Below are 70,834 nucleotides of genomic sequence, written 5' to 3'. Positions count from 1 at the left end.
GTGACAGGCCTGTACCCACCAGTACTGTACCCCAGTGTTATACAGTGACAGACCTGTACCCACCAGTACTGTACCCGTGTTATACAGTGACAGACCTGTACCCACCAGTACTGTACCCCAGTGTTATACAGTTGCAGACCTGTACCCATCAGTACTGTACTCCAGTGTTACACAGTGACAGACCTGTACCCACCAGTACTGTACCCGTGTTATATACAGTGACAGACCTGTACCCACCAGTACTGTACCCCAGTGTTATACAGTGACAGACCTGTACCCCCCAGTACTGTACCCCAGTGCTGTAGTGACAGACCGGTACCCACCAGTACTGTACCCCAGTGTTATACAGTGACAGACCTGTACCCACCAGTACTGTACCCCAGTTATACAGTTGCAGACCTGTACCCACCAGTACTGTACCCCAGTGTTACAGTGACAGACCTGTACCCACCAGTACTGTACCCCAGTGTTATAGTGACAGACCTGTACCCACCAGTACTGTACCCGTGTTATAGTGACAGACCTGTACCCACCAGTACTGTACCCGTGTTATACAGCGACAGACCTGTACCCAACAATACTGTACCCGTGTTATAGTGATAGACCTGTACCCACCAGTACTGTACCCGTGTTATACAGCAACAGACCTGTACCCACCAATACTGTACCCCAGTGTTATACTGTGACAGACCTGTACCCACCAGTACTGTACCCCACTGTTATACAGTGACAGACCTGTACCCACCAGTACTGTACCCCAGTGTTATACTGTGACAGACCTGTACCCACCAGTACTGTACCCCAGTGTTATACTGTGACAGACCTGTACCCACCAGTACTGTACCCCAGTGTTATACAGTGACAGACCTGTACCCACCAATACTGTACCCGTGTTATACAGCGACAGACCTGTACCCACCAGTACTGACCCCCAGTGTTATACAGCGACAGACCTGTACCCACCAGTACTGTACCCCACTGTTATACAGTAACAGACCTGTACCCAGCAGTACTGTACCCCACTATTATAGTGACAGACCTGTACCCACCAGTACTGTACCCCAGTGTTATACAGTGACAGACCTGTACCCACCAGTACTGTACCCGTGTTATAGTGACAGACCTGTACCCACCAGTACTGTGCCCCAGTGTTATACAGTGACAGACCTGTACCCACCAGTACTGTACCCCAGTGTTATACAGTGACAGACCTGTACCCACCAGTACTGTACCCGTGTTATAGTGACAGACCTGTACCCACCAGTACTGTGCCCCAGTGTTATACAGTGACAGACCTGTACCCACCAGTACTGTACCCCAGTGTTACACAGCGACAGACCTGTACCCACCAGTGCGGTACCCCAGTGTTAGACAGTGACAGACCTGTACCCACCAGTACTGTACCCCAGTGTTATAGTGACAGACCTGTACCCACCAGTACTGTACCCCAGTGTTATACAGCGAGACCGGTGTCCGTCAGTACAGTACCTCAGTGCTAGTGACAGACCTGTACCCACCAGTACTGTATGCCAGTGTTATAGTGACAGACCTGTACCCGTGTTATAGTGACAGACCTGTACCCACCAGCACTGTACCCGTGTTATACAGTGACAGAGCTGTACCCACCAGTACTGTACCCCAGTGTTATACAGTGATAGACTTGTACCTACCAGTACTGTACCCGTGTTATACAGTGACAGACCTGTACCCACCAGTACTGTACCCCAGTGTTATACAGTGACAGACCTGTACCCACCAGTACTGTACCCCAGTGTTATACAGTGATAGACTTGTACCTACCAGTACTGTACCCCAGTGTTATACAGTGACAGACCTGTACCCACCAGTACTGTACCCCAGTGTTATACAGTGACAGACCTGTACCCACCAGAACTGTACGCCGAAGTGTGGGAATTAAGGATTGAACAGTTGATGTGGACACAATATGAAAGCGGACCGTTCTCAGGAGTAAAACATTCTCTCACCTGCCAATCTCATGGTGGTACTGGGACAAGCAGCGAATGGCTGGAACAGACAGCCGACCTATAAGGGCACAGAGAGACGGTTAAAGGGACGGCAAGACACGGGCGGGTACTTCCAGGTGGCAGAAAGTTGAGCGGTCAGTCCTGTACCCCAATCCCCAGTGTGTCCGGCATATACAGTCCGACGGTTCCCGATTAAACCAGGCCTGAAGGGCGCCAGCTCCTTCACCCTCCCCCGCTGAAGTTGCTGGTCGCAGGGCCCTATCGGCAGCCCTGTCCCACTGGGAACACGTCGATTAGTCGGCTATTCGACCGCAGTATGCACCATGCCCAGTGCAATCCCAGCACGAGGTTCAGGCGCGGAGGGGTGGCGGCTGCGAGCCCAGGCAGGCTATTCGACTGCAGGCTTAACTCTCTCCCCTTAACCAGACCCCCCCCACACCCTTTCAGGTAGGATATTCAGCTGCTAGAGGCACCGCAGCCTAACTCTCCGCCGCGACTCGAGTCCCCCTCGGCAGAATATTAACCTGCAGGAGGCACCGCAGCCTACGTCTGCTGCGTTAAATGATCTCCCCCCACCCACCCCAGGCAGGATATTCGGCTGCAAGAGGCAGGATATTCAGCTACAAGAGGCGGCGCAGCCTAACTCTCCCCTCCCCGCTACTCGAGTCCCCCAAGGCAGGATATTAAGCTGTGATAACTCTCTCGCGCTAAATGACCCCTCCCAGGCAGGATATTCGGCTGCAAGAGGCAGGATATTCAGCTACAAGAGGCGGCGCAGCCTAACTCTTCCCCCCCTCCCCCCATTACTCAAGTTCCCCAAGGCAGGACATTAAGCTGTGATAACACACTCACGCTAAATGACACCCCCCCCCCCCGACCCAGGATATTCGGCTGCAAGAGGCAGCGCAGCTTAACTCTCTCCCGTTACTCGAGTCCACCCTAGGCAGGGTATTAAACTGCAGGGAGGGGGGGGGGGGGGGGCACCGCTGCCTAACTCTACAGCGTTAAATGACCCCCCACTCCTCTCAACCAGGCAGGATATTCGGCTACAGGAGGCGGCACTGACCCTGTCAAGGGCTCTGTGTGTGGTGGGGGGGGTAATTTCTCCCTTGGGCCGGGCAGGTTGGGAGAGGCCGCTGTCTCTTTCTCTGCCCACAGTACCTGGGACCTCAGCCCGACGCTGAACACCCCCCCCCCTCCGCTAGTTTCCAGTCTCCCAGGCCAGCAGCCACCCAGCCAGCGCCTGACCTGCTCCGCCGCCGCCCCAGCGGGAAGTGACGCGAAGTCAGCCCGTCCGCTCGACCCAGGCAAGAGGCCCCGCCCCCTCGCCTCTGATTGGCCCAAGGCCGCCCGAGGGGGCGGGGACTCAGCCCCGTGACGTCACCACCACGGGGCGCTGGCGTGGACGGGGCGGCCCCGCAGCCAATCGGCGTGCGGGGGCGGGGCCCGAGCGCCTTGACGTCAGAGGGTGCCTGGAGTGGGCGGGGCGACGCAACGCTAGAGCCAATCAGCGTGCAGGGCGTGGCCTCAATGGGTAAATTGGGGTTTAATGTCTCTCATTGGGGTTTAATGTGGATTATTGGGGTTTGATGTGGATTATTGGGGTTTAATGTCTCTGATTGGGGTTTAATGTCTCTCATTGGGGTTTAATGTGGGTTATTGGGGTTTAATGTGGATTATTGGGGTTTAATGTCTCTCATTGGGGTTTAATGTGGATTATTGGGGTTTAATGTGGATTATTGGGGTTTAATGTGGATTATTGGGGTTTGATGTGGATTATTGGGGTTTGATGTGGATTAAATCAAATCAAATCAAATCAACTTTTATTGTCATTGTTAGTGCACAAGTGCAGTACAACGAAATGTAGGCTTGCGGCTCCCGAGGGTGTACAATTTGGATTAGGACACTTAACATTTCAACATACATTTGTACATATATATTAGCATAAATATGACCATAATAAAGTGCATCGGCAGATGTGCAGGCTTTAGTGTTTATTTGTGGAGTTCAGTAGGATGACAGCCCTGGGAAAGAAGCTGTTCCTAAATCTGGTCGTACGGGTGCGAATGCATCTGTAGCGTCTTCCAGATGGTAGGAGGGCGAACAGACTGTGGCTGGGGTGGGTAGGGTCTTTGATGATGGACCGTGCCCTCCGTAGGCAGCGTTTCTGATATATATGTTCTATGGTCGGTAGCCGGGTGCCGGTAATGCGTTGGGCAGTTTTGACTACCCGCTGCAGGGCTTTCCGGTCATGGGAGCTACAGCCGCCGTACCATACCGTGATACAGTTTGTCAGGATGCTCTCTATAGTGCAGCGGTAGAAGTTAGAAAGGATCAGGGGTGACAGATTACATCCCTTCAGCCTCCTCAAGAAATATAGGCGCTGCTGGGCCTTCTTCACCAGAGAGGAGGTGTTGAGGGACCAGGAGAGGTCTTCCGTGATGTGGACTCCGAGGAACTTAAAGCTGTCCACCCTTTCCACCTCCGCCCCATTGATGTGGATGGGGGTGTGACTTCCGCCTTTGGACTTCCTGAAGTCCACGATTATTTCCTTTGTTTTCTTGGTGTTGGCAGATCAACTAAATGCATACTTTGGGTCAGTCTTTACGAAGGAAGACACAAAAAACCTCCCTGGGATATCGGGAAAAATAGGGACATTGGCAAAGGAGGAACTGACGCAAATCAATATCTCTAAGGATATGGTGTTAAGGAAGCTAAAGGGATTGAAGGTGGACAAATCCCCAGGGCCTGATAACATGCATCCTAGGGTACTGAAGGAGGTGGCCCTAGAGATAGCGGATGCACTAAGGATGATTTTTCAGAATTCATTAGACTCGGGAACAGTGCCGATGGATTGGAGGGTAGCTAACGTTACCCCACTATTCAAAAAGGGGGGTAGGGAAAAAGCAGGTAATTACAGACCTGTAAGCCTTACATCAGTTGTGGGCAAAATGCTGGAGTCCATCATTAAGGATGAAATAGCGGAGCACTTAGCAAATGGGGACAGGATAGGACAGAGTCAACATGGATTTACAAAGGGTAAATCGTGCTTGACTAATCTATTGGAATTTTTTGAGGGAGTAACTGGTAGAATAGATGGGGGAGAGCCAGTAGATGTGGTGTACCTGGACTTCCAAAAGGCCTTCGATAAGGTCCCACATAAAAGATTAGCATGGAAAATTGAGGCTCATGGGATAAAGGGGAAAGTTTTGGCGTGGATAGGGAACTGGCTGTCAGATAGAAAACAGAGAGTTGGAATAAACGGCTCATTTTCTGAATGGCAGGCAGTAACAAGTGGGGTACCACAGGGATCTGTCCTGGGCCCCCAGCTGTTCACAATTTACATTAATGACCTGGATCAGGGAGTCGGATGCAGCATTTCCAAATTTGCAGACGACACTAAACTAGGAGGTGGGGTGGGCTCAGAGGAAGAGACCAGGAAGCTCCAGAGCGATTTGGACAGACTGGGCGATTGGGCGGATAAATGGCAGATGCACTATAATGTGGACAAGTGCGAAGTTATCCACCTTGGGTGCAGGAACGGGAGGGCAAATTATTATTTAAATGGCAATAGATTGGGAGAGGGGGAAGTACAGAGAGACCTGGGTGTTCTTGTACACCAGTCACTGAAGGCGAGCATGCAGGTGCAACAGGCGGTCAAGAAGGCAAACGGTATGCTGGCCTTCATAGCAAAAGGGTTAGAATACAGGAACAGGGATACCTTGCTGCAGCTGTACAGGGCACTGGTGAGACCACACCTCGAGTACTGTGTACAGTTTTGGTCGCCTCATCTGAGGAAGGATGTTCTTGCCATGGAGGGGGTGCAGCGGCGATTCACCAGGCTGATACCAGGAATGGCGGGAATGACCTATGAGGAGAGACTATGTAGTTTAGGGATGTACACACTGGAGTTTAGAAGATTGAGAGGGGACCTCATAGAAGTGTATAAAATTCTGACAGGTCTAGACAGACTGGATGCAGAAGGAATGTTTCCCTTGGCGGGTGAGAACAGAACTAGAGGACATAATTTAAGGATAAGGGCTAAACCATTTAGGACAGAGATGAGGGGGAATTTCTTCACTCAGAGAGTGGTGAACCTGTGGAACTCATTGCCACAGAGGGCAGTGTACGCCAGCTCATTAAATATATTTAAGAGGGAATTAGATATATTTCTACGGGCAAAAGGGGTTAAGGGTTACGGAGAGAAGGCGGGGACGGGATACTGAATTAAAGGATCAGCCATGATCTCATTAAATGGCGGAGCAGGCACGAAGGGCCGAATGGCCTACTCCTGCTCCTATCTTCTATGTATCTATGTATCTATAAGTGCCAGGTTGTTGTCGGCGCACCACTTCACGAGATGCTGGACCTCCTCCCTGTAGGCTGACTCATCGTTGTTGGTGATCTGGCCTACTACCGTGGTGTCATCTGCAAACTTGATGATGGTGTTGGAACCATTAACAGCCACACAGTCGTGGGTGAAGAGGGAGTAGAGGAGGGGGCTCAGCACACATCCTTGTGGGGCCCCCGTGTTCAGGGTCGGGGGGGGGGGGGGGAGGTGTGGTTGCCTAATTTGACAGACTGGGGTCTGTTTGTTAGGAAGTCCAGGGTCCAGTTGCAGAGGGAAGTGTTCAGGCCAAGAGTTTGGAGTTTGGTGGCCAGCTTGTTGGGGACGATAGTGTTGAATGCTGAGCTGTAGTCTATAAACAACATTCTGATGTAGGTCTCCTTACCATCTAGGTGATTCAGTGCCGAGTGTAGAGCAGTTGTGATTGCATCCTCCGTTGATCTGTTTGCCCGATAGGCAAACTGGTGTTGGTCAAGGGAGGCGGGAACACTGGCTTTGATGTGGGCTAAGACCAGTCTCTCGAAACACTTCATTATGATGGGTGTGAGTGCGACAGGTCGATAGTCGTTCAGACACGTCACAGCCGCTTGTTTAGGCACAGGAATGATGGTGGCGGTCTTGAAGCATGTAGGGACTACTGCCTGGGCCAATGACAGGTTGAAGATGGCGGTGAAGACATCAGCCAGCTGATCAGCACATTCCTTGAGTACCCGTCCAGGGATGCTATCCGGTCCAGTAGCCTTTTGTGTGTTCACTCTGCGTAAAGCGCCCCTTACGTCGGAGGTCGACAGAGTGAGCACCTGGTCTTCCGGGGGTGGCAAGGCTTTGGTAGCCGGCTCCTTGTTGTCCCTGTCGAAGCGAGCGTAGAAGTTGTTAAGCTCCTCCAGAAGGGAGGCGTCGCTGACCGGGGGACTGGTGTTTTTGCCCTTGTAGTCAGTGATGGCCTGGATGCCTTGCCACATGCGCCGGGGGTCCGAGTTGTTGCGGAAGTGATCCTCTATCCGCAGTGTCTGTTTCCATTTGGCAGTCCTGATACCCTTTTTTAGGTTGGTCCTAGCTGGGGTTTAATGTGGATTATTGGGGTTTGATGTGGATTATTGGGGTTTGATGTGGATTACTGGGGTTTGATGTGGATTATTGGGGTTTAATGTCTCTCATTGGGGTTTAATGTCTCATTGGGGTTTAAAGTGGATTATTGGGGTTTAATGTGAATTATTGGGATTTAATGTGGATTATTGGGATTTAATGTGGATTATTGGGGTTTAATGTGGATTATTGGGATTTAATGTGGATTATTGGGATTTAATGTGGATTATTGGGGTTTAATGTGGATTATTGGGATTTAATGTGGATTATTGGAGTTTAAAGTGGATTATTGGGGTTTAATGTCTCTCATTGGGGTTTAATGTGGGTTATTGGGGTTTAATGTGGATTATTGGGGTTTAATGTGGATTATTGGGGTTTAATGTGGATTATTGGGGTTTAAAGTGGATTTTTGGGGTTTAATGTGGATTATTGGGATTTAATGTGGATTATTGGGATTTAATGTGGATTATTGGGGTTTAATGTGGATTATTGGGATTTAATGTGGATTATTGGGGTTTAATGTGGATTATTGGGGTTTAATGTGGGTTATTGGGGTTTAAAGTGGATTATTGGGGTTTAATGTGGGTTATTGGGGTTTAATGTGGATTATTGGGGTTTAAAGTGGATTTTTGGGGTTTAATGTCTCTCATTGGGGTTTAATGTGGGTTATTGGGGTTTAATGTGGATTATTGGGGTTTAAAGTGGATTTTTGGGGTTTAATGTGGATTATTGGGATTTAATGTGGATTATTGGGGTTTAATGTGGATTATTGGGATTTAATGTGGATTATTGGGATTTAATGTGGATTATTGGGATTTAATGTGGATTATTGGGGTTTAATGTGGATTATTGGGGTTTAATGTGAATTATTGGGGATTAAAGTGGATTATTGGGGTTTAATGTCTCTCATTGGGGTTTAATGTGGATTATTGGGGTTTAATGTCTCTCATTGGGGTTTAATGTGGGTTATTGGGGTTTAATGTGGATTATTGGGGTTTAATGTGTGTTATTGGGGTTTAAAGTGGATTATTGGGGTTTAATGTGGGTTATTGGGGTTTAATGTGGATTATTGGGGTTTAAAGTGGATTTTTGGGGTTTAATGTGGATTATTGGGGTTTAATGTGGATTATTGGGATTTAATGTGGATTATTGGGATTTAATGTGGACTATTGGGGTTTAATGTGGATTATTGGGGTTTAATGTGGGTTATTGGGGTTTAAAGTGGATTATTGGGGTTTAATGTCTCATTGGGGTTTAATGTGGGTTATTGGGGTTTAATGTGGGTTATTGGGGTTTAATGTGGATTATTGGGGTTTAAAGTGGATTTTTGGGGTTTAATGTGGATTATTAGGGTTTAATGTGGATTATTGGGATTTAATGTGGATTATTGGGATTTAATGTGGATTATTGGGATTTAATGTGGATAATTGGGGTTTAATGTGGATTATTGGGGTTTAATGTGGATTATTGGGGTTTAATGTGGGTTATTGGGGTTTAATGTGGATTATTTGGGTTTAATGTGAATTATTGGGGATTAAAGTGGATTATTGGGGTTTAATGTCTCTCATTGGGGTTTAATGTGGATTATTGGGGTTTAATGTCTCTCATTGGGGTTTAATGTGGGTTATTGGGGTTTAATGTGGATTATTGGGGTTTAATGTGGGTTATTGGGGTTTAAAGTGGATTATTGGGGTTTAATGTGGGTTATTGGGGTTTAAAGTGGATTATTGGGGTTTAATGTGGATTATTGGGGTTTAATGTGGATTATTGGGATTTAATGTGGATTATTGGGATTTAATGTGGACTATTGGGGTTTAATGTGGATTATTGGGGTTTAATGTGGGTTATTGGGGTTTAAAGTGGATTATTGGGGTTTAATGTCTCTCATTGGGGTTTAATGTGGGTTATTGGGGTTTAATGTGGATTATTGGGGTTTAAAGTGGATTTTTGGGGTTTAATGTGGATTATTGGGGTTTAATGTGGATTATTGGGATTTAATGTGGATTATTGGGGTTTAATGTGGATTATTGGGATTTAATGTGGATTATTGGGATTTAATGTGGATTATTGGGGTTTAATGTGGATTATTGGGGTTTAATGTGAATTATTGGGGTTTAATGTGAATTATTGGGGTTTAATGTGGATTATTGGGGTTGAATGGATTATTGGGGTTTAATGTCTCTCATTGGGGTTTAATGTGGATTATTGGGGTTTAATGTGAATTATTGGGATTTAATGTCTCATTGGGGTATAATGTGAATTATTGGGGTTTAATGTCTCTCATTGGGGTTTAATGTGAATTATTGGGGTTTAATGTCTCATTGGGGTATAATGTGAATTATTGCGGTTTAATGTCTCTCATTGGGGTTTAATGTGAATTATTGGGGTTTAATGTCTCTCATTGGGGTTTAATGTGGATTATTGGGGTTCAATGTGGATTTTTAAAAAATTTGTTTCTGGGATGTGGGCGTCCCTGGCGAGGCCCAGCATTTATTGCCCATCCCTAATTGCCCTTGAGAAGGTGGTGGTGAGCCGCCTTCTTGAACCGCTGCAGTCCGTGTGGTGAAGGTGCTCCCACAGCGCTGTTAGGGAGGGAGTTCCAGGATTTTGACCCAGCAACGATGAAGGAACGGCCGATATATTTCTAAGTCAGGCCGGTGTGCGAGTTGGAGGGGAACTTTGAGGTGGTGGTGTTCCCCTGCGCCTGCTGCCCTTGTCCTTCTAGGTGGAAGAGGTCGCGGGTTTGGGAGGTGCTGCTGAAGAAGCCTTGGCAAGTTGCTGCAGTGCATCTTGTAGATGGTCCACACTGCAGCCACGGTGCGCCGGTGGCGGAGGGAGTGAATGTTTAAGGTGGTGGATGGGGTGCCGATCAAGCGGGCTGCTTTGTCCTGGATGGTGTCGAGCTTCTTGAGTGTTGTTGGAGCTGCACTCATCCAGGCAAGTGGAGAGTATTCCATCACACTCCTTACTTGTGCCTTGTAGATGGTGGAAAGGCTTTGGGGAGTCAGGAGGTGAGACACTCGCCGCAGAATACCCATCCTCTGACCTGCTCTTGTTGCCACAGTATTTATGTGGCTGGTCCAGTTAAGTTTCTGGTCAATGGTGACCCCCCAGGATGTTGATGGTGGGGATTTGGTGACGGTAATGCCATGGAATGTCAAGGGGAGGTGGTTATACTCTCGCTTGTCGGAGATAGTCATTGCCTGCCACTTGTGTGTCGCGAATGTTACCTGCCACTTATCAGCCCAAGCCTGAACGTCGTCCAGGTCTTGTTGCATGCGGGCATGGACTGCTTCATTATCTGAGGAGTTGTGAATGGCGCTGGACACTGTGCAGTACAGAGGGAGCGCCGCACTGTCGGAGGGGCGGTGCTGAGGGAGTGCCGCGCTGTCGGAGGGGCAGTTCTGAGGGAGTGCTGCACTGTCGGAGAGGCAGTACTGAGGGAGCACCGCACTGTCAGAGGGGCGGTACTGAGGGAGCGCCGCACTGTCGGAGGGGTGGTACTGAGGGAGCGCCGCACTGTCGGAGGGGCCGCCGCACTGTTGGAGGGGCAGTACTGAGGGAGCGTCGGAGGGGCGGTACTGAGGGAGCGCCGCACCATCAGAGGGGCGGTACTAAGGGAGCGCCGCACTGTCAGAGGGGCGGTACAGAGGGAGCGCTGCACCGTCGGAGGGGCGGTACTGAGGGAGCGCCGCACCGTCGGAGGGGTGGTACTGAGGGAGCGCCACACTGTCGGAGGGGCAGTACTAAGGGAGCGCCGCACTGTCGGAGGGGCGGTGCTGAGTGAGCGCCGCACTGTCGGATGGGCGGTACTGAGGGAGCGCCGCACTGTCGGAGGGGCTGTACTGAGGGAGCGCCGCACCGTCGGAGGGGCAGTACTGAGGGAGCGCCGCACCGTCGGAGGGGCGGTATGGATGGGAGCGCCGCACCGTCGGAGGGGCGGGTACTGAGGGAGCGCCGCACCGTCGGAGGGGCGGTACTGAGGGAGCGCTGCACTGTCGGAGGGGCAGTACTAAGGGAGCGCCGCACTGTCGGAGGGGCGGTGCTGAGTGAGCACCGCACTGTCGGAGGGGCGGTACTGAGGGAGCGCCGCACTGTCGGAGGGGCAGTACTGAGGGAGCGCCGCACTGTCGGAGGGGCGGTGCTGAGTGAGCGCCGCACTGTCGGAGGGGCGCTACTGAGGGAGCGCCGCACTGTCGGAGGGGCTGTACTGAGGGAGCGCCGCACTGTCGGAGGGGCGGGTACTGAGGGAGCGCCGCACCGTCAGAGGGGCGGTACTGAGGGAGCGCCGCACTGTCAGAGGGGCAGTACTGAGGGAGCGCCGCACTGTCGGAGGGGCTGTACTGAGGGAGCGCCGCACCGTCGGAGGAGCGGTACTGAGGGAGCGCCGCACTGTCGGAGGGGCGGTACTGAGGGAGCGCCGCACTGTCGGAGGGGCGGTACTGAGGGAGCGCCGCACTGTCGGAGGGGCAGTACTGAGGGAGTGCCGCACTGTCGGAGGGGCAGTACTGAGGGAGCGCCGCACTGTCGGAGGGGCGGTACTGAGGGAGCGCCGCACTGTCGGAGGGGCGGTACTGAGGGAGCACCGCACTGTCAGAGGGGCAGTACTGAGGGAGTGCCGCACTGTCGGAGGGGCAGTACTGAGGGAGCGCCGCACTGTCGGAGGGGCGGTACTGAGGGAGCGCCGCACTGTCGGAGGGGCGGTACTGAGGGAGCGCCGCACTGTCGGAGGGGCGGTACTGAGGGAGCGCCGCACTGTCGGAGGGGTGGTACTGAGGGAGCGCCGCACTGTCGGAGGGGCTGTACTGAGGGAGCGCCGCACCATCGGAGGGGCAGTACTGAGGGAGCGCCGCACCATCGGAGGGGCAGTACTGAGGGAGCGCCGCACCGTCGGAGGGGCGGTACTGAGGGAGCGCCGCACTGTCGGAGGGGCTGTACTGAGGGAGCGCCGCACCATCGGAGGGGCAGTACTGAGGGAGCGCCGCACCGTCGGAGGGGCGGTACGGATGGGAGCGCTGCACTGTCGGAGGGGCAGTACTAAGGGAGCGCCGCACTGTCGGAGGGGCGTTGCTGAGTGAGCACCGCACTGTCGGAGGGGCGGTACTGAGGGAGCGCCGCACTGTCGGAGGGGCAGTACTGAGGGAGCGCCGCACTGTCGGAGGGGCAGTACTGCGTGAGCGCCGCACTGTCGGAGGGGCGCTACTGAGGGAGCGCCGCACTGTCGGAGGGGCTGTACTGAGGGAGCGCCGCACTGTCTGAGGGGCGGTACTGAGGGAGCGCCGCACCGTCAGAGGGGCAGTACTGAGGGAGCGCCGCACTGTCGGAGGGGCTGTACTGAGGGAGCGCCGCACCGTTGGAGGAGCGGTACTGAGGGAGCGCCGCACTGTCGGAGGGGTGGTACTGAGGGAGCGCCGCACTGTCGGAGGGGCGGTACTGAGGGAGCGCCGCACTGTCGGAGGGGCAGTACTAAGGGAGCGCCGCACTGTCGGAGGGGCGGTGCTGTGCTGAGTGAGCGCTGCACTGTCGGAGGGGCGGTACTGAGGGAGCGCCGCACTGTCGGAGGGGCGGTACTGAGGGAGCGCCGCACTGTCGGAGGGGCTGTACTGAGGGAGCGCCGCACTGTCGGAGGGGCAGTACTGAGGGAGCACCACATTGTCAGAGGGGCAGTACTGAGGGAGTGCCGCACTGTCGGAGGGGCGGTGCTGAGTGAGCGCCGCACTGTCGGAGGGGCGGTACTGAGGGAGCGCCGCACTGTCGGAGGGGCGGTACTGAGGGAGCGCCGCACTGTCGGAGGGGCGGTACTGAGGGAGCACCGCACTGTCGGAGGGGCAGCACTGAGGGAGCGCCGCACTGTCGGAGGGGCAGGACTGAGGGAGCGCCGCACTGTCGGAGGGGCGGTACTGAGGGAGTGCCGCACTGACGGAGGGGCGGTACTGAGGGAGCGCCGCACTGTCGGAGGGGCAGCACTGAGGGAGTGCCGCACTGTCGGAGGGGCAGTACTGAGGGAGCGCCGCACTGTCAGAGGGGCAGTACTGAGGGAGCGCCGCACTGTCGGAGGGGCAGTACTGAGGGAGCGCCGCACTGTCGGAGGGGCGGTACTGAGGGATCGCCGCACTGTTGGAGGGGCAGTACTGAGGGAGCGCCGCACTGTCGGAGGGGCAGTACTGAGGGAGCGCCGCACTGTCGGAGGGGCGGTACTGAGGGATCGCCGCACTGTTGGAGGGGCAGTACTGAGGGAGCGCCGCACTGTCGGAGGGGCAGTACTGAGGGAGCGCCGCACTGTCGGAGGGGCAGTACTGAGGGAGCGCCGCACTGTTGGAGATGCCTTTTTCAGCTGAGACGTTAAACCGCGGTCTCATCTGCCCTCTCAGGTGGACGTAAAAATCCTATGACACTGTTTTGAAGAGCGGGAGGGTGTGTGGAGTTCTACCCAGTGTCCTGGGGCCAATATTGATCCCTCAACCAACATCACTAAAAACAGACGACCCGGTCATTTATCACATTGCTGTTTGTGGGAGCTTGCTGTGTGCAAATTGGCTGCCGCGTTTCCTACATTACAACCACACTTCAAAAAAAGTCCTTCATTGGCTGTGAAGCGTTTGGGACGTCCTGAGGTCGTGAAAGGCGCTGGAGAAATGGGAGTCTTTCTTTATCCGTGCGATTGTTTCTCCTTCAAGTATTTCTCCAATTCCCCTTTCGAAGGCTACTATTGAATCTGTCTCCACCGCCCTCTCAGGCAGCGTTTTCCAACTCCTGACCACCCGCTGCGTAAAACAGCTTTTTCCTCAGGTCGATCACTTACCTCCGATTCTTTTTGCCGATCGTTTTAAATCGGTGCCCCGTCGTTAGTGACCCTTCACCATTTTAAACACATCATTGTGGGTTGAAAGTTGATCGTGGCGGGGGCGGGGGGGGGGCGGCGAGGGCGAGGGGGGCTCCTTTAAGTTCAGCGATCGACTGTAATCGGAAATCTAGTGAAGTGAGTTGCTAGGTTCTTTTGCAGGAGGAAGTTTGATGATTTATCCTGTTAGCCCGAGGCATAGATATGGCAACCGAGCCTCTACTGTTTGTTTAATTGAGTGTGTGGAACCGGTTTGAAAGTCGCATTTTTTTTTTTAGTCGTTTATGGGATGTGGGTGTCGCTGGCGAGGCCCAGCATTTATTGCCGGTCCCTAATTGCCCTCGAGAAGGTGGTGGTGAGCCGCCTTCTTGAACCGCTGCAGTCCCGTGTGGTGAAGGTGCTCCCACAGCGCTGTTTGGGAGGGAGTTCCAGGATTTTGACCCAGCGACGATGAAGGAACGGCCGATATATTTCCAAGTCGGGATGGTATGTGTGACTCGGAGGGGAACTTGGAGGTGGTGGTGTTCCCGTGCGCCTGCTGCCCTTGTCCTTCTAGGTGGAGGAGGTCGCGGGTTTGGGAGGTGCTGCCGAAGAAGCCTTGGCGAGTTGCTGCAGTGCATCTTGTAGATGGTCCACACTGCAGCCACGGTGCGCCGGTGGTGGAGGGTGTGAATGTTTAAGGTGGTGGATGGGGTGCCGATCAAGCGGGCTGCTTTGTCCTGGATGACTGAGGGAGTCAAGTCACCGGGTGAGTTTATTTGAGGCCCCTGGATTCCACTGGGCTCGTTCGCTGGGCGTGACTCCAGGCCGGGCTGCGTCCTGTGACTGTGCCCACACACAAACCATCTGTTTCCTGTTCAGTGGCAGTGCTTGCAATGTTAATAAATCGCACCACTCCCTGCTGGCTGTCCATCTGCAGCAGCTCCTGGGGAAGCTGGATGTCGGAAGCGGTCGCTGGTAAAGTCAAACCTTATTGATTGGCGGGGCGGGCTCGAGGGGCCACGCGGCCTACTCCTGCTCGGATTGGAAACCTGCCCTGGCCTCCGGTCCTCTGCCCGTATTGAAGTATCTGAGGAAGGATGTTCTTGCCATGGAAGGAGTGCAGCGAAGATTCACCAGACTGATACCTGGGATGGCAGGAATGACGTATGAGGAGAAATTGGGTCGACTGGGCTTATACTTGCTGGAGTTTAGAAGAATGAGAGGGGATCTCATTCAAACTTATAAAATTCTAACAGGACTAGACAGACTAGATGCAGGAAGGATGTTCCCGATGGTCGGGGAGTCCAGAACCAGGGGTCACAGTCTAAGCATAAGGGGTAAGCCATTTAGGACTGAAATGAGGAGGAATTTCTTCACCCAGAGAGTGGTGAACCTGTGAAATTCTCTACCACAGAAGGCAGTTGAGGCCAATTCATTAAATATATTCAAGAAGGAGTTGGATATATTTCTTAAGGCTAAAGGGATCAAGGGATATGGGGAGAAGGCAGGGACAGGGTACTGAATTTGGATGATCAGCCATGATCTCATTGAATGGCGGAGCAGTACTGAGGGAGCACGGCACTGCACTGCAACAGTGAGCACACTTGAAAAAGTCCTTCATTGGCTGTGAAGCGCTCCGGGACGTCCTGAGGTCGTGAAAGGCAATGTCTAATTGCAAGTCTTAATTTTGCTTCGCCCCCTGAATCTCTCCCCCTGCCCCCCCCCCTCCCCACCCCACCCAGGCCTGTCTCTCAGTGCCAGGGTCTCTCACTCTCTGTCCCCCCAGGGCCTGTCTCTCAGAGCCAGGGTCTCTCACTCTCTGTCCCCCCAGGGCCTGTCTCTCAGTGCCAGGGTCTCTCACTCTCTGTCCCCCAGGGCCTGTCTCTCAGTGCCAGGGTCTCTCACTCTCTGTCCCCCCCAGGGCCTGTCTCTCAGTGCCAGGGTCTCTCACTCTCTGTCCCCCCAAGGGCCTGTCTCTCAGCGCCAGGGTCTCTCACTGTCTCCCCCAGGGCCTGTCTCTCAGTGCCAGGGTCTGTCACTCTCTGCCCCCCAGGGCCTGTCTCTCAGTGCCAGGGTCTGTCACTCTCTGCCCCCCCAGGGCCTGTCTCTCAGTGCCAGGGTCTCTCACTCTCTGTCCCCCCAGGGCCTGTCTCTCAGGGCCAGGGTCTCTCACTCTCTGTCCCCCCCAGGGCCTGTCTCTCAGTGCCAGGGTCTCTCACTCTCTGTCCCCCCCAGGGCCTGTCTCTCAGTGCCAGGGTCTCTCACTCTCTGTCCCCCCAGGGCCTGTCTCTCAGGGCCAGGGTCTCTCACTCTCTGTCCCCCCCAGGGCCTGTCTCTCAGTGCCAGGGTCTCTCACTCTCTGTCCCCCCCAGGGCCTGTCTCTCAGTGCCAGGGTCTCTCACTATCTGTCCCCCCCAGGGCCTGTCTCTCAGAGCCAGGGTCTCTCACTCTCTGTCCCCCCCAGGGCCTGTCTCTCAGTGCCAGGGTCTCTCACTCTCTGTCCCCCCCAGGGCCTGTCTCTCAGTGCCAGGGTCTCTCACTCTCTGTCCCCCCCAGGGCCTGTCTCTCAGTGCCAGGGTCTCTCACTCTCTGTCCCCCCCAGGGCCTGTCTCTCAGAGCCAGGGTCTCTCACTCTCTGTCCCCCCCAGGGCCTGTCTCTCAGTGCCAGGGTCTGTCACTCTCTGTCCCCCCCAGGGACTGTCTCTCAGTGCCAGGGTCTCTCACTCTCTGTCCCCCCCAGGGCCTGTCTCTCAGTGCCAGGGTCTGTCACTCTCTGCCCCCCAGGGCCTGTCTCTCAGTGCCAGGGTCTCTCACTCTCTGTCCCCCCCAGGGCCTGTCTCTCAGTGCCAGGGTCTCTCACTCTCTGCCCCCCAGGGCCTATCTCTCAGTGCCAGGGTCTTTCACTCTCTGTCTCCCCCAGGGCCTGTCTCTCAGTGCCAGGGTCTCTCACTCTCTGTCCCCCCCAGGGCCTGTCTCTCAGTGCCAGGGTCTCTCACTCTCTGTCCCCCAGGGCCTGTCTCTCAGTGCCAGGGTCTCTCACTCTCTGCCCCCCAGGGCCTGTCTCTCAGTGCCAGGGTCTTTCACTCTCTGTCCCCCCAGGGCCTGTCTCTCAGTGCCAGGGTCTCTCACTCTCTGTCCCCCCCAGGGCCTGTCTCTCAGTGCCAGGGTCTCTCACTCTCTGCCCCCCAGGGCCTGTCTCTCAGTGCCAGGGTCTTTCACTCTCTGTCCCCCCCAGGGCCTGTCTCTCAGTGCCAGGGTCTCTCACTCTCTGTCCCCCAGGGCCTGTCTCTCAGTGCCAGGGTCTTTCACTCTCTGTCCCCCCAGGGCCTGTCTCTCAGTGCCAGGGTCTTTCACTCTCTGTCCCCCCAGGGCCTGTCTCTCAGTGCCAGGGTCTGTCACTCTCTGTCCCCCCCAGGGCCTGTCTCTCAGTGCCAGGGTCTGTCACTCTCTGCCCCCCAGGCCTGTCTCTCAGTGCCAGGGTCTCTCACTCTCTGTCTCCAGGCCTGCTGACAGGAAAGACACAGGAGACAGGACAATAACAACAGCTGCCGGAGCCGGGGGGCGGGTTTCAAGCTTTTCGACATTATTTTAATGGGGAACGTGTCACGCTCACAATCGCTCACATTTCATCCTCAGTAAATCGAGGGCATCAGACGAATTGGCACGGTCACGATCGAGCTGCCCCCCCCCCGCCCCGGCCGGATGAGCTGTGCCCGCACACTCGCTGGCCTGGTGTCCCAGGCTCGGGTACGAGCTGCTGCGGCCCAGCCTCCAGACCGGGGCACCAGTCCCTCCCCGGGTGTAACTCGCTCCGACCTTATAGCTTCAGGCCTCATTCACAACACACAATAAATTACAGGCTCATATCCCCCAAAAATCAGACACGGTTATCAGATAGGCACATCAGACGACAAGAGGCAGCAGATCATTAAACAACCAGACACCCCCACCTCACTGAGAGAGAGAGACAGAGAGAGACAGAGAGAGAGAGAGAGAGAGAGAGACAGAGACAGAGAGAGAGAGGGAGAGACAGAGAGAGAGAGAGAGAGAGAGAGAGAGAGAGACAGACAGAGAGACTGAGAGAGAGAGGGAGAGACAGAGAGAGAGAGAGACAGAGAGAGAGAGACAGAGAGAGAGAGAGAGAGAGAGAGAGAGAGACAGAGAGAGAGAGAGAGAGAGAGAGAGACAGAGACAGAGAGAGAGAGAGAGACAGCGAGAGGGGGGCAGACTTCACAGGCGGGTGGGGGGGAGAGAGACGAGACTGCTGTTGCCACGGGCGACAGGACCGGTGTAAATTAACTACGGGCCCAGTGCCGACGGGCAGTGAAGGAAGCTCCGGGTGGCGGGGTGCGATGAAGTGGTACCCGCTGATTTATGGAAAGACGGGGAATGTCCTGATACAAGCCCAGTAAGGCTCCGTTTCCCGGGCCGAGGGAATCATATAAGCATGGAGTGGCAGAAGGGTGGCGAGGGGGGAGGTCTCACAGTCTCAGTACAGCCGTCTTGTTCCTGGGGCTTGTCTGTGGTAATTCACACCTTACCACAGCTGGGTCTCCCTGATCTCGGAGATTATCTGGCTCGCTCTCTGCAGTGCCTGTCGGGAACGAAGAAAGACACATTTATCGATGAGAAATCCTCCCAATCTGCTCCCGTCCTACCCAGACTCCCGTCCTGAGAACCAGGAGAAGAACCCTTCCCTTACTGAGGTTAATTGCAGCGCCCCTATCACTGCAACTGAGACCAGCGAAGGCAGCACAGAATGAGGCTACCACCTGCATGTTCGACAGTTTGGCTCAGGCAGTCTCACTCTTGCCTCTGAGGCAAAAGGTCGTGGGTTCGAGCCCCCGCTCCACAGACTCGAACCCCGTAATCCAGGCCCGACACACCCCCGGTGCCAGTACTGAGGGAGCGCTGCACTGTCGGCGGGGCAGTACTGAGGGAGCGCCGCACTGTCGGAGGGGCGGTACTGAGGGAGCGCCGCATTGTCGGAGGGGCGGTACTGAGGGAGCGCCGCACTGTCGGAGGGGCAGTACTGAGGGAGCGCCGCACTGTCGGAGGGGCAGTACTGAGAGAGAGCCGCACTGTCGGAGGGGCGGTACTGAGAGAGCGCCGCACTGTCGGAGGGGCGGTACTGAGGGAGCGCCGCACTGTCGGAGGGGCGGTACTGAGGGAGCGCCGCACTGTCAGAGGGGCGGTACTGAGAGAGCGCCGCACTGTCGGAGGGGCGGTACTGAGGGAGCGCCGCACTGTCGGAGGGGCGGTACTGAGGGAGCGCCGCACTGTTGGAGGGGCGGTACTGAGATACGTCTGTGTGTCTCACTGCGCAGAGTCTGAACGCTGGGATATCTCGGTCTGACTGGCTCACCTTCAGCATGTAAGCAGCCTCTGTGCGCTGAGCTGCCATATCCTCCGACTCAGTCAGCAGCCCGTCGAGGAGCTGCGACTTGTACAGCTGGCCGACCAGCTCGCTCTGCAGGTTGTCCTTCACGTGGTTCACCAGGAAGTGCATCACCGTCTTCGGAACGCTGGCAAACAAGGGCAGGGGGCAGCAAGGAGACAAATCAGACTGCGTCGCAACAGGGGGAGCGGAATCTGACACTGGGGGAAATCGCCCAGTGCCTTTTACTAACCTGTGTACTGGCCACTCGCATACCTGTGCGGTACCGAGCTATTGAGACTGAAATGTCGGGATGTGCGCATGCACAGACAGGATTAGGCTCAGCCGTGACGCCTTCCAGTGTCGAATATCCGTTGACACTCTGACGTAAGAAAACTACTAGGCACTTGGTCTGAGTATTAAACAAAGCTTTAATCAACTGTTTTACAAGATGGAGGTCGAGTTGTGTCCTTCACTAGTTCCTGTTAAAGAATGTCCTGAGCAAGCTGGGCCCATGCCCGAGTATTTATACTCTCCCTGGACAGCGCCACCAGCAGGCCGCCTAGTATTACTTCATCCGTCATTTCCATATGAATGACAAGTTCATTTCACACGCCATATCCAGCTTCGTAGAATGACACAGCGCAGGAGGAGGCCATTCGGCCCATCGTGCCTGTGCCGGCTCTTTGAACGAGCTCTCCAATTAGTCCCACTCCCCCCTGCTCTTTCCCCACAGCCCGGCACATTTTTGCTTTTCCAGCATTCATCCTGGGAAAAGTGATGGCTCAATCCCGTTCCTAATCTGAGGCACCGCCTTGTGAGCGTGTCAGCCGTGGCTCAGTGGGTACCACTCTCGCCTCGGAGTCAGAAGGTCGTGGGTTCGAGTCCCACTCCGAGACTTGATGACAAAAATCTAGGCTGACACTCCCAGTGCAGTACTGAGGGAGCGCCGCACTGTCGGAGGGGCGGTACTGAGGGAGCGCCGCACTGTCGGAGGGGCGGTACTGAGGGAGCACCGCACTGTCGGAGGGGCGGTACTGAGGGAGCGCCGCACTGTCGGAGGGGCGGTACTGAGGGAGCGCCGCACTGTCGGAGGGGCGGTACTGAGGGAGCGCCGCACTGTCGGAGAGGCGGTACTGAGGGAGCGCCGCACTGTCGGAGGGGCGGTACTGAGGGAGCGCCGCACTGTCGGGGGGCGGTACTGAGGGAGCGCCGCACTGTCGGAGGGGCGGTACTGAGGGAGCGCCGCACTGTCGGAGGGGCGGTACTGAGGGAGCGCCGCACTGTCGGAGGGGCGGTACTGAGGGAGCGCCGCACTGTCGGTACTGAGGGAGCGCCGCACTGTCGGAGGGGCGGTACTGAGGGAGCGCCGCACTGTCGGAGGGGCGGTACTGAGGGAGCGCCGCACTGTCGGAGGGGCGGTACTGAGGGAGCGCCGCACTGTCGGAGAGGCGGTACTGAGGGAGCGCCGCACTGTCGGAGGGGCGGTACTGAGGGAGCGCCGCACTGTCGGAGGTGCCGTATTTTGGGACAAGCATTAAACCCGAGGCCCCCGTCTGCCCTCTCAGGTGGATGTAAAAGATCCCACGGCCACTATTGGAAGAAGAGCAGGGGGGAGTTCTCCCCGGTGTCCTGGGGCCAATATTTATCCCTCAACCAACATCACTAAAACAGATGATCTGGTCATTATCACATTGATGTTTGTGGGAGCTTGCTGTGCGCAAATTGGCTGCCGCGTTTCCTACATTACAACAGTGACCACACTTCAAAAAAAAATCCTTCATTGGCTGTGAAGCGCTTTGGGACGTCCTGAGGCGGTGAAAGGCGCTGGAGAGATGGGAGTCTGTCTTTCAGTCACAGAGACGCGCGAGGCCGGAGATCACGGCCCGCCAGCGGCTGTACACCCACCTGTCTTGGATACTTTTTCGGACGATGAGGAAGTAGGACTTGATGAGCCGCTGGATGACCTCACAGTCACGCTGCTCCCGCAGGCTGAGCTTACGAGAGATGGGCACCGGCTGCAAAGTAGAGAGTGAGGGTTAGCACAGGCCTGGCCTACGGTGTCAAACCCACCAGCCTCTCACACAGGAGCTGCTGCTGCTGGAGCTGGGCCAGCTCCTGGGCTCAATCCTGACCGCCTTCCAGCTTTGGGGGTCGTGGGCCCCGAGGACCATCAACACCGGGACTGCACCGCACCCCCCCCACCGAATCAGCGCTGCCCCCCTAGTATTTAAGGATGTAACTGGTAAAATAGATAAGGGAGAACCAGTGGATGTGGTGTATTTGGACTTTCAGAAGGCTTTCGATAAGGTCCCGCATAAGAGATTAGCGAGCAAAGTTAAAGCACATGGGATTGGGGGCAAGGTACTGACTTGGATAGAGAACTGGTTGGCAGACAGAAAGCAAAGAGTTGGAATAAACGGGTCTTTTTCCGAGTGGCAGGCAGTGACTAGTGGGGTACCACAGGGATCGGTCCTTGGACCCCAGCTATTCACAATATATATTAATGATCTAGACGAGGGAACTAGATGTAATATCTCCAAGTTTGCAGACGACACAAAGCTGGGTGGGCATCTGTGCTGTGAGGAGGATGCCGAGAAACTCCAGGATGATTTGGACAGGTTGGGTGATTAAACTGCATCTGCCCAATGTGGATAAATGCCAGGTTATCCACTTTGGTGGCAAAAACAGGAAGGCAGATTATTATCTGAACAGCAATAGATTGGGAGAAGGGGAAGTGCAACGAGACCTGGGTGTCCTTGTGCACCAGTCGCTGAAGGTAAGCATGCAGGTGCAGCAGGCGGTTAAGAAGGCAAATGGTATGTTGGCCTTCGTAGCGAGAGGATTTGAGTACAGGAACAAGAATGTCTTGCTGCAGTTGTACAGGGCCTTGGTGAGACCACACCTTGAGTATTGTGTGCAGTTTTGGTCGCCTTATCTGAGGAAGGATGTTCTTGCCATGGAGGGAGTGCAGCGAAGATTCACCAGACTGATACCTGGGATGGCAGGAATGACGTATGAGGAGAGATTGGGTCGATTGGGCTTATACTCGCTGGAGTTTAGAAGAATGAGGGGATCTCATTGAAACTTATAAAATTCTGACAGGACTGGACAGACGAGATGCAGGAAGGATGTTCCCGATGGCGGGGGAGTCCAGAACCAGGGGTCACAGTCTAAGGATAAGGGGTAAGCCATTTAGGACTGAGATGAGGAGGAATTTCTTCACCCAGAGAGTGGTGAACCTGTGGAATTCTCTACCACAGAAGGCAGTGGAGGCCAATTCAGTAAATATATTCAAGAAGGAGTTGGATATATTTCTTAAGGCTAAAGGGATCAAGGGATATGGGGAGAAAGCAGGGACAGGGTACTGAATTTGGATGATCAGCCATGATCTCATTGAATGGCGGAGCAGGCTCGAGGGGCCGAATGGCCGACTCCTGCTCCTATCTTCTATGTTTCTATGCTCCTCGCACCCACTGGCACCTCCCCCAGCATCGGCGCGGTGATCACGCGCTGCGGAACTCACCGCGTCGAGCAGGTTGACGGCGTGCCCTTTGCTGGGGCTGGAGTAGCTGGAGCTCGGGACGTTTCGGGATTTCTCCTCCGATGACCGCTCTTCCGCTTTGTCTGTCTTCCATTTCCGAGCTCCGTCCTGCAGCACCTCAGACTGTGAAGAGAGCGAGAGATAAACGGGAACGTTAACCCCCCTGGGACTGGAGTGCAATACGGGGCAGGGAGCAGCGTCCTCCACTCACCCACCAATCGACAGTTCTGCATCCACCGTTCCCCTTGAACGGGACGCGGGTCTGTGCCTGCGATTCCCCCGCACGGTGACGGGATGCGGGTCTGTGTCTGCGATTCCCCCGCACCGTGACGGGACGCGGGTCTGTGTCTGCGATTTCCCCGCACGGTGACGGGACGCGGGTCTGTGTCTACGATTCCCCTGCACGGTGACGGGACACGGGTCTGTGCCTGCGATTCCCCCGCACGGTGACGGGACGCGGGTCTGTGTCCGCGATTCCCCCGCACGGTGACGGGACGCGGGTCTGTGTCTGCGATTGCCCCGCGCGGTGACGGGACGCGGGTCTGTGTCTACGATTCCCCCGCACGGTGACGGGACACGGGTCTGTGTCTGCGATTTCCCCGCACAGTGACGGGACGCGGGTCTGTGTCTGCGATACCCCCCGCACGGTGACGGGACGCAGGTCAGTGCCTGCGATTCCCCCGCACGGTGACGGGACGCGGGTCTGCGACTGCGATTCCCCCGCGCGGTGACAGGACGCGGATCTGTGTCTGCGATTCCCCCGCGCGGTGACGGGACGCGGGTCTGTGTCTGCGATTCCCCTGCACGGTGACGGGACGCGGGTCTGTGTCTGCGATCCCCCCGCACGGTGACGGGACGCGGGTCTGCGACTGCGATTCCCCCGCGCGGTGACAGGACGCGGGTCTGCGACTGCGATTCCCCCGCGCGGTGACAGGACGCGGGTCTGTGTCTGCGATTCCCCCGCGCGGTGACGGGACGCGGGTCTGTGTCTGCGATTCCCCTGCACGGTGACGGGACGCGGGTCTGTGCCTGTGATTCCCCCGCACGGTGATGGGACGCGGGTCTGTGTCTGCGATTCCCCCGTGCGGTGACGGGACGCGGGTCTGTGTCTGCGATTCCCCCGCGCGGTGACGGGACGCGGGTCTGTGTCTGCGATTCCCCCGCGCGGTGACGGGACGCGGGTCTGTGTCTGCGATTCCCCCGCACGGTGACGGGACGCGGGTCTGCGTCTGCGATTCCCCCGCGCGGTGACAGGACGCGGGTCTGTGTCTGCGATTCCCCTGCACGGTGACGGGACGCGGGTCTGTGTCTGCGATCCCCCCGCACGGTGACGGGACGCGGGTCTGCGACTGCGATTCCCCCGCGCGGTGACAGGACGCGGGTCTGCGACTGCGATTCCCCCGCGCGGTGACAGGACGCGGGTCTGTGTCTGCGATTCCCCCGCGCGGTGACGGGACGCGGGTCTGTGTCTGCGATTCCCCTGCACGGTGACGGGACGCGGGTCTGTGCCTGTGATTCCCCCGCACGGTGATGGGACGCGGGTCTGTGTCTGCGATTCCCCCGTGCGGTGACGGGACGCGGGTCTGTGTCTGCGATTCCCCCGCGCGGTGACGGGACGCGGGTCTGTGTCTGCGATTCCCCCGCGCGGTGACGGGACGCGGGTCTGTGTCTGCGATTCCCCCGCACGGTGACGGGACGCGGGTCTGCGTCTGCGATTCCCCCGCGCGGTGACAGGACGCGGGTCTGTGTCTGCGATTCCCCCGCACGGTGACGGGACGCGGGTCTGTGTCTGCGATTCCCCCGCATGGTGACGGGATGCGGGTCTGTGCCTGCGATTCCCCCGCACGGTGACGGGACGCGGGTCTGTGTCTGCGATTCCCCCGCATGGTGACGGGATGCGGGTCTGTGTCTGCAAGGGGGCAAGGAGAGAGGATGGGGCAAGGGAGATGAGAAAAAGCGGGGCGCGCAGGCGATGGAGCGAGAGAATAAAAGGGAATGGGAGGGGAGCAAGGCGGTAAGGGAAAGGGAGCGAGGAAGGGAGAGAGTGAGGGGTGGGACGGGCATGGGGCGAAGAAGGAGGGGGCAGGTGAATAACTGTCACACAGCACCGGCCGGCAAGCGGGGTGGGGCAGGACTGGGCACTGGTGTTTAATGACAGAAGTGATCTAATCATACGCAGCCTGCCCCGGCGCAGGAGACCTCCCTAGTTCACTGAACACAGACAGGCCGAGCCAAGTACCTGGGAGCTGCTTACTGAGGCGGACACCATCGCCGCGTCACTGAAGTCCGGGTGCTTCGTGTTGATGTAGGCCAGCTCAATGGCAACCAGATTGTGAACCTGAGGAAGGGACAGAGGAGGAGGGAGAGTTTACCCGGGGGGAGCCAGGAGATGCTCACTCTCATCCTGCACAGTCACAACCGTCTCCGCACACAGGCCCGCTAACACCCCCGACACTCTCTCACACACACACACACACACACACACACACACACACACACACTCTCACTCACACACTCCCTCACTCTCACTCACACACACTCCCTCACTCTCACTCACACACACTCACACTCCCCCCCACACACACAGACACGGGTGTGCGGGAGGCTCTCACTACCCGACATCCTATGAACAGAGCGGTTCGAGCGGTCACTGGAGGAAGGGTTGGTTACCATTTCGTTGGTCACAGGCAGTCTCTTGCGGAGTAGGCCCGTCACAACTTCCACAATCGCATCGTGCAGCTTGGGAAACCGCAACAGCTCCTGTGAGGGGAGGAGAGGAGGGGAGAGGGGGAGGGGAGAGGGAGAGAGAGGACAGGAGAGGGGGGAGGGGGAGTGGGAGGGGGAGGATAGAGGGAGGGAGAGGGACAGACAGATGTAAATTCAGACAGTGCAGCAGCATCAGCGCTTAACACAGCCCAAGACTGTAACCAGAAGTCTCAAGAGGACCACATCTACCCGACAATGTGGAAAATTGCCCAGGTATTTCCTGTCCACAAAATAACACTGCCCACACGACAGTGCGGCGCTCCCTCAGTACTGACCCTCCGACAGTGCGGTGCTCCCTCAGTACTGACCCTCCGACAGTGCGGTGCTCCCTCAGTACTGCCCCTCCGACACTGCGGCGCTCTCAGTACCGCCCCTCCGACAGTGCGGCGCTCCCTCAGTACCGCCGCTCCGACAGTGCGGCGCTCCCTCAGTACCGCCCCTCCGACAGTGCGGCGATCCCTCAGTACCGCCCCTCCGACAGTGCGGCGCTCCCTCAGTACCGCCCCTCCGACAGTGCGGCGCTCCCTCAGTACCGCCCCTCCGACAGTGCGGCGCTCCCTCAGTACCGCCCACACGACAGTGCGGCGCTCCCTCAGTACTGACCCTCCGACAGTGCGGTGCTCCCTCAGTACTGCCCCTCCGACAGTGCGGCGCTCTCAGTACCGCCCCTCCGACAGTGCGGCGCTCCCTCAGTACTGCCCCTCCGACTGTGCGGCGCTTCCTCAGTACCGCCCCTCCGACAGTGCGGCGCTCCCTCAGTACCGCCCCTCCGACAGTGCGGCGCTCCCTCAGTACTGCCCCTCCGACAGTGCGCGCTCCCTCAGTACCGCCCCTCTGACAGTGTGGCGCTCCCTCAGTACTGCCCCTCCGACAGTGCGGCGCTCCCTCAGTACCGCCTCTCCGACAGTGCGGCGCTCCCTTAGTACTGCCCCTCCGACAGTGCGGCGCTCCCTCGGTACCACCCCTCCGACAGTGCGGCACTCCCTCGGTACCACCCCTCCGACAGTGCGGCACTCCCTCGGTACCACCCCTCCGACAGTGCGGCACTCCCTCAGTACCGCCCTTCCGACAGTGCGGCGCTCCCTCAGTACCACCCCTCCGACAGTGCGGCGCTCCCTCAGTACCGCCCCTCCGACAGTGCGGAGCTCCCTCAGTACCGCCCCTCCGACAGTGCGGCGCTCCCTCAGTATTGCCCCTCTGGTGTGTCAGCGTTACCTGCGTGTTGTACGTGGAGCAGTGCTGGATGATCCGCTGGAGCTCCTCGTGCACCAGCTCCACGCAGCGCAAACCGGGCTCCTCCAGGCGCTTGATCTGTCGCTTGACCAGGAGTTCGAAGGACACCTCGGGGACGAAGAGTGCTGGCCGCGGGCCCTGTGGTCGGAGGAAGCCGCACGTTAGATTAAAGGACGGGGGGGCAGGCAATTCGAACAGGGCGAGGGGACTGCACCCAAAGTCCATGGGGGAGAGGAGACCAGCTCCTCGTCCAGCTTTTCCCAGCAGCCTTACCCTAGATTATTTGGGCTCTTAAGAGTCATAGGGCTCGATTTTGTCAATGGGGAGCGTTTGGAGGCGGGACTCCCAGTTTTTGGGTTTTAGTCCCGCCTCCATCGACTTGTGGCCAATCCACGCGATTTTCCCTTGATTGACCCTGTTAAGCCCCGCCCAGCGGGCTCAGCAGGCCAATTAAGGGACACCCGGTTACAGGTGATGTCAGGGATTGACATTTCATCTGTCAAGAGCTTTTGACAGATGAAAAATCAGCGTTTGACACCTTAAACATTCACTCCCTCCACCACCGGCGCACCGTGGCTGCAGTGTGGACCATCTACAAGATGCACTGCAGCAACTCACCAAGGCTTCTTCGGCAGCACCTCCCAAACCCGCCACCTCTTCCACCTAGAAGGACAAGGGCAGCAGGCGCATGGGAACACCACCACCTCTGAGTTCCCCTCCGAGTCACACACACCGTCCTGACTTGGAAATATATCGGCCGTTCCTTCATCGTCGCTGGGTCAAAATCCCGGAACTCCCTCCCTAACAGCGCTGTGGGAGCACCTTCACCACACGGACTGCAGCGGTTCAAGGCGGCGGCTCACCACCACCTTCTCGGGGGCAATTAGGGACGGGCAATAAATGCTGGGCCTTGCCAGCGACGCCCACATCCAATAAACGAACAAAAAAAGGCAATTTGCGCACAGCAAGCTCCCACAAACAGCAATGAGACAATGGCCCAGAAATTCAGGTCGGGGGTTTCCCGCGGGTGTAAGCTCCCGACCTGCACTTACCTAGCACGCCGGCTGTTGAGCTGTGGGCCCGCGTGGGAGTCCGATCCTGGGCCTCCTCCAGCTGCCGGCGCGTGGTGCGTGTGTATCCCAGGGGCGCAGTTAGTTCGAAGCGTCCCCTGGGATCACGTGGGCCACGGAGAGCCAATCGGAGCAGGGAATCTCTATTCATAGATTTGACAGGAAGAGCTGTCAAATCCATGAATAGAGATCGGCCCCAAAACCTAACTAAAACTTCAAATAATTTTTTTTTTTTAATCTCATTTTTAAAATAACTATAAATTACATAAATTAACTATTTTAAACAAAAATTTACATTTTTGAAAAAATTAAAGTTTTTAACGGGGCTAAAAATAAACTTATGTTTTTTTTAATGTATTTTAAAATGATAAACCTGTGGAAAAAATGTTTTAATTTTACTTAATTAACCTCTTACCTTGTTAAAAGCAGGCCCTGCGACTGCTTTTTAAACGCGCAGCTCATGGAGACTTACCCTCCCGGAGAATCCTGTCAAAAAAATCGGAAGTTCCAGGCGTACGCGCTGCCTCTCCGGCGCACGCGTTTGACCTGTGAACCCCTTCCTTCAAGGGAACGGAAGTGCCGGTTTCCCGCGCCTGCGCAGTGCATGCACGAAACCGGCACTTTCGTTGGGCCCTACGCGTGAGTACCCAGCGCGTACTCACCCGTGGGGACCCCGAATTTCTGGCCCAATGACCAGATCATCTGTTTTAGTGATGTTGGTTGAGGGATAAATATTGGACAGAGAAGAGAAAGAGGGAGAATGTGAGTGAGCAAGAAGAAAGAAAGAACGAGAGAGGACACACACACACAGTTAGATTACACACGGCTTAACCCCTGCCCGCTGGCCTAAGTGGGACATAGAAACATAGAAGATAGGAGCAGGAGTAGGCCATTCGGCCCCTCGAGCCTGCTCCGCCATTCAATGAGATCATGGCTGATCATCCAAATTCAGTACCCTGTCCCTGCCTTCTCCCCATATCCCTTGATCCCTTTAGCCTTAAGAAATATATCCAACTCCTTCTTGAATATATTTAATGAATTGGCCTCTACTGCCCTCTGTGGTAGAGAATTCCACAGGTTCACCACTCTCTGGGTGAAGAAATTCCTCCTCATTTCTGTCCTAAATGGCTTACCCCTTATCCTTAGACTGTGACCTCTGGTTCTGGACTTCCCGACCATCGGGAACATCCTTCCTGCATCTAGTCTGTCCAGTCCTGTCAGAATTTTATAAGTTTCAATGAGATCCCCTCTCATTCTTCTAAACTCCAGCGAGTATAAGCCCAATCGACCCAATCTCTCCTCATACGTCATTCCTGCCGTCCCAGGTATCAGCCTGGTGAATCTTCGCTGAACTCCTTCCATGGCAAGAACATCCTTCCTCAGATAAGGCGACCAAAACTGCACACAATACTCAAGGTGTGGTCTCACCAAGGCCCTGTACAACTGCAGCAAGACATCCTTGCTCCTGTACTCAAACCCTCTCGCTACGAAGGCCAACATACCATTTGCCTTCTTAACCGCCTGCTGCACCTGCATGCTTACCTTCAGCGACTGGTGCACAAGGACGCCCAGGTCTCGTTGCACTTCCCCTTCTCCCAATCTATTGCCATTCAGATAATAATCTGCCTTCCTGTTTTTGCCACCAAAGTGGATAACCTGCGTTAACGGGAGCACAGCCGCTGCTGCCACGAGCCGCTGCCCCCCCTCACCGCCCCCCCCCACCCCAACAGCCAGCGCTCGGTACCGTGGCGTTCCGGATGGCCGTGAGGACGTCCAGGGTCGTCAATCCTGTGAGAGGGTCGATGGATTCCAGGGTGCGGCCAAAGGTCTCGTGGAAGATGTAACAAATCCGGGCACCTCCGCACCTGGAGACAACAAAAGGTGCCGCGGGTTAGAGAGCTGGCAAAACACGGCACCGTGCCCCGCACCCCCCCACCCCCCCGACAGCTGCGGTACTGAAGCGCAGACAGCGCGGGAAAGGCCCGAGCTCCACCCACCCCCGGCCTGTGCGGAGTTAGCGGATCTAGCCCGGTGTGGGACTGCGCCCCACACGCCGAGCGGGAAGGGCCCCTACGCGCAGGCATGTCATTGCTCTGCTCACCCGCGCACACGCACATTGTCATAAATCTCATCCTCATCAAGAAACTACTTGTGAAATAACGCTGGACGGCCAGCTGGTGGCGCCGTCCAAGGAGTATAAATACTCGGGCGTCGGCCCCAGCTTGCTCAGGGACATTTTGTAAGACAAGGAACTAGTGAAGTACAACTAGACCTCCACGTTCTGAAACAAGTTGATTAAAGCCTTGCTTTATACACAAAGCAAGTGCGTCGTACGTTTTATTACATCATATAAACAGGTATAACAACAGAAAATGCTGGAAAAACTCAGCAAGTCAGGCAACATCCGTGGAGAGAAATTTGAGTTGACGTTTCGGGTTTGACCCTTCTTCAAAACTGGAGAGAAAAGGAACTAGATCGAAGGCAGGGCTGCGGGGTTTACCAGAATGACACCTGGGGGGGCGATTTTGTCAATGGGGGCGCGTTGGAGGCGGGACTGCCGCCTGTCAGGTTTCTGGCCAACCCACGCTATTTTCCCCTTGATTGACCTTCTTAAGCCTGCCCAGTGGGCATAGCAGGCCAATTAAGGGGAAGCCGGTTACAGAGAAAGTCAGCGTATTGACGTTGTCATCGTTTGACAGCTCTGTGAAGCTGGCAAACACTGACATTCTCTGTTGTTTGATGAGTCCTTATGTTCAGGACTCATCAAACCTCTTTTGTGAGCAGAAATTAGATGGTTGCTGCATTGGAGAATGCAGCAGCCATTCTGTCATCTCTGCCGGTGAGATGGGAGACTCTCCGCATCCCCAACTGTTGAAGCCTGCAGGAAACAAAGGTAAGTAAACATTTTCTATCACTTTCCACTCACCTCACACACTTGCACCCATCACTTACCTCCACAGTGCACTTTTGCACCCCTTCGACCCCCGCAGACCCACTGCTCGCCCCGGTGACCCTGGCGGGGTTTCCCGACACCGGGAAGCCCGCAACTCTGCTGGAAAATGGGGATAATCCTCTTAACTGCCTGTTAAGGCCTTCATAGCGAGAGGATTCGAGTACAGGAGCAAGGGTGTCTTGCTCCAGTTGTACAGGGCCTTGGTGAGACCACACCTTGAGTATTGTGTGCAGTTTTGGTCGCCTTATCTGAGGAAGGATGTTCTTGCCATGGAGGGAGTGCAGCGAAGATTCACCAGACTGATACCTGGGATGGCAGGAATGACGTATGAGGAGAGATTGGGTCAATTGGGCTTGTACTCGCTGGAGTTTAGAAGAATGAGAGGGGATCTCATCGAAACTTATAAAATTCTAACAGGACTAGACAGACTAGATGCTGGAAGGATGTTCCCGATGGCGGGGGAGTCCAGAACCAGGGGTCACAGTCTAAGGATAAGGGGTAAGCCATTTAGGACAGAGATGAGGAGGAATTTCTTCACCCAGAGAGTGGTGAACCTGTGGAATTCTCTACCACACAGGGCAGTTGAGGCCAACTTATTAAATATATTCAAGAAGGAGTTGGATATATTTCTTAAGGTTAAAGGGATCAAGGGATATGGGGAGAAGGCAGGGACAGGGTACTGAATTTGGATGATCAGCCATGATCTCATTAAATGGCGGAGCAGGCTCGAGGGGCCGAATGGCCTACTCCTGCTCCTATCTAATATGTTTCTATGTTAACTACCTGTTAACAGGCAGTTAAGTGGCTGTAATTCCCTTCCCGCCTCCAGGAGACGGGACCCGGCGCGGGTCGGCTACCCACCTCCTGAGAAGATGGCACGGTGGCGGGTTGGGGGCGGGATGGGCACCCGCCCCCAGATTCTGCCACCCGCCCCCAAATTCTGCCATTTTCCCGGCAGTCCTGCCTCCAAACCCGCCTCCCCCAGGGCTGGCAAGATCGCGCCCCTGGACTCCAAGGGGTTAAGTTACGAGGAGAGATTACACAAACTAGGGTCGTACTCCCTGTAATTTAGAAGGGTTAAGGGGTCGATCTGTTCGAAGCTTTCAAGATATTAAGGGGAACTGATGGGGTAGAGAGAGAGAAACTATTTCCGCTGGTTGGGGAGTCTCGGACTAGGGGGCAGAGTCTCAAGATTAGAGCCAGACCTTTCAGGAGTGAAGTTAGGAAACACTTCGACACACAAAGGGTGGTAGAAGTTTGGAACTCTCTTCCGCAAACGGCAATTGTTAATTTTAAATCTGAGATTGATATTTTTCTGTTAACCAAAGGTATTAAGGGATATGGGCCAAAGGCGGGTAGATGGAATATATCAATGATTTAGACTTGAATGTAGGGGGTATGATTAAGAAGTTTGCAGATGATACTAAAATTGGCCGTGTGGTTGATACTGAGGAAGGAAGCTGTGGACTGCAGCAAGATATCAATGGGCTGGTCAGGTGGGCAGAACAGTGGCAAATGGAATTCAATCCGGAGAAGTGTGAGGTAACGCATTTGGGGAGGGCTAACAAGGCAAGGGAATACACATTAAATGGTAGGACACCGAGAAGTGTAGAGGAACAGAGGGACCTTGGAGTGCATGTCCACAGATCCCTGAAGGTAGCAGGCCAGGTAGATAAGGTGGTTAAGAAGGCATACGGAATGCTTGCCTTTATTAGCCGAGACAATGGGCTGGATTTTGATTGAGGAGGCGAGTAGGAGGCGGGACTACAACTTTCGGGGTTGTAGTCCTGCCTCCATCGAGTTGTGGCCAATCCACGCGATTTTCCCTTGATTGACCTTGTTAAGCCCCACCCAGCGGGCTCAGCAGGCCAATTAAGGGCCACCCGGCAACAGGTGATGTCACAGATTGACATTTCATCTGTCAAGAGCTTTTGACAGATGAAATATCAGCGTTTCACAGCTCTTTGAAGCTGTCAAACACTGACAATCTGTCCTCTAAGTTAATTCCTTCCTCTCAGGGTGATTTAGAGATCTCTCCAGAACAGAAAGCTGAATGCTGCAGATTTTGACAGCTGGCGGCCATTCTGCTTTCTGTGCCGGTGAGATGAGGGACTCCCGAGACCTGAGGGAAGGAAGGCTGTAAAGGTAAGTAAAGGTAAGTAAAACTTATTTAAACACTTTACACACACCAAACACACTTACCTCTTCACTCATGCACCCATCACTCACCTGAACGCCGGACATCTCGAACCCTCCAAGCTCTTCAGCCCGACGGGCCGCCTCGCTAACTTGGCGTGGTTCGGCGCCGTCGGGAATCCCACACTCCAGGGCTAAAAATAGGGGTTAGGCAAAAAACTGCCTGTTAACTACCTGTTAACAGGCAGTTAATTGGCACTAATCCCCTTCCCGCCTCGGGGAGGCGGCTCCCAGCACAGGTCGGGTACCCGCCTCCTGGGAAACGGGCATGGAGGCGGGTTGGGGGGCGGGATGGGTTCGTGCTCCCCGATTTCGCGATTTTAACGCCCCACACGCCTCCATTCCCGCCTCCACGGCCCTGGGAAATTCTAGCCCATAGAATACAGGAGCAGGGAGGTTGTGCTTGAACTGTTGAAATCACTAGTTAGGCCGCAGCTAGAGTACTGCGTGCAGTTCTGGTCACCACATTACAGGAAGGATGTGATCGCACTCGAGAGGGTGCAGAGGAGATTGCCGAGGATGTTGCCTGGGCTGGAGAATTATAGCGATGAGGAAAGATTGGAGAGGCTGTGGTTGTTTTCTCTGGAACAGAGGAGGCTGAGGGGAGATTTAATCGAGGTGTATAAAATGATGAGGGGCCTGGATAGAGTGGATAGGAAGGACCTATTTCCCTGAGCAGAGAGGTCAATAACCAGGGGGGCAGAGATTTAAAGTCATTGGGAGAAGGATTAGAGGGGAGTCGAGGAGAACTTTCTTCACCCAGAGGGTGGTGGGGGTCTGGAACTCACTGCCTGAAAGGGTGGTCGAGGCAGAAACCCTCATCACATTTAAAAAGTACTTGGATACGCACTCGAAGCGCCGTAACCTACAGGGCTACGGACCGAGAGCTGGACAGTGGGATTAGGCTGGAGAGCTCTTTGTCGGACGGCACGGACACGAGGGGCTGAATGGCCTCCTTCTGTGCTGTAAATTTCTATGATCCTATGATTTCTATGCAGTTAGGTCGCAGACCAGCCATGATCTCATTGATTGGCGGAAAAGGCTCGAGGGGCTGAATGGCCTCCTCCTGCTCCTAATGTAACAGGCTCGAGGGCGCTGAATGGGCCTCCTCCTGTTCCTAATGTAACAGGCTCGAGGGGGCTGAACGGCCTCCTCCTGTCCCTAATGTAACAGGCTCGAGGGGCTGAACAGCCTCCTCCTGTTCCTAATGTAACAGGCTCGAGGGGGCTGAACGGCCTCCTCCTGTTCCTAATGTAACAGGCTCGAGGGGGCTGAACGGCCTCCTCCTGTTCCTAATGTAACAAGAATCGGAGGGGCTGAACGGCCTCCTCCTGTTCCTAATGTAACAGGCTCGAGGGGGCTGAACGGCCTCCTCCTGTTCCTAATGTAACAGGCTCGAGGGGGCTGAACGGCCTCCCCCTGTTCCTAATGTAACAGGCTCAAGGGGCTGAACGGCCTCCTCCTGTTCCTAATGTAACAGGCTCGAGGGGCTGAATGGCCTCCTCCTGTTCCTTATGTAACAGGCTCGAGGGGGCTGAACGGCCTCCTCCTGTTCCTAATGTAACAGGCTCGAGGGGGCTGAACGGCCTCCTCCTGTTCCTAATGTAACAGGCTCGAGGGGGCTGAACGGCCTCCTCCTGTTCCTAATGTAACAGGCTCGAGGGGGCTGAATGGCCTCCTCCTGTTCCTAATGTAACAGGCTCGAGGGGCTGAATGGCCTCCTCCTGTTCCTATGCTCCTACTCTGTTTCCCCGTGCGTACGCATACCGTTACGCCTCTCCTGCGCGCTCTGCGGGACTCACAGCTCCGACGTCTCGATGTTCTTTGCCGTCCCCTCGATGGTGTTGCAGTATTCGGTGGCGAACTTGGTGATGATCTGGAGCAGGGTGGCGTTGTGGTCCTCGATGGGGTGCCCGTAGCCGTTGAGCATGGACTGGTACTGCGCCGTCAGCACGTTGACCCGGGTCTTCAGCTCCGGGAGGCAGTCGCGGATGTGGTGCATCAGTAACCTGCAGGAGGAGAAGGGAGCCACAGCTAGACAACCCTTGATCCAGGGCAGCAACTTCGGGCAGCTCGACCCTGGATAACCTAACCAGGACGACAAGACCTGTGCTGGGGAGTCGAGAACCAGGGGTCACAGTCTAAGGATAAGGGGTTGGCCATTTAGGACTGAGATGAGGATGCTGTGAGGAGGATGCCGAGAAACTCCAGTATGATTTGGACAGGTTGGGTGATTGGGCAGATGCATGGCAGATGCAGTATAATGTGGATAAATGCGAGGTTATCCACTTTGGTGGCAAAAACAGGAAGGCAGATTATTATCTGAACGGCAATAGATTGGGAGAAGGGGAAGTGCAACGAGACCTGGGTGTCCTTGTGCACCAGTCGCTGAAGGTCAGCATGCAGGTGCAGCAGGCGGTTACGAAGGCAAATGGTATGTTGGCCTTCGTAGCGAGAGGGTTTGAGTACAAGAACAAGGATGTCTTGCTGCAGTTGTACAGGGCCTTGGTGAGACCACACCTTGAGTATTGTGTGCAGTTTTGGTCACCTTATCTGAGGAAGGATGTTCTTGCCATGGAGGGAGTGCAGCGAAGATTCACCAGGCTGATACCTGGGATGGCAGGAATGACGTATGAGGAGAGATTGGGTCGATTGGGCTTATACTCGCTGGAGTTTAGAAGAATGAGAGGGGATCTCATTGAAACTTATAAAATTGTAACAGGACTGGACAGACTAGATGCAGGAAGGATGTTCCCGATGGTCGGGGAATCCAGAACCAGGGGTCACAGTCTAAGGATAAGGGGTAAGCCTTTTAGGACGGAAATGAGAAGGAATTTCTTCACCCAGAGAGTGGTGAACCTGTGGAATTCTCTACCACAGAAGGCAGTAGAGGCCAATTCATTAAATATATTCAAGAAGGAGTTAGATATATTTCTTAAGGCTAAAGGGATCAAGGGGTATGGGGAGAAAGCAGGGACCGGGTACTGAATTTGGATGATCAGCCAGGATCTCATTGAATGGCGGAGCAGGCTCGAGGGGCCGAATGGCCTAATCCTGCTCCTATCTTCTATGTTTCTATGCCAGTCGGCGACACTCCAAAGTGATCAGGAACCCTGGCTGCTTTTAACATACAAAATTCTTACAGGGCTTGACAGGGTAGATGCTGAGAGGCTGTTTCCCCCCTGGCTGGGGAGTCTAGAACCAGGGGTCACAGTCTCAGGATAAGGGGTCGGCCATTTAGGACTGAGATGAGGAGGAATTTCTTCACTCAGAGGGTGTTGAATCTTTGGAATTCTCTACCACAGAAGGCTGTGGAGGCTCAGTCGTGAAGAGGATGTGAAGAGGCTTCAAGGGGATCTCGACAGGCTCAGTGAGTGGGCGAGAACCTGGCAGATGGAATATAATGTGGATAAATGTGAAGTTATCCACTTTGGTAGAAAAAACAGAAAGGCAGAGTATTTCCTAAATGGTGAAAGATTGGGGAATGCAGATGCTCAAAGGGACCTGGGTGTCCTTCTACATGAGTCACTGAAAGTGAATGTGCAGGTGCAGCAAGCCATTAGGAAGGCAAATGGTATGCTGGCCTTCATTACAAGAGGGTTTGAGTACAGGAGTAAAGAAGTCTTACTCCAATTATATAGGGCCCTTGGTGAGACCACACCGGGAGTACTGTGTGCAGTTTTGGTCTCCTTACCTAAGAAAGGATATACTTGCCATAGAGGGAGAGCAACGAAGGTTCACCAGACTGATTCCTGGGATGGCAGGACTGTCCGTATGAGAAGAGATTGGGTCGACTAGGCCTGTATTCACTAGAGTTTAGAAGAATGAGAGGGGACCTCATTGAAACGTATAAAATTCTGACCGGGCTAGACAGACTGGATGCAGGGAGGATGTTTCCCCTGGCTGGGGGGGTGTCTAGAACCAGGGGTCACAGTCTCAGGATACGGGGTAGGACATTTAGGACTGAGATGAGGAGAAATGTCTTCACTCAGAGGGTGGTGAACCTGTGGAATTCTCTACCACAGAAGGCTGTGGAGGCCAAGTCACTGAATCTATTTAAGAAGGAGGTAAATAGATTTCTAGACACAAAAAGCATCAAGGGGTATGGAGAGAGAGCGGGAATATGGTATTGAGATAGAGGATCAGCCATGATCATATTGAATGGCAGAGCAGGCTCGAAGGGCCGACTCCTGCTCCTATATTTCTATGTTTCTAAAATGGGACCAGGGTGCCCCCCCATTTTAAAAAGTCATACAATCTGTCCTTGTATTTCTATCCCTATGATAAATATAATGGCAACTGGCTATGTCAACATGTCACGCTGCAGTTACACACTGCCACCAGGGGCGGCGCTGCAGCACCTCCGCATGATTATAGCGGGAGGCGTTGACACAGGCAGTGCCCGTTCTAAAGGCGGAGATGGGAATTTATAATGGGAAAAGGAAAGATAATCGGGTGTGGAGTTCCACGTGTCCTGGGAAAGCACGAATAGGCGCAGGGGGGTCAATGCAAGACGCTCGGTCCAAATTGTGCGGGGACAGGGTCAGTCCGTGCCTCCTTACCTGTTCAGTGTCTTGGATAAATACTTGGTTCCGTTGCGGTTCGCCAGCGACGGGTACTTCTTCTGCAGGAAGGAATGTTCGTCCTGGATCGCATCGGTGATGCTCTTCTTCATATTTATGTCGTGCTGACTCCTGCAAGGGAAGCCAGACCAGGTGAGCCGAGGCGGGCGTGGGCAGGCAAGAGGCGGCTGCAGGCGGACAAGAGACAAGAGGCGGGCACAGACAGGCACAGGGACGGGCGCAGACAGGCACAGGGGCGGGCGCAGACAGGCACAGAGACTGGCGCAGACAGGCACAGAGGCGGGCGCAGACAGGCACAGAGGCGGGCGCAGACAGGCACAGAGGCGGGCGCAGACAGGCACAGAGGCGGGCGCAGACAGGCACAGAGACTGGCGCAGACAGGCACAGAGGCGGGCGCAGACAGGCACAGAGGCGGGCGCAGGTGGACAAGAGGCAAGATGCCCGCGCAGACAGGCACAGAGGCGGGCGCAGACAGGCACAGAGAGAGACCACGCGTCGACACAGACACACACAGAGCGAGCGCGCGGGCCCCCGCTGCAGCACACACGCTGCCTGCCTCGACCCTGTGAACTGCCTCCAGCACGGACCGCAGCGGAAAGCCAGTTCCGGACTGAGGGCAGCTGTCGGGAGGCAGGGGGAGCACTGCAGCGAGGAACGTCCGTCGCCCACGAGGGAGTCGTTCCGCAGTTGCTGTGCTCGCTATTGTGCCTGTTGGCCAGCTAGAGCCCTGTGTGTGACAGTAACCAGGGCACTGAGGGAGGTGGAGGGATATGGTGATGGGGTGAGATGAAGAGGGGGTGGGAGGAGGCTGGTGTGGAGCAGAAACACCGGCACGGAGCAGTGGGCCCGAATGGCTGTAAATTCGATGTAATTCTTTAGGGCATGGCCACTGAATAGTCCAGGGGTGCTTAAGGTGGCTGTAAGCATTTCACAATCGGTTTCCTGCTCTGGGCGTGCTCAAAGGTGCGTCACGACTGGGGATTTACTCAGAGGACAGAGTGCATGAGTTCCTTTCTCGCATCTCCTGCCGCCAGCACTTGGCGCTCACCCCAGCACGCTGGCGACGGCTCACCTGTTAACCACGCCGATGATGCCCAGCTTCACCGGAACGACTCGGCCCGTCAGGATGTCCATTGCGTCGGTGCCGGCGTCCATCAGGTCCAGCTTGGTGATGACGGCCAGGGTGCGACGGCCTGTGGGGCAGGCAGACAGGCAAGGTCACACACCGGGGGGAGGTTCACGACACCGCCCCAACCCATCCAACCAACGACCCAACCCACCCAACCAATGCCCCAACCAACAGCCCAACCCACGCCCCAACCAACAGCCCAACCCACACCCCAACCCACGCCCCAACCCACACCCCAACCAACGCCCCAACCCACGCCCCAACCAACAGCCCAACCCACGCCCCAACCCACGCCCCAACCAACGCCCCAACCCACGCCCCAACCCACGCCCCAACCCACGCCCCAACCAACGCCCCAACCCACGCCCCAACCCACGCCCCAACCAACGCCCCAACTCACGCCCCAACCAACAGCCCAACCCACGCCCCAACCCACGCCCCAACCCACGCCCCAACCCACAGCCCAACCCACACCCCAACCAACGCCCCAACTCACGCCCCAACCAACAGCCCAACCCACGCCCCAACCCACGCCCCAACTCACGCCCCAACCAACAGCCCAACCCACGCCCCAACCCACGCCCCAACCCACAGCCCAACCCACACCCCAACCAACGCCCCAACTCACGCCCCAACCAACAGCCCAACCCACGCCCCAACCCACGCCCCAGCCAACAGCCCAACCAACAGCCCAACCCACGCCCCAACCCACGCCCCAACCCACGCCCCAGCCAACAGCCCAACCAACAGCCCAACCCACGCCCCAACCCACGCCCCAACCAACAGCCCAACCCACGCCCCAACCCACGCCCCAACCCACGCCCCAACCCACGCCCCAACCAACAGCCCAACCCACACCCCAACCAACGCCCCAACTCACGCCCCAACCAACAGCCCAACCCACACCCCAACCAACGCCTCAACCCACGCCCCAACCCACAGCCCAACCCACACCCCAACCAACGCCCCAACTCACGCCCCAACCAACAGCCCAACCCACGCCCCAACCCACGCCCCAGCCAACAGCCCAACCAACAGCCCAACCCACGCCCCAACCCACGCCCCAACCCACGCCCCAGCCAACAGCCCAACCAACAGCCCAACCCACGCCCCAACCCACAGCCCAACCCACGCCCCAACCCACAGCCCAACCCACGCCCCAACCCACGCCCCAACCAACGCCCCAACCCACGCCCCAACCAACAGCCCAACCCACGCCCCAACCCACGCCCCAACCCACGCCCCAACCCACGCCCCAACCCACGCCCCAACCAACAGCCCAACCCACGCCCCAACCCACGCCCCAACCCACGCCCCAACCCACGCCCCAACCAACAGCCCAACCCACACCCCAACCAACGCCCCAACTCACGCCCCAACCAACAGCCCAACCCACACCCCAACCAACGCCCCAACTCACGCCCCAACCAACAGCCCAACCCACGCCCCAACCCACGCCCCAACCCACGCCCCAACCAACAGCCCAACCAACAGCCCAACCCACGCCCCAACCCACGCCCCAACCCACGCCCATTGCTTCTGCCTGCCTCCCCCCGTATCTAAATTGTCAGGCTGCTCGTCCGACATCCAGTTCTGGATGAGCAGAAATTTTCGCCAATTAATTATTGTTTTTGGTCCCCGCCACAAACTCCGTTCCCCAGTTACTGACTCCGTCCCTCTCTCTAACATCTGTCCGAGGCTGACCCACACTGTTCGCAACCTTGGTGTCCTATTTGACCCTGAAATGAGCTTCCGGCCACATGTCCGCAGCATAACTAAGACCGCCTACTCCCAACTCCGTAACATCGCCCGTCTCCGCCCTTGCCTCAGCTCATCCGCTGCTGAAACGCTCACCCTTGCCTTTGTTACCTCCAGACTCGACTGTTCCAACACACTCCTGGCCGGCCTCCCACATTCCACCCTACGTAAACTTGAGGTGATCCAAAACTCGGCTGCCCCGTGTCCTAACTCGCACCGAGTCCCGTTCGCCCATCAGCCCCTGTGCTCGCTGACCCACATTGGCTCCCGGTTAAGCAGCGCCTCGATTTTAAAATTCTCATCCTTGTTTACGAATCCCTCCATGGCCTCCTCGTCCCCCTCCCTATCTCTGTAACCTCCTCCAGCCCCCACACCCCTCCCTATCTCTGTAACCTCCTCCAGCCCCACAACCCTCCCAACTCTGTAATCTCCTCCAGCCCCTACAACCCTCCCTATCTCTGTAACCTCCTCCAACCCCCTACAACCCTCCCTATCTCTGTAACCTCCTCCAGCCCCTACAACCCTCCCTATCTCTGTAACCTCCTCCAGCCCCTACAACCCTCCCTATCTCTGTAACCTCCTCCAGCCCCTACAACCCTCCCTATCTCTGTAACCTCCTCCAGCCCCTACAACCCTCCCTATCTCTGTAACCTCCTCCAGCCCCCTACAACCCTCCCTATCTCTGTAACCTCCTCCAGCCCCCAACAACCCTCCCTATCTCTGTAACCTCCTCCAGCCCCCTACAACCCTCCCTATCTCTGTAACCTCCTCCAGCCCCTACAACCCTCCCTATCTCTGTAACCTCCTCCAGCCCCTACAACCCTCCCTATCTCTGTAACCTCCTCCAGCCCCACAACCCCTCCGAGATATCTGCGCTGATCGAATTCTGGCCTCTTGAGCATCCCTGATTATAATCACTCAACCATTGGCGGCCGTGCCTTCAGCCGTCTGGGCCCTAAGCTCTGGAATTCCCTCCCGAAACCTCTCCGCCTCTCTCTCTCTCCTCCTTTAAGACACTCCTTAAAATTTACCTCTTTGACCAAGCTTTCGGTCACCTGCCCTAATTTATCCTTATGTGGCTCGGTGTTAACATTTTTTGTCTTAAAATACTCCTGTGCAGCACCTTGGGACGTTTTGCTACGTTAAAGGCGCTATACAAATACAAGTTGTTGTTGTTGCTCTGTGCTCAGCTGTTCTCGGTATTCAACACACTGTCTCCTGGGGGGCGGGGGCACAGACCCCTCTCCTGGGGGGGCACTCACCCCTCGCCTGGGAGGGGGGGGGCACAGACCCCTCTCCTGGGGGGCACTCACTCCTCTCCTGGGGGGCGGGGGCACAGACCCCTCTCCTGGGGGGCACTCACCCCTCTCCTGGGGGGCGGGGGCACAGACCACTCTCCTGGGGGGCACTCACCCCTCTCCTGGAGGGGGGGGGGCACAGACCACTCTCCTGGGGGGCACTCACCCCTCTCCTGGAGGGGGGGGGGCACAGACCCCTCTCCTGGGGGGCACTCACTCCTCTCCTGGGGGGGCGGGGGCACAGACCCCTCTCCTGGGGGGCACTCACCCCTCTCCTGGGGGGGGGGGGCACAGACCACTCTCCTGGGGGGCACTCACCCCTCTCCTGGGGGGCGGGAGCACAGACCACTCTCCTGGGGGGCACTCACCCCTCTCCTGGGGGGGGGGGGCACAGACCACTCTCCTGGGGGGGCACTCACCCCTCTCCTGGAGGGGGGGGGCGGCACAGACCCCTCTCCTGGGGGGGGGGGGGGCACTCACCCCTCTCATGGGGGGCACAGACCCCCAAAGTAGCCCCCATTCCGCACTGCCCAGCCGAGGAACAACTCGGCACGAAATGCGATTTCCCTGCAGCTCTCCGGGACTGCAGAGCTCAGACAAGCCGGCCTTTACCATACTGCGTGAGCACGAGACAGTGCGGCTAGTGACACTCGCACACCTTGGGCTGGATTTTGATTGAGGAGGCGGGTAGGAGGCGGGGCTACAACTTTCGGGGTTGTAGTCCCGCCTCCATCGAGTTGTGGCCAATCCACGCGATTTCCACTTGATTGACCTTGTTGAGCCCCGCCCAGCGGGCTCAGCAGGCCAATTAAGAGCCACCCGGCAACAGGTGACGTCACAGATTGACATTTCATCTGTCAAGAGCTTTTGACAGATGAAATATCAGCATTTGACAGCTCAATCTGTACTCTAAGTTAATTCCTTCCTCTCAGGATGATTTAGAGATCTCTCCAGAACAGAAAGCTGAATGCTGCAGATTTTGACAGCTGGCGGCCATTCTGCTTTCTGTGCCGGTGAGATGAGGGACTCCCGAGACCTGAAGGAAGGAAGGCTGTAAAGGTAAGTAAAGGTTAGTAAAACTTCTTTAAACACTTTACACACACCAAACACACTTACCTCTGCACTCATGCACCCATCACTCACCTGAACACCGGACATCTCGACCCCTCCAAGCCCTTCAGCCCGACGGGCCGCCTCGCTAACTTGGCGTGGTTCGGAGCCGTCGGGAATCCCACACTTCAACATTAAAAATAGGGATTAGGCTAAAAACTGCCTGTTAACTACCTGTTAACAGGCAGTTAATTGGCACGAATCCCCTTCTCGCCTTGGGCAGGCGGGTCCCAGTGCGGGGCGGGTACCCGCCTCCTTTGAAACTGGCACAGAGGCGGGTTGGGGGCGGGATGGGTTCGTGCCCCCCCCCCCCCCCGATTTCAGGATTTTAACCCCCCACACACCTCCAATCCCGCCTCCACGGCTCAATGAAAATCCTGCCCCATGTCTGGCTGACGTTCCCCTCACATCTGAACTGCCTACCATCTGGGTCGACATCGCGGGCCAGCTTCAGGGCCTCCGAGGTGGCCATGTCCGTGTTGGCTGCCGTCACGGCCAGGATCAGGGAGTTGGGGTTACTGATGTACGTTCCCAGCATTTCGCGGATCTGCTGTTCGATATCAAGAGGCTGGTCTCCGACTGGAACCTGGAACCGAGCACAACGTCAGACACGCAACAACGCTCCCTCTACACTGTCCCCATCAAACACTCCCAGGGCAGGTACAGCACGGGTTAGATACAGAGTAAAGCTCCCTCTACACTGTCCCATCAAACACTCCCAGGGCAGGTACAGCACGGGTTAGATACAGAGTAAAGCTCCCTCTACACTGTCCCCATCAAACACTCCCAGGGCAGGTACAGCACGGGTTAGATACAGAGTAAAGCTCCCTGTACACTGTCCCCATCAAACACTCCCAGGGCAGGTACAGCACGGGTTAGATACAGAGTAAAGCTCCCTGTACACTGTCCCCATCAAACACTCCCAGGGCAGGTACAGCACGGGTTAGATACAGAGTAAAGCTCCCTCTACACTGTCCCATCAAACACTCCCAGGGCAGGTACAGCACGGGTTAGATACAGAGTAAAGCTCCCTCTACACTGTCCCATCAAACACTCCCAGGGCAGGTACAGCACGGGTTAGATACAGAGTAAAGCTCCCTCTACACTGTCCCATCAAACACTCCCAGGGCAGGTACAGCACGGGTTAGATACAGAGTAAAGCTCCCTCTACACTGTCCCATCAAACACTCCCAGGGCCGGTACAGCACGGGTTCGATACAGAGTAAAGCTCCCTCCACACTGTCCCATCAAACACTCCCAGGGCAGGTACAGCACGGGTTAGATACAGAGTAAAGCTCCCTCTACGCTGTCCCATCAAACACTCCCAGGGCAGGTACAGCACGGTTAGATACAGAGTAAAGCTCCCTCTACACTGTCCCATCAAACACTCCCAGGGCAGGTACAGCACGGGTTAGATACAGAGTAAAGTTCCCTCTACACTGTCCCCATCAAACACTCCCAGGGCAGGTACAGCACGGGTTAGATACAGAGTAAAGCTCCCTCTACACTGTCCCATCAAACACTCCCAGGGCAGGTACAGCACGGGTTAGATACAGAGTAAAGCTCCCTCTACACTGTCCCCATCAAACACTCCCAGGGCAGGTACAGCACGGGTTAGATACAGAGTAAAGCTCCCTCTACACTGTCCCCATCAAACACTCCCAGGGCAGGTACAGCACGGGTTAGATACAGAGTAAAGCTCCCTCTACACTGTCCCCATCAAACACTCCCAGGGCAGGTACAGCACGGGTTAGATACAGAGTAAAGCTCCCTCTACACTGTCCCATCAAACACTCCCAGGGCAGGTACAGCACGGGGTTAGATATAGAGTAAAGCTCCCTCTACACTGTCCCATCAAACACTCCCAGGGCAGGTACAGCACGGGGTTAGATACAGAGTAAAGCTCCCTCTACACTGTCCCAGCAAACACTGCCAGGGCAGGTACAGCACGGGTTAGATACAGAGTAAAGCTCCCTCTACACTGTCCCATCAAACACTCCCAGGGCAGGTACAGCACGGGTTAGATACAGAGTAAAGCTCCCTCTACACTGTCCCCATCAAACACTCCCAGGGCAGGTACAGCACGGGTTAGATACAGAGTAAAGCTCCCTCTACACTGTCCCATCAAACACTCCCAGGGCAGGTACAGCACGGTTAGATACAGAGTAAAGCTCCCTCTACACTGTCCCATCAAACACTCCCAGGGCAGGTACAGCACGGGTTAGATACAGAGTAAAGTTCCCTCTACACTGTCCCCATCAAACACTCCCAGGGCAGGTACAGCACGGGTTAGATACAGAGTAAAGCTCCCTCTACACTGTCCCATCAAACACTCCCAGGGCAGGTACAGCACGGGTTAGATACAGAGTAAAGCTCCCTCTACACTGTCCCATCAAACACTCCCAGGGCAGGTACAGCACGGGTTAGATACAGAGTAAAGCTCCCTCTACACTGTCCCCATCAAACACTCCCAGGGCAGGTACAGCACGGGTTAGATACAGAGTAAAGCTCCCTCTACACTGTCCCCATCAAACACTCCCAGGGCAGGTACAGCACGGGTTAGATACAGAGTAAAGCTCCCTCTACACTGTCCCATCAAACACTCCCAGGGCAGGTACAGCACGGGTTAGATACAGAGTAAAGCTCCCTCTACACTGTCCCATCAAACACTCCCAGGGCAGGTACAGCACGGGTTAGATACAGAGTAAAGCTCCCTCTACACTGTCCCCATCAAACACTCCCAGGGCAGGTACAGCACGGGTTAGATACAGAGTAAAGCTCCCTCTACACTGTCCCATCAAACACTCCCAGGGCAGGTACAGCACGGTTAGATACAGAGTAAAGCTCCCTCTACACTGTCCCATCAAACACTCCCAGGGCAGGTACAGCACGGGTTAGATACAGAGTAAAGTTCCCTCTACACTGTCCCCATCAAACACTCCCAGGGCAGGTACAGCACGGGTTAGATACAGAGTAAAGCTCCCTCTACACTGTCCCATCAAACACTCCCAGGGCAGGTACAGCACGGGTTAGATACAGAGTAAAGCTCCCTCTACACTGTCCCATCAAACACTCCCAGGGCAGGTACAGCACGGGTTAGATACAGAGTAAAGCTCCCTCTACACTGTCCCCATCAAACACTCCCAGGGCAGGTACAGCACGGGTTAGATACAGAGTAAAGCTCCCTCTACACTGTCCCCATCAAACACTCCCAGGGCAGGTACAGCACGGGTTAGATACAGAGTAAAGCTCCCTCTACACTGTCCCCATCAAACACTCCCAGGGCAGGTACAGCACGGGTTAGATACAGAGTAAAGCTCCCTCTACACTGTCCCATCAAACACTCCCAGGGCAGGTACAGCACGGGGTTAGATATAGAGTAAAGCTCCCTCTACACTGTCCCATCAAACACTCCCAGGGCAGGTACAGCACGGGGTTAGATACAGAGTAAAGCTCCCTCTACACTGTCCCCATCAAACACTCCCAGGGCAGGTACAGCACGGGTTAGATACAGAGTAAAGCTCCCTCTACACTGTCCCATCAAACACTCCCAGGGCAGGTACAGCACGGGTTAGATACAGAGTAAAGCTCCCTCTACACTGTCCCATCAAACACTCCCAGGGCAGGTACAGCACGGGTTAGATACAGAGTAAAGCTCCCTCTACACTGTCTCCATCAAACACTCCCAGGGCAGGTACAGCGCGGGTTAGATACAGAGTAAAGCTCCCTCTACACTGTCCCCATCAAACACTCCCAGGGCAGGTACAGCACGGGGTTAGATACAGAGTAAAGCTCCCTCTACACTGTCCCATCAAACACTCCCAGGGCAGGTACAGCACGGGTTAGATACAGAGTAAAGCTCCCTCTACACTGTCCCCATCAAACACTCCCAGGGCAAGTACAGCACGGGTTAGATACAGAGTAAAGCTCCCTCTACACTGTCCCATCAAACACTCCCAGGGCAGGTACAGCACGGGTTAGATACAGAGTAAAGCTCCCTCTACACTGTCCCCATCAAACACTCCTAGGGCAGGTACAGCATGGGTTAGATACAGAGTAAAGCTCCCTCTACACTGTCTCATCAAACACTCCCAGGACAGGTACAGCACGGGTTAGATACAGAGTAAAGCTCCCTCTACACTGTCCCCATCAAACACTCCCAGGACAGGTACAGCACGGGTTAGATACAGAGTAAAGCTCCCTCTACACTGTCCCATCAAACACTCCCAGGGCAGGTACAGCACGGGTTAGATACAGAGTAAAGCTCCCTCTACACTGTCTCCATCAAACACTCCCAGGGCAGGTACAGCGCGGGTTAGATACAGAGTAAAGCTCCCTCTACACTGTCCCCATCAAACACTCCCAGGGCAGGTACAGCACGGGGTTAGATACAGAGTAAAGCTCCCTCTACACTGTCCCATCAAACACTCCCAGGGCAGGTACAGCACGGGTTAGATACAGAGTAAAGCTCCCTCTACACTGTCCCCATCAAACACTCCCAGGGCAAGTACAGCACGGGTTAGATACAGAGTAAAGCTCCCTCTACACTGTCCCATCAAACACTCCCAGGGCAGGTACAGCACGGGTTAGATACAGAGTAAAGCTCCCTCTACACTGTCCCCATCAAACACTCCTAGGGCAGGTACAGCATGGGTTAGATACAGAGTAAAGCTCCCTCTACACTGTCTCATCAAACACTCCCAGGACAGGTACAGCACGGGTTAGATACAGAGTAAAGCTCCCTCTACACTGTCCCCATCAAACACTCCCAGGACAGGTACAGCACGGGTTAGATACAGAGTAAAGCTCCCTCTACACTGTCTCATCAAACACTCCCAGGGCAGGTACAGCACGGGGTTAGATACAGAGTAAAGCTCCCTCTACACTGTCCCATCAAACACTCCCAGGGCAGGTACAGCACGGGGTTAGATGCAGAGTAAAGCTCCCTCTACACTGTCCCATCAAACACTCCCAGGGCAGGTACAGCACGGGGTTAGATACAGAGTAAAGCTCCCTCTACACTGTCCCATCAAACACTCCCAGGGCAGGTACAGCACGGGTTAGATACAGAGTAAAGCTCCCTCTACAGTGTCCCCATCAAACACTCCCAGGGCAGGTACAGCACGGGTTAGATACAGAGTAAAGCTCCCTCTACACTGTCCCATCAAACACTCCCAGGGCAGGTACAGCACGGGGTTAGATACAGAGTAAAGCTCCCTCTACACTGTCCCATCAAACACTCCCAGGGCAGGTACAGCACGGGTTAGATACAGAGTAAAGCTCCCACTGCACTGCCCCATCAAACACTCCCAGGGCAGGTACAGCACGGGGTTAGATACAGAGTAAACGGCAGGCAGTGGGGAGAATCGAGGCCCCTGTTCCTCCTCAATCTCTGCTACCTACAGGCGTGAAGGGCATTGTCACGCTCCGTGCACAGCGGCGGCTTACCTTTGTGATGCCTGGCAGGTCGACGAGGGTCAGGTTGAGGATACTGGGCGAGTAAATCTTCAGATGAATGGGCTCCGGACTGATACCCTTTCGAACAAAAGAAAGACAGGCGCGACGTTGAGCATAACGCGAGTCACAAGAGAGATCCCGCGCACGGCCGTAAGAGCAGCTCGAATCGCTTCGGTTCCCCCCCCCCCCGTCTGTCATCTCGCCCTTCGGCTCCATCGTCCCTCTCCCTGGCCGCTGTCGGAGGCCGAAGCGGCCTTGGCTTCCTGTTTGACCCCGAGCTGAGCTTCCGACCCCTGTCGGTGGTTGGGGGTGGGGTGGTGGGGAGTCGACGGTTCGTGGTGTGTGACCCAGGGCGAGTCGAGGGACGTGCCGTTTCATGACAGGAGCAGGCCAATGCAGCCCTGAAGGAGTCCTTTCAGATCAGACGCTGAGCCAAGGCCTCGCCTGTTCCTGATAGAACAGCGAGTTCTCTCCCAGTGGCCTGGGGCCAACTTTCCATATTTCAACCAACATCACAAAGGCCGATTAAGCAGTCGCTCACATTCCTGCCTTGGAGGACATACTTGCCTTGGAGGCAGTTCAACGAAGGTTCACCAGATTGATTCCTGGGATGAGAGGGTTGTCCCGTGAGGAGAGATTGAGTAGATTGGGCCGATACTCTCTGGAGTTTAGAAGAATGAGAGGTGATCTCATTGAAACATATCAGATTCTGAGGGGGATTGACAGGGTCGATGCTGAGAGGCTGTTTCCCCCCTGGCTGGAGAGTCTAGAACCAGGGGTCACAGTCTCAGGATAAGGGGTCGGCCATTGAGGACTGAGATGAGGAGGAATTTCTTCATAGAGTCATAAGAGTTATACAGCACAGAAACAGAAACTCAGAAGATAGGAGCAGGAGTAGGCCATTCGGCCCCTCGAGCCTGCTCCGCCATTCAATGCGATCATGGCTGATCATCCAAACTCAGTACCCTGTCCCTGCCTTCTCCCCATATCCCTTGATCCCTTTAGCCTTAAGAAATATATCTAACTCCTTCTTGAATATATTTAATGAATTGGCCTCAACTGCCTTCTGTGGTAGAGAATTCCACAGGTTCACCACTCTCTGGGTGAAGAAATTCCTCCTCATCTCAGTCCTAAATGGCTTACCCCTTATCCTTAGACTGTGACCCCTGGTTCTGGACTCCCCGACCATCGGGAACATCCTTCCTGCATCTAGTCTGTCTAGTCCTGTCAGAATTTTATAAGTTTCAATGAGATCCCCTCTCATTCTTCTAAACTCCAGCGAGTATAAGCCCAATCGACCCAATCTCTCCTCATACGTCATTCCTGCCATCCCAGGTATCAGTCTGGTGAAAGAGGCCCTTCGGCCCATCGTGTCCGCGCCGGCCATCAAGCCCTGTCTATTCTAACCCCATTTTCCAGCACTTGGTCCGTAGCCTTGTATGCTGTGGCGTTTCAAGTGCTCATCTAAATGCTTCTTGAATGCTGTGAGGGTTCCTGCCTCTACCACCCTTTCAGACAGCGAGCTTCACTCAGAGGGCGGTGAATCTTTGGAATTCTCTGCCCCAGAGGGCTGTGGAGGCTCAGTCGTTGAGCATATTCAAGGCTGAGATCGAGAGATTTTTGGACTCGAGGGGAATCGAGGGATCGGGCGGGAAAGTGGAGTTGAGGTCGAAGATCAGCCGTGATCTTACTGAATGGCGGAGCAGGCTCGAGGGGCCGAATGGCCGACTCCTGCTCCTATTTCTTATGTTCTTATGATACCTTATTAGTGCCCGTCATCCGCTCCGTCTCACTCTCAATCTCCTGTTGAATGTCGTCAAAATCCGTGAAAATCTGTGGAAACACATTAGCGAGGGTAAATTCCACATAGTTTGCCCCCAACGAGATGTTCAACCGCCGCCCCCCCCTCCCCCACGAACCCTCGGCCCTTGCCCTCAGGCCCACGTCCCGGTTGCAATATCCAATGGATGAACCCACTGAGCCCATTGCGAGCCAGCTCCTGCATCCCAGCCTGTGCCGAGCCGGCCGGGTCCCCTCGTGATTCCGCCAGGGCTCCTGCTCCTCATCGCTCCTGCAGCGCGTGTGTTGTCAGCGGAGGGAGACAGAGCACACTGCAACTCCCAGGTTAGGCTCGGCGTGTTCAGGGGCGTGAATTCTTCCCCGGCAGAGGTTTCTGTTACAATCGGGAAAGGGAACTCGAATCGCAGAATGGTTACAGCACAGAAGGAGGCCATTCGGCCCGTCGAGCCCGTGCCGGGCTGAAACAGAGATAGAAGAACCCCCCCGCCCCGCCCCCACAGGAGTGACTGGGAGGGGGGATTACCTTGCTCTTGCAGTGTTGGAATGTTCCCCACTCCTCGGCCACGATACCTGGCAACGGCAAAAAGCAAACCGTCATCCATCAAAATGTCATTTACAGTTTACATGTGTCCGCAGTCCCTGCACTGTGGTGGCACTATAGACAGGCACAGGGCACGACCCCGGCCTCATCCCCGACCCCGGCCTCACCACCGACCCCACTCCTGACCCGACCTCACCCCCGACCCGACCTCACCCCCGACCCCACCCTCACCCCTGACCCCGGCCTCACCCCCGACCCCACTCCCGACCTCCTGACCCAACCCCGGCCTCACACCCGACCCCACTCCCAACGTCCTGACCCCAGCCTCACCCCCGACCCCACTCCCGACCCCCTGACCCAACCCCGGCCCCACTCCCGACCCCGGCCTCACCCCTGACCCCGGCCTCACCCCCGACCCCACTCCCAACCTCCTGACCCCGGCCTCACCCCTGACCTAACCCCGGCCCCACTCCCGACCCTGGCCTCACTCCCGACCCCGGCCTCACCCCTGACCCCGGCCTCACCCCCGACCCCTGCCTCACCCCCGACCCCACTCCCGACCTCTTGACCCAACCCCGGCCTCACCCCTGACCCCGCTCCCGACCGCCTGACCCCGGCCTCACCCCTGACCTAACCCCGGCCCCACTCCCAACCCTGGCCTCACCCCGGCCTCACCCCTGACCCCGGCCTCACCCCGACCCCACTCCCAACCCCGGCCTCACCCCCGACCCCGGCCTCACCCCCGACCCCACTCCCGACCTCTTGACACGACCCTGGCCTCACCCCCGACCCCAATCCTGACCTCCTGACCCAAACCCGACCCCACTCCCGACTTCCTGACCCAACCCCGCCCTCACCCCTGACCCCGGCCTCACTCTTGATCCCACTCCCGATCTCCTGACCTCGGCCTCACCCCCTGACCCCACTCCCAACCCTGGCTTCACCCCGGTCTCCAGTCCCGACCCAGGTCCTCATCCCGAACCCTGACCCCGGCCCCACTCCCGACCCAACCTCACACCCCACCGGCCTCACCCCTGACCCCGGTGAAAGCACACACACACACACACCATTGTGGACACCAATGGGAAAGCAGTGAGCATGAGGCAGCGAGTGTGTGAGCACCGTGCTGGGGGAGGAGTCCTGGGCCTCGGAGAGGTGACGGCACTGCTCACCCACCACAGTTTCTAAACCATTTCCTCTTCTACATTTCAGTGGCTCAAAAAGATTCTGGGATGCAGTTAAAGGCATCAATAAACAGGCTTCACACTGCAACAGTGTTATATACACCAGTCCCGGCCCCAACACCGGGCTGGGTACAGAGCCTCTGACTGCCCGGCCCTGACACTAGACTGGGTACAGAGCCTCTGACTGCCCGGCCCGGACACCGGACTATGTACAGAGCCTCTGACTGCCCGGCCCTGACACCGGACTGTGTACGGAGCCTCTGACTACCTGGCCCTGACACCAGACTCGGAACAGAGCCTCTGACTGCCCGGCCCGGACACCGGACTGGGTACGGAGCCTCTGACTGCCCGGCCCTGACACCAGACTGGGTACAGAGCCTCTGACTGCCCGGCCCCGACACCAGACTGTGTACAGAGCCTCTGACTGCCCGGCTCTGACACCAGACTGTGTACGGAGCCTCTGACTGGCGGCCCTGACACCAGACTATGTACAGAGCCTCTGACTGCCCGGCCCCGACACCAGACTGTGTACAGAGCCTCTGACTGCCCGGCCCTGACACCAGACTGTGTACAGAGCCTCTGACTGCGCGGCCCTGACACCAGACTGTGTACAGAGCCTCTGACTGCCCGGCCCCGACACCAGACTGTGTACAGAGCCTCTGACTGCCCGGCCCTGACACCAGACTGGGTACAGAGCCTCTGACTGCCCAGCCCTGACACCAGACTGTGTACAGAGCCTTTGACTGCCCGGCCCTGACACCAGACTGTGTACAGAGCCTCTGACTGCCCGGCCCCGACACCAGACTGTGTACAGAGCCTCTGACTGCCCGGCCCGGACACCAGACTGGGTACAGAGCCTCTGACTGCCCGGCCCTGACATGGGACTGTGTACGGAGCCTCTGACTGCCCGGCCCTGACACCAGACTGTGTACAGAGCCTCTGACTGCCCGGCCCTGACACCAGACTGTGTCCGGAGCCTCTGACTGCCCGGCCCCGACACCAGACTGTGCACAGAGCCTCTGACTGCCCGGCCCTGACACCAGACTGTGTACAGAGCCTCTGACTGCCCGGACCTGACACCAGACTGTGTACGGAGCCTCTGACTGTCCGGCCCTGACACCAGACTGGGTACAGAGCCTCTGACTGCCCGGCCCCGACACCGGACTGTGTACGGAGCCTCTGACTGCCCGGCCCCGACACCAGACTGGGTACAGAGCCTCTGACTGCCCGGCCCTGACACCGGACTGTGTACGGAGCCTCTGACTGCCCGGCCCTGACACCAGACTGTGTACAGAGCCTCTGACTGCCCGGCCCTGACACCAGACTGTGCACAGAGCCTCTGACTGCCCGGCCCTGACACCAGACTGGGTACAGAGCCTCTAACTGCCCGGCCCTGACACCAGACTGTGTACAGAGCCTCTGACTGCCCGGCCCTGACACCAGACTGTGTACAGAGCCTCTGACTGCCCGGCCCTGACACCAGACTGTGTACAGAGCCTCTGACTGCCCGGCCCTGACACCAGACTGTGCACAGAGCCTCTGACTGCCCGGCCCTGACACCAGACTGTGTACAGAGCCTTTGACTGCCCGGCCCTGACACCAGACTGTGTACAGAGCCTCTGACTGCCCGGCCCTGACACCAGACTGTGTACAGAGCCTCTGACTGCCCGGCCCTGACACCAGACTGTGTACAGAGCCTCTGACTGCCCGGCCCTGACACCAGACTGTGTACAGAGCCTCTGACTGCCCGGACCTGACACCAGACTGTGTACGGAGCCTCTGACTGCCCGGCCCTGACACCAGACTGTGTACAGAGCCTCTGACTGCCCGGCCCCGACACCAGACTGTGTACGGAGCCTCTGACTGCCCGGCCCTGACAGCAGACTGGGTACGGAGCCTCTGACTGCCCGGCCCTGACAGCAGACTGGGTACAGAGCCTCTGTCTGCCCGGCCCTGACACCAGACTGTGTACGGAGCCTCTGACTGCCCGGCCCTGACAGCAGACTGGGTACAGAGCCTCTGACTGCCCGGCCCCGACACCGGACTGGGTACAGAGCCTCTGACTGCCCGGCCCTGACAGCAGACTGGGTACAGAGCCTCTGACTGCCCGGCCCTGACACCAGACTGTGTACAGAGCCTCTGACTGCCCGGCCCTGACACCAGACTGTGTACAGAGCCTCTGACTGCCGGGCCCTGACACCAGACTGTGTACGGAGCCTCTGACTGCCCGGCCCTGAAACCAGACTGTGTACAGAGCCTCTGACTGCCCGGCCCTGACACCAGACTTTGTACGGAGCCTCTGACTGCCCGGCCCTGACACCAGACTGTGTACAGAGCCTCTGACTGCCCGGCCCTGACACCAGACTGTGTACAGAGCCTCTGACTGCCCGGCCCTGACACCAGACTGTGTACGGAGCCTCTGACTGCCCGGCCCTGACACCAGACTGTGTACAGAGCCTCTGACTGCCTAGCCCTGACACCAGACTGTGTACAGAGCCTCTGACTGCCCGGCCCTGACACCAGACTGTGTACAGAGCCTCTGACTGCCCGGCCCTGACACCAGACTGTGTACAGAGCCTCTGACTGCCCGGCCCTGACACCAGACTGTGTACAGAGCCTCTGACTGCCCGGCCCTGACACCAGACTGTGTACAGAGCCTCTGACTGCCCGGCCCCTACCCCAGACTGGGTACAGAGCCTCTGACTGCCCGGCCCTGACACCAGACTGTGTACAGAGCCTCTGACTGCCCGGCCCTGACACCAGACTGTGTACAGAGCCTCTGACTGCCCGGCCCTGACACCAGACTGTGTCCGGAGCCTCTGACTGCCCGGCCCTGACACCAGACTGTGTACAGAGCCTCTGACTGCCCGGCCCTGACACCAGACTGTGTACGGAGCCTCTGACTGCCCGGCCCTGACACCGGACTGTGTACAGAGCCTCTGACTGCCCGGCCCTGACACCAGACTGGGTACAGAGCCTCTGACTGCCCGGCCCTGACACCGGACTGTGTACAGAGCCTCTGACTGCCCGGCCCTGACACCAGACTAGGTACAGAGCCTCTGACTGCCCGGCCCTGACACCAGACTGTGTACGGAGCCTCTGACTGCCCGGCCCTGACACCAGACTGTGTACGGAGCCTCTGACTGCCCGGCCCCGACACCAGACTGTGTACGGAGCCTCTGACTGCCCGGCTCTGACACCAGACTAGGTACAGAGCCTCTGATTGCCCGGCCCTGACACCAGACTGTATACGGAGCCTCTGACTGCCCGGCCCTGACACCAGACTGTGTACAGAGCCTCTGACTGCCCGGCCCCGACACCAGACTGTGTACGGAGCCTCTGACTGCCCGGCTCTGACACCAGACTAGGTACAGAGCCTCTGACTGCCCGGCCCTGACACCAGACTGTGTACGGAGCCTCTGACTGCCCGGCCCCGACACCAGACTGTGTACGGAGCCTCTGACTGCCCGGCCCTGACACCAGACTGGGTACAGAGCCTCTGACTGCCCGGCCCCGACTCCGGACTGTGTACGGAGCCTCTGACTGCCCGGCCCCGACACCAGACTGTGCACAGAGCCTCTGACTGCCCGGCCCTGACACCAGACTAGGTACAGAGCCTCTGACTGCCCGGCCCTGACACCAGACTGTGTACGGAGCCTCTGACTGCCCGGCACCCTGATGACTGGCACAGACTATTCCACACTGCGGGAGAGGAGAACATTAAATGGGTTTATTTGGACAGAAACTTCTCACAGCTCCGAGTGACGCTACACAAAGGCAGACAAGGTGAATGGATGGTGGCAAAGAATGAATGAGCGAGTGCAACACTGATGCATGCAGTACCCGCATGTCAGGAGAGCACACCTGGGTAGGAGGCACGACCTTTGTGTGCGCGTCCCTCATCTGTGGAGCAGAATGAAACAGAAAGAACTTGCATTTGTATAGCGCCTTTCACCAACTCAAGTCAGTACTTTTGAAGTGTGGTCACTGTTGTAATGTAGGAAAGGCGGCAGCCAATTTGCGCACAGCAAGCTCCCACAAACAGCAATGTGATAAATGACCAGATCATCTGTTTTTAGTGATGTTGGTTGAGGGATAAATATTGGCCCCAGGACACTGGGGAGAACTCCCCCCTGCTCTTCTTCCAATAGTGGCCGTGGGATCTTTTACATCCACCCGAGAGGGCAGACGGGGCCTCGGTTTAACGTCTCCTTTGACAGTGCAACGCTCCCTCAGTACCGCCCCTCCAACAATAATAATAATAATTCAACTTTATTGTCATTGCACAAGTACATGAACAACGAAATGTGATCTTGCAAGCTCCCATGACTGGGAGAAGCAAAGCCGCTGCGTCGGTGCGCGCCGCCATTCCATTTCCACCATTCCTCCTGTCCGACAATCTTCAGCCCACCGCCCGGGCCTGCTCACCAGCCGCTCCTCCCGTGGCTCCTTCCGTGACCTTCTCACCAACCGCCCCTCCTCAGGGCTCCTTCCGTGACCTTCTGCACCTGGTCTTCCCTGATGGTCGCCCCTCCAGGTACTAACCAGGCCTGGCTCTGCTTAGCTTCCAAGCCTTGCCAGTGACCCTGTCCCTAGTCCCTAGTCCAACCGTGCGGCGCTCCCTCAGTACTGTCCCTCCGACAGTGCGGCGCTCACTCGGTACTGTCGCTCCGACAGTGCGGCGCTCCCTCAGTGCCGCCCCTCCGACAGTGTGGTGCTCCCTCAGTACTGCCCCTCCGACAGTGTGGAGCTCCCTCAGTACTGCCCCTCCGACAGTGCGGCGCTCCCTCAATACCGCACCTCCGACAATGCGGCGCTCCCCCAGTACCGCCCCTCCGACAGTGCGGCGCTCCCTCAGTACCGCCCCTCCGACAGTGCGGCACTCCCTCAGTACCGCCCCTCCGACAGTGTGGCGCTCCCTCAGTACCGCCCCTCCGACAGTGCGGCTCTCCCTCAGTACCGCCCCTCCGACAGTGCGGCGCTCTCTCAGCGCTGCCCCTCCGACAGTGCGGCGCTCCCTCAGTACTCCCCCTCCGACAGTGCGGCGCTCCCTCAGTAGCGCCCCTCCGACAGTGTGGCACTCCCTCAGTACCGCCCCTCCGACAGTGCGGCTCTCCCTCAGTACCGCCCCTCCGACAGTGCGGCGCTCTCTCAACGCTGCCCCTCCGACAGTGCGGCGCTCCCTCAGTACTCCCCCTCCGACAGTGCGGCGCTCCCTCAGTACCGCCCCTCCGACAGTGCGGCTCTCCCTCAGTACCGCCCCTCCGACAGTGCGGCTCTCCCTCAGTACCGCCCCTCCGACAGTGCGGCGCTCTCTCAGCGCTGCCCCTCCGACAGTGCGGCGCTCCCTCAGTACCGCCCCTCCAACTGTGCGGCACTCCCTCGGTACCGCCCCTCCGACAGTGCGGCGCTCCCCCTGTACTGCCCCTCCGACAGTGCGGCGCTCCCTCAGTACCACCCCTCCGACAGTGCGGCGCTCCCTCAGTACTGCCCCCTCCGACAGAGCGGTGCTCCCTCAGTACCACCCCTCCGACAGTGCGGCGCTCCCTCAGTACTGCCCCCTCCGACAGTGCGGTGCTCCCTCAGTACCACCCCTCCGACAGTGCGGCGCTCCCCCTGTACTGCCCCTCCGACAGTGCGGTGCTCCCTCAGTACCAGCCCTCCGACAGTGCGGCGCTCCCTCAGTACCGCCCCCTCCGACAGTGCGGCGCTCCGTCAGTACTGCCCCTCCGACAGTGCGGTGCTCCCTCAGTACCGCCCCTCCGTCAGTGCGGCGCTCACTCAGCACTGGCACCAGGGGAGTGTCGGGCCCGGATTAAGGGGCTCAAGTCTCTGGAGCGGAACTCGAACCCAGCAACACGCGGTGCGAATCTAGGCTAAACGCGAGGGGCCTGCTGCTCGCTGGGGTGACCAGGCCAGCAAACAGTTGCAGGCTTCAGGGAACAGTGCAGTGGTTGCAGTTTTTTCACGATATTTACGTGCTGATCAGGCCTGACTCAAGCTTTCAGTATCCTTGAGCTGATAGTTACTGATTGCATTGTTCCAATACATAGCTGACCAAAGGCTACAATATAGGAACATAGGAACAGGAGGAGGCCATTCAGCCCCTCGAGACTGTTACATTAGGAACAGGAGGAGGCCATTCAGCCCCTCGAGCCTGTTACATTAGGAACAGGAGGAGGCCATTCAGCCCCTCGAGCCTGTTACATTAGGAACAGGAGGAGGCCATTCAGCCCCTCGAGCCTGTTACATTAGGAACAGGAGGAGGCCGTTCAGCCCCCTCGAGCCTGTTACATTAGGAACAGGAGGAGGCCGTTCAGCCCCCTCGAGCCTGTTACATTAGGAACAGGAGGAGGCCATTCAGCCCCTCGAGCCTGTTACATTAGGAACAGGAGGAGGCCGTTCAGCCCCCTCGAGCCTGTTACATTAGGAACAGGAGGAGGCCGTTCAGCCCCTCGAGCCTGTTACATTAGGAACAGGATGAGTCCATTCAGCCCCTCGAGCCTGTTACATTAGGAACAGGAGGAGGCCGTTCAGCCCCCTCGAGCCTGTTACATTAGGAACAGGGGGAGGCCATTCAGCCCCCCTCGAGCCTGTTACATTAGGAACAGGATGAGTCCATTCAGCCCCCTCGAGCCTGTTACATTAGGAACAGGAGGAGGCCGTTCAGCCCCCTCGAGCCTGTGACATTAGGAACAGGAGGAGGCCGTTCAGCCCCCTCGAGCCTGTGACATTAGGAACAGGAGGAGGCCGTTCAGCCCCTCGAGCCTGTTACATTAGGAACAGGAGGAGGTCGTTCAGCCCCTCGAGACTGATCCGCAATTCAATGAGATCATGGCTGATCTGTGACCTAACTCCATCTACCCGCCTTTGCCCCGTATCCCTTAATACCTTGGGTTAACAGAAATCTATCAATCTCAGATTTAAAATTCACAATTGACCCCCGGCATCAATTGCCGTTTGCGGAAGAGAGTTCCAAACTTCTACCACCCTTTGTGTGTCGAAGTGTTTCCTAACTTCACTCCTGAAAGGTCTGGCTCTAATTTTTAGACTCTGCCCCCGAGTCCGAGACTCCCCAACCAGCGGAAATAGTTTCTCTCTCTCTACCCTGTCTGTTCCCCTTAATATCCTGAGAACTTCGATCAGATCGATCCTTAACCTTCTAAAGTCCAGGGAATACAACCCTAGTTTGTGTAATCTCTCCTCGTAACTTAACCCCTTGGAGTCCGGGTATCATTCTGGTGAACCTACGCTGCACTCCCTCCAAGGCTAATATATCATAAGCACATACATAGAAAATCGAAGCAGGAATAGGCCACTTGGCCCCTCGAGCCTGCACTGCTATTCAATAAGATCATGGCTGATCTCGGGGCTCAAAGCCACTTCCCCGCCCGCTCCCCATAACCCTTGACTCCCTTATCGTTCAAAAATCCGTCTATCTCCACCTTAAATATATTCAGCGACTCTGCCTCCACGGCTCTCTGGGGCGGGGAATTCCACAGATTTACGACCCTCTGAGAGAAGAAATTCCTCCTCATCTCAGTTCTAAAAGGGCGACCCTTTATTCTGAAACTGTGCCCCCGAGTTCTAGATTTCCCCACGAGGGGAAACATCCTCTCTGCATCTACCCTGTCGAGCCCCCTCAGTATCTTATATGTTTCAATAAGATCACCTCTCATTCTTCTAAACTCCAGTGAGTATAGGCCCAACCTGCTCAACCTTCCTCCATAAGTCAACCCCCCTCATCTCCGGAATCAACCTCGTGAACCTTCACTGAACTGCCTCCAATGCAAGTACCTGTACAGGAAACTTTCGATTAACCAGCCCCTAAATAACCGGAAATCTCGGTTAACCGGCCAAATTCAGGAGTAGGTTCAGGTAACTTTTATTACTATTTTTACTCCATTTGTCGCTGTGCAAGGGTGTAGCTTCGGCTGTTGCTAAGCTACAGAGACGCTTGCAACTTGTGCCCATTGTTCTGAAGCTGTTGCTAAGCAACGGGGTTTGTTGCTTTACACGGAGCGCTGAGCTCCGTATCTTTTACTATCGCGTTCGGTTATCCGGAATTGTTGATGAACCGGCACCACGTCGGTCCCGTCCGTGCCGGATAACAGAAAGTTTCCGGTATATCCTTCCTTAAATAAGGAGACCAAAACTGTACGCAGTACTCCCGGTGTGGTCTCAGCAACGCCCTGTACAGTTGTAACAGGACTTCCCTGCTTTTATACTCCATTCCCCTTGCAATAAAGGCCAACATTCCATTTGCCTTTTTGATTACTTGCTGTTCCTGCATGCTAGCTTTTTGTGTTTCATGCACAAGGACCCCCAGGTCCCTCTGAACTGTAGCATTTTGTAATCTGTCTCCATTTAAATAATAATTTGTTTTTTTATTTTTCTTACCAAAGTGGAGAACCTCGCACTTTCCCACATTATACTCCATCTGCCAAATGTTTGCCCACTCACTTAGCCTGTCTATATCCTTTTGCAGATTCTTTGAGTCCTCTTCACAACTTGCTTTCCCACCCATCTTTGTATCATCCGCAAACTTGGCTACATTACACTCGGTCCCTTCATCCAAGTCATTAATGTAGATTGTAAATAATTGAGGCCCCAGCACTGATCCCTGTGGCACCCCACTAGTTACCTTTTGCCAACCGGAAAATGACCCATTTATCCCGACTCTCTGCTTTCTGTTAGTTAGCCAATCCTCTGTCCATGCTGATATATTACCCCCAACCCCGCAGTAACCTTTTATGTGGCACCTTATCGAATGCCTTCTGGAAATCCAAATACACCACATCTACTGGTTCCCCTTTATCCACCCTGCTCGTTACATCCTCAAAGAACTCCTGCAAATTTGTCAAACATGATTTCCCTTTCATGAAACCATGTTGACTCTGCTTGACTGCATTATGATTTTCTAAATGCCCTGCTACTGCTTCCTTAATGAAGGACTCCAGCATTTCCCAACAACAGATGTTAGGCTAACTGGTCTATAGTTTCCTCCTTTCTGTCTCCCTCCCTTCTTAAATAGGGGCGTTACATTTGCGGTTTTCCTATCCACTGGGACTTCGCCAGAATCCAGGGAATTTTGGTAGCTTGCAACCAATGCATCCACTATCTCTGCAGCCACTTCTTTGAAGACCCTAGGATGCAGGCCATCAGGTCCAGGGGTCTTGTCCACCTTTAGTCCCATTATTTTACCGAGTACTTTTTCTTTCGTGATAGTGACTGTTTTAAGTTCCCCCCTCCCTATAGCTCCTTGATTATGTATTATTGGGATGATTTTAGTGTCTTCTACCATGAAGACTGATACAAAATATTTGTTCAAAGTCTCTGCCATTTCCCTGTTCCCCATTATTAATTCCCCAGTCTCATCTTCTAAGGGACCAACGTTTACTTTAGCTACTCTTTTCCTTTTTATATACCTGTAGAAGCTCTTACTTTCTGTTTTAATATTTTTTGCTAGTTTACTCTCATAATCCATCTTCTCTCTCTTTATTATTTTTTTAGTCGTCCTTTGCTGGTTTTTAAAAAAATGTCCCAATCCTCTGGCCTTCCGCTAATCTTGGCAACATTGTGTGCCTTTGTTTTCAATTTGATACCATCCTTTACTTCCTTAGTTAGCCACGGATGGTTCTCCGTTCTCTTAAAGTCTTTCCTTCTCACTGAAATATATTTTTGTTGAGAGTTATGAAATATCTCCTTAAATGTCTGCCATTGCTTATCAACCGTCTTACCCTTTAATCTATTTTCCAAGTCCACTTTAACCAACTCTGCCTTCATACCTTTGTAACTGCCTTTATTTAAGATCAGGACACTGGTTTGAGATCCAACTTTCTCACCCTGCAATTGAATTTGAAATTCAACCATGCAATGATCACTCTTTCCTAGAGGATCCTTTACTATGAGACCATTTATTAATCCTGTCTCATAGGTAAGCATTCAGGTGCAGCAGGCGGTTAAGAAGGCAAATGGTATGTTGGCCTTCGTAGCGAGAGGGTTTGAGTACAGGAACAAGGATGTCTTGCTGCAGCTGTACAGGGGCCTTGGTGAGACCACACCTTGAGTATTGTGTGCAGTTTTGGTCACCTTACCTGAGGAAGGATGTTCTTGCCATGGAGGGAGTGCAGCGAAGATTCACCAGGCTGATACCTGGGATGGCAGGAATGACGTATGAGGAGAGATTGGGTCGATTGGGCTTGTACTCGCTGGAGTTTAGAAGAATGAGAGGGGATCTCATTGAAACTTATAAAATTCTAACAGGACTAGACAGACTAGATGCTGGAAGGATGTTCCCGATGGCGGGGGAGTCCAGAACCAGGGGTCACAGTCTAAGGATAAGGGGTAAGCCATTTAGGACAGAGATGAGGAGGAATTTCTTCACCCAGAGAGTGGTGAACCTGTGGAATTCTCTAACAAAGAAGGCAGTAGAGGCCAATTCATTAAATGTATTCAAGAAGGAGTTGGATATATTTCTTAAGGCTGAAGGGATCAAGGGATATGGAGAGAAGGCAGGGACAGGGTACTGAATTTGGATGATCAGCCATGATCTCATTGAATGGCGGAGCAGGCTCGAGGGGCCGAATGGCCGACTCCTGCTCCTATCTTCTGTTTCTATTACACAGCACCAGATCTAAGACAGCCTGCTCCCTGGTTGGTTCCACAACGTATTGTTCTAGGAAACCATCACGAATACACTCTATGAACTCTTCCTTGAGGCTACCTTGGCCAATTTGATTTGTCCAATCAATATGAGGATTAAAATCGCCCACGATTATTGCTGTACCTTTCTTACAAGCCTCCATTATTTCTTGATTTATACTCTGTCCAACAGTGTAGCTGCTGTTAGGGGGCCGAAAGACTACACCCACCAGTGACTTCTTTCACTTACTATTTCTTATTTCCACCCAAACTGATTCTACATCTTGCTCTTTTGAGCCAAGATCATTTCTCACTACTGCACTGATCTCATTCTTTATTAACAGAGCTACCCCACCTCCTTTTCCTTTCTGTCTATCTTTCCGAAATGTCAAATACCCTGAAGGTGTGGTGCCCAGAACTGCTCACAGTACTCGGGGTGTGGTCCAACCAGGGTTTTGTATAGCTGCCGCAGAACTTCTACCCCCTTGTATTCCAGTCCCCGAGATATAAGGTCAAGAATGATGGGATGGGATGGCCCTCACCGGTGTCGCCGCTGGCTGCTTGCTTCCGCTCCTCGGCAGATGCCACGTTCACCAGCTGGAGGACGAGGGGTCGCCGCGTGATGATGCCAGAACCTCGTGGAAGGAAATCTCTGCCCATGATGCTCTCCAACACAGAGCTCTTGCCGCTGCTCTGTGAATGAGCGGAGAGAGAAAGGGAGCGATTTAACCGCGAGAGGCGATTTACTGAGGCAGTACCGCGGTCACCGGGCGACCTCCGCCCCCCGCACCAGGGTCACCGGGCGACCTCTCCCCCCAGCACCGGGGTCACCGGGCGACCTCTCCCCCCTGCACCGGGCCCCTCCCCTCATGCTCAGGCCCCTCCCCATCCTTCTCAGGCCCCTCCCTTCTCCCCTCCAGCTCAGGCCCCTTCCCTCTCCCTCAGGACCCTCCCCTCTCCATTCAGGCCCCTCCCCTCTCCAATCAGGCCCCTCCTCCCGCAGCCCTCTCCAGCTCAGCCCACTCCCCTCCCCCTCAGACACCACCACCCCCCCTCCCCACAGGCCCCACCCCTCCCCTCAGGCTCCAACCCCTCAGGCCCCTCCCCCTCTGGCTCCACCCCTTGTCCCTCAGGCCCCACCCCCTGCCCCTCAGGTCCCTCCCCTCAGGCCCCGCCCCTCAGGCTCCACCCCCTCAGGCCCATCCCCTCCCCTCAGGCTCCACCCCCTCAGGCTCCACCCCCTCAGGCCCCTCCCCTCAGGCTCCACGCCCCTCCCCTCAGGCTCCACCCCTCAGGCTCCACCCCCTCAGGCTCCACCCCCTGTCCCTCAGGCCCCTCCCCTCAGGCTCCACCCCCTCAGGCCCATCCCCTCCCCTCAGGCTCCACCCCCTCAGGCTCCACCCCCTCAGGCCCCTCCCCTCAGGCTCCACCCCCTGTCCCTCAGGCCCCTCCCCTCAGGCTCCACCCCCTCAGGCCCACCTCCCTCACTCACTCCCTCACCTGGCTGCCCACCACCACGATCTGGGGCAGCTGGACCAGCTCGGCTCCCACCGTGCCGAAGATCTCCTGCAGCTTGTTGATGACCGGGATGAGGGTTTCCATGTCTCGCTCTCTCCCCGGGGGCCCTTCAAACTCCAACTGCCGGCCTCCGGCGCACGGCTCCCGCCTCTCATTGGCTCAGAGGTCCGTCAATCAGGCTCATCCCGCCACCCGACGCCTCCCATTGGTCTGATCCCGCGAGACTCTGCAATCTGATTGGCGAAGGGACCCGTCAATCAGGTGACGGACACTGATTGGCCCAGCCTTCCTGCCGGTTCCCTCGCGCTTGGTGCCGCCTCACTCATTGGCTCAAACCCCCGTCAATCAGAGCAATCCCCGCCTCCTCCCACCTCCTATTGGTTCCATTCATCCGACGGCCCGCTACCCTTGCAAGCTGATTGGCTAATACAAATGTCAATCAACGGAAGGGCGGCATCCCGCGTGCTGATTGGCCGTGCCTTCCCTTCCCGTCAAACGCGGCTTCTCCCGCCTCCCCTGCGCCTTTATTGGCTCCAGCACCTGTCAATCATGCGACTCGCGCCTACCTCCAACTCCCATTGGTTCCATCTGCTTGCCAACTGCAATCTGATTGGCTTAGCGAGCCGTCTATCAAGTGACGGAAAACCTGATTGGCCCAGAGCCCTGGCTGCCGCTGTCCGTACCGCCTCCCCGCCCCCCTCACTGGCTCAAACCCCCGTCAATCCCGCCAGCCACCCACCTCCTATTGGTTGAATCCATGGGAATTGGCTGGAGGCGGCCATTCGGCCCATCGTGCCTGTGCCGGCTCTTTGAACGAGCTCTCCAATCAGTCCCACTACCCCCTGCTCTTTCCCCACAGCCCGGCACATTTTTCCCCTTCAAGTATTTCTCCAATTCCCCCTTTTGAAAGTTACTATTGAATCTGCTCCCACCGCCCTTTCAGGCAGCGCGTTCCAGATCACAACAACTCGCTGCGTAAAAAACATTCTCCTCATCTCCCCTCTGGTTCTTTTACCGATTATCTTCAATCTGTGTCCTCTGGTTACTGACCCTCCTGCCACTGGAAACAGTTTCTCCCGATCGACTCTATCAAAATCCCTTTGCAATTTTGAGCGCCTCGATTTAATCTCCCCTTAACCTTCTCTGCTCTAAGGAGAACAATCCCAGCTTCTCCAGTCTCTCCACATCACTGAAGTCCCTCATCCCTGGAACCATTCTGGTCAATCTCCCCTTAACCTTCTCTGCTCTAAGGAGAACAACCCCAGCTTCTCCAGTCCACATCACTGAAGTCCCTCATCCCTGGTACCATTCTGGTCAATCTCCCCTTAACCTTCTCTGCTCTAAGGAGAACAATCCCAGCTTCTCCAGTCTCTCCACATCACTGAAGACCCTCATCCCTGGTACCATTCTGGTCAATCTCCCCTTAACCTTCTCTGCTCTAAGGAGAACAACCCCAGCTTCTCCAGTCTCTCCACATCACTGAAGTCCCTCATCCCTGGTACCATTCTGGTCAATCTCCCCTTAACCTTCTCTGCTCTAAGGAGAACAACCCCAGCTTCTCCAGTCTCTCCACATCACTGAAGTCCCTCATCCCTGGTACCATTCTGGTCAATCTACCCTTAACCTTCTCTGCTCTAAGGAGAACAACCCCAGCTTCTCCAGTCTCTCCACATCACTGAAGTCTCTCATCCCTGGTACCATTCTGGTCAATCTCCCCTTAACCTTCTCTGCTCTAAGGAGAACAACCCCAGCTTCTCCAGTCTCTCCACATCACTGAAGTCCCTCATCCCTGGTACCATTCTGGTCAATCTCCCCTTAACCTTCTCTGCTCTAAGGAGAACAACCCCAGCTTCTCCAGGTCACTGAAGTCGCAAAGCTGTAGACTGCAGGAAGATATCAATGGACTGGTGAGGTGGGCAGAACAGTGGCAAATGGAATTCAATCCGGAGAAGTGTGAGGTAATGCATTTGGGGAGAGCTAACAAGGCAAGGGAATACACAATAAATGGTAGGACCCTGAGAAGTGTAGAGGAACAGAGGGACCTTGGAGTGCATGTCCACAGATCCCTGAAGGTAGCAGGCCAGGTAGATAAGGTGGTTAAGAAGGCATACAGGATACTTGCTTTATTAGCCACTGTGGTAAACCACTGTTTGTATTCCACTGTGTACATGCCTGGACATGCCGCGGCTGACTCCTCCCACAAGTCCTAGTATAAAGGTGACTGCTCCCCAGCCCTTTGTATTTCTGGACCGGTCGACCACTCGAGGCAGACCTTCATTCTTTTGTTAATAAAAGCCTTTAGTTACTCTCTTAACTCTCAGTCTTTTATGAGTAATTGATAGCGCTTCAATTTTATTAACAAAATTTTTATAATGGAGAAGATCCTCACACCAGCATGCCTGGACTTAGATCATCGGGAGGCGGACTCATCCACCAAGTTTACTCACTGGCTTAAGTGTTTCGAAAAATTCCTGACCGCCTCCGCAGCAATCAAATCGGACGAGGACAAACTGGATGTCCTGACCTCCAAAGTGAACCACCGAGTGTACTCGGTCATCCAAGACGCGACCTCGTACGCGGACGCTATCAAGCTCCTCAAGGACCAGTACACGCGCCCAGTGAACGAAGTGTACGCCAGGCACCTTCTGGGGAGTCGTAAACAACAACCTGGGGAATCGACCGTGGAATACCTTCAGGCACTGTCTGTGCTTGGCCGGGCCTGTGGTTGTAAGGATGTAAAGGCCGCCGTGTACGCAGAGGAACTTATCCGGGACGCTTTTGTAGCGGGCCACAGATCCAATTACACCCGACAGCGACTGTTGGAGCAGAGTGACCTCGACCTCAACAAGGCCTCTGAACTCGCACTATCATTGGATGCAGCCTACCGGGGCATGGATGCCTACTCCTCTGCACCGTGGACGCCGCGGGGAATGACAGCCTGGGACACGGTAGGACCGCCTCATAGCGCCGTGCCACCCCAGCCACACCCCAGCAACGGCCCAACTACCGCAGCAGTGTCCCAAGGCCAGACAGCAGTGCCCCAAGGCCAGAAATGCCACTTCTGTGGCCAGGCAAAACACCCCAGAGCGCGCTGCCCGGCGAAAAACGCGATCTGCTCGGGCTGCGGGAAGAAGGGACACTACGCTAACGTCTGCAGGGCCAAAGCCACCCCGAACCCCAGCAGCGCCGCGTGTGGGCCATGCGGGCCGCCATCTTGGGCCTCCCCGGCCATGTGCGAACCACCGGTACAGCAGCCATTTTGGACACCTCCAGCCACATGGGGATCATGGACGCCGCCATCTTGGACGACAGCTGGAACGCAGCAGGCCCCCAACACCACCTCATCTGATACCCGCAGCGACACACCGACCCCTACGCTGGCATCCGTTACACTGGACCAAGCGAGACCGCACCAGCTGGCCAGTTCCACAATGGACATTAAGGTAAATGGCCACGATACAATCTGCCTTTTTGACTCTGGGAGCACGGAGAGCTTCATCCACCCCGACACGGTGCGGCGTTGCTCTCTCCCAGTCCTGCCTGCGCACCAGCGGATTTCTATGGCCTCCGAGTCCCAGTCGGCGGACATCGGCGGCTACTGCGTAGTGACACTCGTAGTAGACGGGACCGTGTACGATCATTTTAAACTTCTGGTCCTGCCCGACCTCTGCGCTGCCGTCCTGCTGGGGTTAGATTTTCAGTGCCACCTTAAAAGTGTTACGATGGCGTACGGTGGACCCCTACCCCCACTCACAGTCCGCAGCCAGCAGCTCCCAAATTGCCCGCCGCGCACCAGGTGCAACCTCTCCACACTCAGAGTCACCCCCCCCCCACTGTTTGCTAACCTCACCCCCGACTGTAAGCCCATCGCCACAAAGAGCAGGCGATACAGTGCCGGGGACAGGGTTTTCATTAAAACCGAAGTGGAGCGGCTCCTGAAGGAAGGGATTATTGAGGGCAGCACCAGCCCCTGGCGAGCCCAGGTTGTGGTCGTTAAGACCGGCGAGAAGCAGCGCCTGGTCATCGACTACAGCCAGACAATAAATCGCTACACCCTGCTGGACGCCTACCCACTCCCCCGCATAGCTGATATGGTCAACCAGATCGCGCAGTACCGCGTCTTCTCGACCATTGACCTGAAATCAGCGTACCACCAGCTCCCTATCCGCCCTGAGGACCGCCAGTATACTGCCTTTGAGGCAAACGGCCGCCTCTACCACTTCCTTAGGGTTCCCTTTGGCATCACCAACGGGGTCTCCGTCTTCCAAAGGGAGATGGACCGGATGGTAGATCAAAATGCATTGCAGGCCACTTTCCCATATCTGGACAATGTGACCATCTGCGGCCGTGACTTGCAGGACCATGACGCAAACCTCGAAAAATTCCTCCGCACCGCCCAACTCCTGAACCTGACATATAACAAGGAGAAGTGCATATTCCGCACAAACCGCCTCGCCATCCTTGGCTGTGTTGCGGAACACGGAGTCATCGGCCCCGACCCCGACCGGATGCGTCCCCTTATGGAACTCCCACTGCCCCAAGGCCCTGAAGAGGTGCCTAGGGTTTTTCTCCTATTATGCCCAGTGGGTCCCCTACTATGCGGACAAGGCCCATCCGCTGATCAAGTCCACCTCTTTTCCCTTGACGGCAGAGGCCCGCTTAGCCTTCCACCGTATCAAGGAAGACATTGCCAAAGCCACCATGCACGCAGTGGACGAATCCATCCCCTTCCAGGTGGAAAGCGACGCGTCCGACTTTGCCCTGGCCGCTACCCTCAATCATGCGGGGAGACCCGTGGCCTTCTTTTCACGAACCCTCCAAGGCCTGGAGACCAGACACTCCGCTGTTGAGAAGGAGGCCCAGGCGATTGTGGAGGCTGTGCGTCATTGGAGGCACTACCTGGCCGGAAAACGATTTACCCTGCTCACTGACCAACGTTCAGTTGCTTTCATGTTTAACAACAAGCAGAGGGGCAAAATCAAAAACGACAAGATCTTGAGGTGGAGAATCGAACTTTCCACCTACAATTACGAGATCTTGTACCGGCCCGGGAAGCTCAATGAACCCCCGGATGCGCTATCGCGTGGCACCTGCGCCAGCGCGCAGATCGATAGACTGCGGGCCCTCCACAATGACCTCTGCCACCCGGGGGTCACCAGGTTCTTCCACTTCATCAAGGCCCGCAACCTGCCTTACTCTATTGAGGAGGTCAGGACCATGACCAGGAACTGCCAAGTCTGCGCTGAGTGCAAACCGCACTTTTATAGACCAGACAGGGCCCACCTGATAAAAGCCACTCGCCCCTTCGAGCGCCTGAGCATTGATTTTAAAGGGCCTCTCCCCTCCTCCGACCGCAATGTGTACTTCCTCAATATTATTGATGAGTACTCCCGTTTCCTGTTCGCCATCCCCTGCCCGGACATGACCAGTGCCACGGTCATTAAATGTCTGAACGACCTCTTCACCCTGTTCGGTTTCCCCAGCTATATCCATAGCGACCGGGGCTCATCGTTTATGAGCGACGAACTCCGTCAGTACCTGCTAACTAGGGGTATTGCCACAAGCAGGACCACCAGTTACAACCCCCGGGGGAACGGACAGGTGGAAAGAGAAAATGCGACAGTTTGGAAGGCCGCCCTGCGAGCCTTAAAGTCTAGGGGCCTTCCAACCTCCCGCTGGCAGGATGTGCTCCCCGATGCGCTCCACTCTATTCGGTCACTGCTCTGCACTGCCACTAATGCCACCCCTCATGAGAAAATGTTTGTCTTCCCAAGGAAGTCCACATCGGGGACATCGCTACCGCCATGGCTGACGTCCCCAGGGCCGGTCCTACTGAGAAGGCACGTGAGGACCCATAAAACGGACCCCCTGGTCGAGAGGGTCGACCTCCTCCACACCAACCCCCAGTATGCTTACATTGCATACCCGGACGGGCGGGAGGACACAGTCTCCATAAGAGACCTTGCACCCTCGGGGGCCGCAGTAACCCACTACTCACTACCACCCCCCCCCACGATCCGATATCCAGCCCCAGCAGATGGCAGGCCTGGGCCCCGCGACCCGCTCGACATCTACGAGGACGACACGCCTGTGCCACAGCCCACGCAGGACTCGACGCCGGAAGCTCCACTACCCCTGCCATCGCCACGCCGATCACAGCGGCAGACAAGACCTCCGGAGAGACTCCAATACACTAACTTTTAATACACTTCACCCCGCCGGACTCAATTTTAAACAAGGGGTGAATGTGGTAAACCACTGTTTGTATTCCACTGTGTACATGCCTGGACATGCCTCGGCTGACTCCTCCCACAAGTCCTAGTATAAAGGTGACTGCTCCCCAGCCCTTTGTATTTCTGGACCGGTCGACCACTCGAGGCAGACCTTCATTCTTTTGTTAATAAAAGCCTTCAGTTACTCTCTTAACTCTC

The 70,834-nt window shown here is 56.0% G+C and overlaps 2 protein-coding genes across 9 annotated transcripts in view; both read right to left on the bottom strand.

Annotated features, from left to right (window-relative positions):
• LOC147086768 (protein FAM3A-like) overlaps positions 1 to 3,277 on the bottom strand; it is a 30,241-nt gene extending 26,964 nt beyond the window's left edge. The window contains exons 1-2 of one of the 4 annotated variants that reach the window (XM_085978941.1): positions 3,234 to 3,277; positions 1,986 to 2,043 (exon numbers count right to left, since the gene is read on the bottom strand). In XM_085978941.1, the coding sequence (XP_085835067.1) occupies positions 1,986 to 1,998 (13 nt within the window). In that variant the 5' untranslated portion in view covers positions 1,999 to 2,043; positions 3,234 to 3,277. The other 3 variants (XM_085978940.1, XM_085978942.1, XM_085978939.1) reach the window with 3 other exon arrangements.
• Positions 3,278 to 17,804: 14,527 nt separating this feature from the next.
• On the bottom strand, positions 17,805 to 64,930 carry LOC147086767 (dynamin-1-like protein). Of its 5 annotated transcripts, XM_085978935.1 has the most exons (18): positions 64,386 to 64,929; positions 63,428 to 63,578; positions 56,106 to 56,144; positions 51,040 to 51,086; positions 50,478 to 50,549; positions 48,708 to 48,794; positions 43,683 to 43,845; positions 39,037 to 39,157; positions 37,944 to 38,075; positions 35,184 to 35,390; positions 29,977 to 30,097; positions 27,145 to 27,300; positions 25,834 to 25,923; positions 25,403 to 25,501; positions 23,146 to 23,286; positions 21,528 to 21,637; positions 19,608 to 19,767; positions 17,805 to 18,836 (listed from the first exon to the last, which is right to left on the bottom strand). In XM_085978935.1, exons 1-18 carry the CDS (start codon positions 64,485 to 64,487, stop codon positions 18,780 to 18,782), a joined length of 2,055 nt encoding a protein of 684 aa, XP_085835061.1. In that variant the 5' UTR covers positions 64,488 to 64,929; the 3' UTR covers positions 17,805 to 18,779. The 5 variants fall into 5 exon arrangements, with proteins under 5 accessions (XP_085835061.1, XP_085835057.1, XP_085835058.1 ...); XM_085978931.1 differs by lacking the exon at positions 56,106 to 56,144 and having other exon boundaries at positions 64,386 to 64,928; XM_085978932.1 differs by lacking the exon at positions 56,106 to 56,144 and having other exon boundaries at positions 64,378 to 64,458.
• Between the last annotated feature and the right edge of the window lie 5,904 nt (positions 64,931 to 70,834).

This window comes from Somniosus microcephalus, unplaced genomic scaffold (assembly GCF_052327205.1).
Source record: "Somniosus microcephalus isolate GS21.2 unplaced genomic scaffold, FLI_Smic_1.0 unresolved_chr7, whole genome shotgun sequence".
Lineage (NCBI taxonomy): Eukaryota > Metazoa > Chordata > Chondrichthyes > Squaliformes > Somniosidae > Somniosus > Somniosus microcephalus.
This window is presented reverse-complemented; position numbering and strand designations above follow the sequence as displayed.

Bases quoted from the DNA above. Each gene is read 5' to 3' on its own strand.
- LOC147086767 (XM_085978935.1), bottom strand. From the start codon at position 64,487: ATGGAAACCCTCATCCCGGTCATCAACAAGCTGCAGGAGATCTTCGGC. The intron at 39,158-43,682 runs GTAGGCAGTTCA...CCTGCCCCACAG, and splicing joins CCGCGATGTCGACCCAGATG to GCCGTCGCACCCTGGCCGTC. The intron at 35,391-37,943 runs GTAAGGAGGCAC...CTCCTCCTGCAG, and splicing joins TTATCCAAGACACTGAACAG to GTTACTGATGCACCACATCC.